The sequence below is a fragment of the Grampus griseus genome (assembly GCF_964374135.1).
Source record: "Grampus griseus genome assembly, chromosome: 4".
In the NCBI taxonomy this organism is placed as follows: domain Eukaryota; kingdom Metazoa; phylum Chordata; class Mammalia; order Artiodactyla; family Delphinidae; genus Grampus; species Grampus griseus.
The window spans coordinates 57,890,099-57,962,187 of record NC_138997.1 but is presented as its reverse complement, the minus strand read 5'-3'; the positions used below and the strand labels follow the sequence as shown (position 1 = coordinate 57,962,187).

General features: G+C 35.7%; 1 protein-coding gene across 1 annotated transcript; it reads right to left on the bottom strand.

The window, feature by feature from the left end:
• Positions 1-21,694: 21,694 nt before the first annotated feature.
• SULT1E1 (sulfotransferase family 1E member 1) lies at positions 21,695-47,024 on the bottom strand. The gene is made up of 8 exons (XM_082653947.1): positions 46,915-47,024; positions 42,885-43,046; positions 40,943-41,068; positions 39,953-40,050; positions 29,766-29,892; positions 27,535-27,629; positions 24,475-24,655; positions 21,695-22,586 (listed from the first exon to the last, which is right to left on the bottom strand). Exons 2-8 carry the CDS (start codon positions 43,033-43,035, stop codon positions 22,474-22,476), a joined length of 891 nt encoding a protein of 296 aa, XP_082510073.1. The 5' UTR covers positions 43,036-43,046; positions 46,915-47,024; the 3' UTR covers positions 21,695-22,473.
• Positions 47,025-72,089: the final 25,065 nt, after the last annotated feature.

Genomic DNA, 72,089 nt, shown 5'->3' with positions numbered 1-72,089 from the left:
TCTATACTGTTCCATTGATCTATTTTTCTGTTTTTGTGCCACTACCATACTGTCTTGATTACTGTAGCTTTGTAGTATACTCTAAAGTCAGGGAGCCTGATTCTTCCAGCTCCATTTTTCTTTCTCAAGGTTGCTTTGGCTAGTCAGTGTCTTGTGTGTTTCAAAATAAATTGTGAAATTTTTTGTTCTAGTTCTGTGAAAAATATCATGGTAGTTTGATAGGGATTGCATTGAATCTGTAGATTGCTTTGGGTAGTATAGTCATTTTCATAATGTTGATTCTTCCAATCCAAGAAATTGGTATATCTCTCCATGTGTTTATCATCTTTAATTACTTTCATCAGTGTCATACTTTTCTGCTTACAGGTCCTTTGTCTCCTTAGGTAGGTTTATTCCTAGATATTTTATTCTTTTTGATGCAATGGTAAATGGGAGTTTTTCCTTAATTTCTCTTTCAGATTTTTCATCATTAGTGTATAGGAATGCAAGAGATTTCTGTGCATTAAATTTGTACTCTGCTACTTTACCAAATTCATTGATTAGCTCTAGTAGTTTTCTGGTAGCATCTTTAGGATTCTCTATGTATAGTATCATGTCATCTGCAAACAGTGACAGTTTTACTTCTTCTTGTCCGATTTGGATTCCTTTTATTTTTTTCTTCTCTGATTGCTTTGACTAAAAGTTCCAAAACTATATTGAATAATAGTGGTGAGAGTAGGCAACATTGTCTTATTCCTGATCTTAGTAGAAATCATTTCAGTTTTCACCACTGAGAATGATGTTGGCTGTAGGTTTGTCATATATGCCCTTTATCATGTTGAGGTTAGTTCCCTCTATGCCTACTTCCTGGAGAGATTTTATCATCAATCGGTGTTGAATTTTGTTGAAAGCTTTTTCTGCATCTATTGAGATGATCATATGATTTTTCTCCTTCATTTTGTGAATATGGTGTATCACATTGATTGATTTGCATATGTTGAAGAATCCTTGCATTCCTGGGATAAACCCCACTTGATCATGGTGTATGATTTTTTCAGTGTGCTCTTGGATTCTGTTAGTTAGTATTTTGTTGAGGATTTTTGCATCTATGTTCATCAGTGATATTCGTTTGTAGTTTTATTTTCCTGTGACATCTTTATCTGGTTTGGGTATGAGGGTGATGGTGGCCTTGTAGAATGAGTTTGGGTGTGTTCTTCCCCCTGCTATATTTTGGAAGAGTTTGAGAAGGATAGGTGTTATCTCTTCTCTAAATGTTTGATAGAATTTGCCTGTGAAGCCATCTGGTCCTGGGCTTTAGTTTGTTGGAAGATTTTTACTCACAGTTTCAATTTCAATGCTTGTGATTGGTTTGTTTATATTTTCTATTTCTTCCTGGTTCAGTCTCAGAAGGTTGTGCTTTTCTAAGAATTTGTCCATTTATTCCATGTTGTCCTTTTTATTGGCATATAGTTGCCTGTAGTAATCTCTCATGATCCCTTGTATTTCTGCAGTGTCCATTGTTATTTCTCCATTTGCATTTCTAATTCTGTTGATTTGAATCATCTCCCTTTTTTTCTTGATGAGTCTGGCTAATGGTTTATCAATTTTGTTTATCTTCTCAAAGAACCAACTTTTAGTTTTATTGATCTTTGTTATTGCTTCTTTCATTTCTTTTTGATTTACTTCTGATCTGATCTTTATGATTTCTTTCCTTCTGTTAACCTTGGGTTTTTTTTGTTCTTCTTTCCCCAGTTGCTTTAGGTGTGAGGTTAGGGTGTTTATTTGAGATATTTCCTGTTTCTTGAGATAGGATTGTATTGCTATAAACTTCTCTCTTAGAACTGCTTTTGGTGCATCCCATAGGTTTTGGGCCTTTGTGTTTTCATTGTCATTTGTTTCAAGGTTTTTTTTTTTATTTCCTCTGATTGCTTCAGTGATCCCTTGGTTATTTAGTAGTGTATTATTTAGCCTCCATGTGTTTGTATTTTTTACAGTTTTTTTTTTCCTGTAATTGATATCTAGTCTCATAGAGCTGTGGTAAGAAAAGATACTTGATATGATCTCAATTATCTTAAATTTACCAGGGCTTGATTTGTGACTCATGATATGATCTATCCTGGAGAATGTTCCATGAGCACTTGAGAAGTGTATTCTGTTGTTTTTGGATGGAATGTCCTATAAATATCATTTAAGTCCATCTTGTTTAATGTATCATTTAAAGCTTGTGTTTCCTTATTTATTTTCATTTTGGATGATTTGTCCATTGGTGATAGTTGGGTGTTAAAGTCCCATACTATTATTGTGTTACTGTCGATTTTCCATTTTATGGCTGTTGGCATTTGCCTTATGTATTGAGGTGCTCCTACTTTGGGTGCATAAATATTTACAATTGTTATATCTTCTTCTTGGATTGATCCCTTGATCATTATGTAGTTTCCTTCTTTGTCTCTGGTAATAGTCTTTATTTTAAAGTCTACTTTGTCTGACATGAGAATTGCTACACCAGCTTTCTTTTGATTTCCATTCCATGGAATATCTTTTTCCATCCCTTCACTTTCAGTTAGTATGTGTCCCTAAGTCTGAAGTGGGTCTTTTGTAGACAGCATATATGTGGGTCTTCTTTTTGTATCCATTCAGCCAGACTATTTTTTTTTTGGTTGGAGCATTTAATCCATTTACATTTAACGTAGTTATCAATATGTATGTTCCTATTACCATTTTCTTAATTGTTTTGGTTTTTTATTGTAATTTTTTTCCTTCTCTTGTGTTTCCTGCCTTTAGTATTTGTTTTAAAGCTGGTTTGGTGGTGCTGAATTCTCTTAGCTTTTATTTGTCTGTAAGGGTTTTAATTCTCCATTGAATCTGCATAAACTCCTTGTTGGTTAGAGTTATCTTGGTTGTAGTTTTTTCCCTTTCAACACTTTAAATATGTCCTGCCACTCCCTTCTGGCTTGCAGAGTTTCTGCTGAAAGATCAGCTGTTAACCTTATGGGGATTCCCTTTTAAGTTATTTGTTGCTTTTCCCTTGCTTCTTTTAATATTTTTTCTTTGTATTTAATTTTTGATTGTTTGATTAATGTGTCTCTTGGCATATTTTTCCTTGGATTTATCCTGTATGGGACTCTCTGCACTTCCTGGACTTGATTGACTATTTCCTTTCCCATATTAGGGACGTTCAAATGTAATCTCTTTAAATATTTTTTCAGTCCCTTTCTTTTTCTCTTCTTTTTCTGGGATCCTTATAATTTGAATGTTGGTGTGTTTTATTGTTGTCCCAGAGTTCTCTGAGACTGTGCTCAATTCTTTTCATTCTTTTTTCTTTATTCTTCTCTGTGGTAATTACTTCCACTATTTTGTTTTCCAGGTCACTTATCCATTGTTCTGCCTCAGTTATTCTGCTATTGATTCCTTCTAGAGAATTTTTAATTTCATTTATTGTGCTGCTCATCTTTGTTTGCTGTTTATTTCTTCTAAATCTATGTTAAACGTTTCTTGTATTTTTTCCATTCTATTTCCAAGATTTTGGATCATTTTTACTATCATTACTCTGAATTCTTTTCTCTTAGACTGCCTGTTTCCTCTTCATTTTTTGGTCTGGTAGGTTTTTACCTTGCTCCTTCATCTGCTGTGTTTTTATGTGTCTTCTCATTTTGTTTAACTTACTGTGTTTGGCATCTACTTTTCACAGGCTGCAGGTTCATACTTCCCATTGTTTTTGGTGTCTGCCCCCAGTGGGTATGGTTGGTTCTGTGGGTTGTGTAGGAATCCTGGTGGAAGGGATTTGTGCCTGTGTTCTGCAGGATGAGGCTGGATCTTGTCTTTCTGGTGGGCAGGACCACGTCCAGTGGTGTGTTGTGGGGTGTCTGTGAACTTATTACCATTTTAGGTAGCCTCTCTGCTAATGGGTGGTGTTGTGTTCCTGTCTTGCTAGATTTTTGGCATGGCATGTCCAGCACTGGAGCTTGCTGGTTGTTGAGTGGAGCTTGGTCTTGGTGCTGAGACGATCTCTGGGAGAGCTTTCACCAATTTATATTACCTGGGGCTGGGAGGTATCTGGTGGACCAATGTCCTGAACTCAGAGCCCCCACCTCAGAGGCTTAGTCCTGACACCTGGCCCAAGCACCAAGACCCTGTCAGCCACATGGCTCAGAAGAGAGTGGAGAAAGTAAAAGAAAGAAAGAAAAAATAATAAATAAAATAAAATAATTAAATTAAAAATTATTAAAATTAAAAATAGTAATAAAAAAAGAGTAGAGAGCAACCAAACCAATAAACAAATCCACCAATGATAACAAGTGCTAAACACTAAACTAAGATAAACATATAAATCAGAAACTAGTCAGTCACATACAGCAAAACCCAAGTCTACCGTTGCTCCCAAAGTCCACTTCCTCAATTTTGGGGTGATTCGTTGTCTATTCAGTATTCCACAGGTGCAGGGTACATCAAGTTGATCGTGGAGATTTAATCCGTTGCTCCTAATGCTGCATGGAAAAGTTTTCCTTTCTCTTCTTTTTTCGCACAGCTCCTGGTGTTCAGCTTTGGATTTGGCCCTGCCTGTGAATGTAGGTTCCTCTCTGGCATCTGTTCTTCCCCCAGACAGGAGGGAGCTAACAGAGTGCCTGATTAGGGGGCTCTCACTCACTCAGGCTCTGGGGAGGGAGGGGTACCGAATGTGGGGTGAGTCTGTGGTGGCATAGTTCAGCATGATGTTGCAACAGCCTGAGGCGTGCCGTGTGTCCTCCCGTGGAAGTTGTCCCTGGCTCATGGGACCCTGGCAGTGGCATGCTGTACAGGCTCCCAGGAGGGAGGCCTTGATAGTGACTTGTGCTTGTACACAGGATTCTTGGTGGCTGCAGCAACAGCGTTAGCATTTCATGCCGGTCTCTGGGGTCCGCACTGATAGCTGCGGCTAGCTCCCGTCTCTGAAGCTCGTTTAGGCGGTGTTCTACCTTCTGTGGGCAGACAGGGAAGGAATCTCCTCTCCTCACGCACCCCAAAGCAGTGGTCTCTTGCCTCTTAGGCAGTTCCAGACTTTCTCCTGGACTCCCCCCCAGCTAGCTATGGCACACTAGCCCCCTTCAGGCTGTGTTCACACAGCCAACCCCTGTTCTCTCCCTGGGACCTGACCTCCGAAGCCCGAGGCTGGTGAGTGCTGGTTGGCACCGATCCTCTGTGTGGGAATCTCTCCACTTTGCTCTCTGCACCCCTGTTACTGCGTTCTCCTCCGTGGTTCTGAAGTTTCCTCCCCCACACCTGCTCACCCCCTTTCTCCACCAGTGAAGGGGCTTCCTAGTGTGTGGAAACCTTTCCCCCTTCACAGCTCCCTTCCAGACGCGCAGGTCCCATCCCTCTTCTTTTGTCTCTGTTTTTCCTTTTGCCGTACCCAGGTACGTGGGGAGTTTCTTGCCTTTTAGGAAGTCTGAGGTCTTCTGCCAGCATTCAGTAGGTGTTCCGTAGGAGTTGTTCCACATGTAGATATATTTCTGATGTATTTGTGGGGAGGAAGGGGATCTCCACATCTTATTCCTCTACCACCTTGATGGTCCTGTCTAAATTCTCCTTTCTGAAATTGTATACTGAAATCAGAAGTTGTTTAAATTTACTGCAAAATATTTCTAAACATATTCATAAAATATGTTTGAAATAATAAAATATTTTACAAAATATGTTTAAAATATTAAAATAAGCAAAATATTTAAACATTAAAACATACAGAATGTTTGGCACTTCCCTGGTCGTCCAGTGCTTAAGACCCTGCACTTCCTCTGCAGGGGGAGCGGGTTCGATCCCTGGTTGATGAACTAAGATCCCACATGCAAGATCCTGCATGCCACATGTGGCCAAAAAAAAAAAAAAGTATAGAAAGTTTATATGTGTATATATACTCTAATGTAAATCCTTTATATAGGCAGTTTAAAATTTTTTATTTGACTTTAAAAAGAAAAGACAATTGCATTAATTTTCCCTCAGATATAGCCTCCATCTGATTGCAGACTTTTCAAAATAAGAAGTGAGTTTTTGTGATTTAAGATAAAAAAGTCCCACAACTGCTACATGTGTTCACTTATCAAGTGATCTGCATGTCAGTGGGCTTACGTATATGGATCAGTAACTAATCAGCTAGTACAAACAAGTGAAAACATCTTACAAGTTTGGGATAGGTGGAGATCAGAAGTTCATCTGGTCAGCTTTCAAATGACTCCACCTGGGACCACTTCTCAACAGTGCTGCAAAAGAGGGGGACACCCTGAACGTCCACTAAATCTGACCTGAAGATACCCATCCAGCTTGCTGTCCATTTTTGAAACACTAGATTTTTTCTTTTTTGCTTTCAATTTTATATTTTTAACATCTTTTTCAGAGTATAATTGCTTTACAATGGTGTGTTAGTTTCTGCTGTATAACAAAGTGAATCAGCTATATGTATACATATATCCCCATATTCCCTCCCTCTTGTGTCTCTCTCCCACCCTCCCTATCCCACACCTCTAGGTGGTCCCAAAACACTGAGCTGATCTCCCTGTGCAATGCGGCTGCTTCCCACTAGCTATCTATTTTACATTTCGTAGTGTATATATGTCCATACCACTCTCTCACTTCGTCCCAGCTTACCCTTCATCCTCCCCGTGTCCTCAAGTTCATTCTCTACATCTGCATTTTTATTCCTGTCCTGCCCCTAGGTTTTTCAGAACCATTTTTTTTTTTTAGATTCCATATATATGTGTTAGCATACAGTATTTGTTTTTCTCTTTCTGACTTACTTCAGTCTGTATGACAGACTCTAAGTCCATCCACCTTACTACAAATAACTCAATTTTGTTTCTTTTTATAGCTAATATTCCATTGTATATGTGTGCCACATCTTCTTTATCCATTCATCTGTCAGTGGACACGTAGGTTGCTTCCACGTCCTGGCTATTGTAAATAGTGCTGCAATGAATATTGTGGTACATGACAATTTTTGAATTATGGTTTTCTCAGGGTATATGCCCAGTAGTGGGATTGCTGGGTCATATGGTAGTTCTATTTTTAGTTTTTTAAGGAACCTCCATACTTTTCTCCATAGAAAATATCTGCAAATGAAGCAACTGACAAAAGATTAATCTCCAAAATATACAAGCAGCTCATGCAGCTCAATATCAAAAAAACAAACAACCCAGTCCAAAAATGGGCAAAAGACCTAAACAGGCATTTCTCCAAAGACGATATACAGATTGCCAACAAACAAATGAAAGGATGCTCAATATCACTAATCATTAGAGAAATGCAAATCAAAACTACAGTGAGGTATCACCTCACACCAGTCAGAGTGGCCATCATGAAAAAGTCTACAAACAATAAATGTTGGAAAGGGTGTGGAGAAAAGGGAACCCTCTTGCACTGTTGGTGGGAGAGACTAGATTTTAAACAAAGGGGAGCAGGTTAAATGGTCTTTATTTTAATAGTATCAATCAAATTAAAAATCAATTTATATTGTATCAAATAAAGTAACACTTCATTACTCTAGATCTAGCAGCCTAGATCACAGTACTGTGCATTATGAATCAGTGGAAAAAGAAGGTATTATAAAAACTAAAGAGGTATTGCACAATTCATTTCATTTATGTGCTATGTTAAATAATAGTTACTGAACTTTGGAGTAAGGAGAAATTGTCTTTACAACAGTGCTCCAGTGCATCACAATGGACATTTGAACAAGCCCCTTAACTGCACTGGACCTTTTTAACTGTAAAATCAGGAGTGACCTAAGTTAGTACTTCCATCCCCTTAGATTACAGAGTGGATTGGTAAATTATTCTATCTAAGCTCATACATACTGATATAAAGAACACTGTCATGAAAGCAAAATAAATTAATTAAAAATTTATTGAATATTACTATTAGCATTGAATATTATTATTTAATATCTGGCAGTCACTGTGCACTGGAGAATCTAATGATGAGGGGGAAAAATGTGGCTGTCTTCATGGTGCTTAGAAAAGTGGGTGGGAAAGATAAATACTTATCAAACAATCATGCCAATAAATTGAAATTTTCATCAGTGGTAACTGCTATGAGGCAGAGGTGTATCCACAAATTGAGGGAAATTGACAGAGTCAAGCTGCTTAGAAATGTTTCCCCTGAGTAATGAGCAAGAGTTAATTTGGAAAAGAGAACTTTCCAGCCAGGAAATAGCATGTGCAAAGACCCTGTGAGGGGAAAGAGAGTAGTAAGGTCTGTGTGCCTGGAGTATACAAAGTGAGGAGTAGTGTGTGAATACTTTGCCAAATTATGTAGTAAGAAACTAGAAATTTCAGGGTGATTAAGAGTGTCTGGGATATACTAAGTTTCTGGTTAGAATCTGCCAGAATAGGGATGTCCACTAACCTGCCATTATGCATAGTTTCAACAGCAGTTTTGTCCTCGTGTAAGAGCCTGGTGATATGCAACTGATTCTGGGATGTTTCTGAACATCACTGGGAGAGGAATATATAATTAGGTATTAGTGATATAAGTTGGTTTTTTTTAACCAAAATGTTTGGGGATTTATAAAAACCATATAGTTTCAATACCAGTAGATAATGAAAAGTTACTTTTTGTGTTTGTTATACCTTGAAAGTAAATTTATGACAACATTGGGGTATGGTTTAATCATACTGGTACTGTAATATTTCTTGTCGATTTTGGCTAAGTTTCATGAATTCCTAACTGTGAAAAGAAAGCATAAGAAATGTAAAGTTTAAAAAGTGCACAGTTAGAAGTTGTTTCTTTCCCGTCCTGTCAAAATAACACATTTTGATATATTTATTTAATAGTATTTGCTGGAAACTACTGGATACCAAATACTATTTCCAGGCACTGGTGATAGAACAGGGGCTGGGGCAGGAAAAGTGCTTTGCATTCGCAGCACTTTTATCTCTTTCTGAGCATAAAGACTATGTTTCAGTCTCCCTCGCAGTTAGATTGGGAGGATGTGACTGAGTTCTAGCTGATGGGCTGTGGATGATGTAAAACCATTCCTCCACCCTGCGGTCCTCTCTTTCACTGCCATGGAGCCCTTGGAGTGTGTGTGTTCGAATGCTTAGGTACAAGATTGAGATGATCTTCCTCATACTGTGGCAGTGAAAAATAATTATTTAATATGTTAAACCATTGATATTTTGCTGTTTGTTTGTTTGTTTTGCAGTAGTATAGCCAAACATATTGTGGATAATATAGGACCACTGTCACATTGATCTCCCATCTCTTTGTTTATTCTCAATTTCCAAAAAAATATTTCTACCTATTTAGGTCAGAAGTATTGTTTTTCCTTTGAGTCCCATGGTTGACTTCCTTATTTTACACTCTTTTCCATGGTTTGAACAACCACCTGTAAGCTGATGCCTCCAGAAGATAATCTTTTTTTTAAATTTTCTGATCTGAGCTCCAGACCTATATATCCAACTGCTACTGCTACTGCCTGTCTTTCCCCAGAGTTCCTCAGCCAAGTCTAATTCAGTAATTACAAATTTAACTCATTAGCCTTGCTCTCCAGTGAACAAGTTCTTGTCCTAGATTCCCTACATACCTCATATTTTGGTGATACCACATTCACTCCACCACTTAAGTCAGAAAGCTGGAAGTCATCTTAGATTCTGCCTTCTCCTTGACCCTTTCAAATCCAATTGGCTCATAAATCTGATTGTTTTTATCTTTCAAGTATCCCTGGGAAAAGCAGCTTCTCTTCATGAGCTTAGTGGTTAAGACTAGGATCTCTAGATTCAGAATTCTATGCCAAATCTGTCATTTACTATCAGTGGGACTCTGGACAAATCATAAACTTAAGCTCAACTTCCCAATCTTAAAACAGAGGTAATGACTTATTTACTTTATAGAGCTATTGTGATGGAGAAATCAGAAGATGGATGTAACATGAATGTTCATAAAACATGGTGGGTGTATTTGGTAAATGGTAGCCATTATTAATATTATCATTATTATTATCCCCCACAATCTGCCTTAATTTATGTCCTTATCATCATTCACCCTGTACTCAGGCAATAGTCTTAAAATTAGTCTCCTTATCTCTAAGCTCACTTCCTCCCTTTCACCTGCTAACTATCATGATCTCTGTAACACCTGATCACAACCCCACGTTGAAAGGATAAAGTTTAAAGAGCTTTGCCATGGTTTTTCCAATTAAACTTCTCTGACCCTCTCTAGTTTTTAAAAATGATAGACCCACCCCCTTACATCTAGGTGTTGCATGTGCATGTTTCTGTCTTTGAGCTGATACTCTTATTTCTCTTGTCTATCCAGGTAACTCATTCTTTTCTCAAACTCTTGTACAAGTTTCACATCCTCTGAAAAGCTCTCCTGGTGACCTAAAGAAAAATTAATTACTCTTTCTTCTCCATTTCCATATACTAAATATACTGATATTATTTTATATATTTTAGTATGTTGTTATTATCTGTTTACAACGTGTTTCCCTGATTAGAATTTAGGTTCCTTGTCCGTAGATTGAAATATATATTTGACTTTGTAATTCCAAGGCCTTTACTGTAATGAGGTTAATAAATGTATATTGAAATGAAATGAAGTTTCTCTAATATTCTAGGTGGAATAATCAGGGTTTTAATTCTTTTATCTTCCCATTATAATTTTGATTATCAAGTTAGCACTTTGGGATATACTGGGAAGTATCAGTAGGTCATAGACCCAATCAACAAGGAGTTTACATTCTAATTCGTTATTCAAAATACATACACATTCACACACACATTTATATACACACACAACCCTGCTTTCAGTGCATGTATTATGTTATTCAATCATTGAAAAAATCTTCTAATTTAAGTTCTATTATCCCTATTTTACCAAGAGGAAAATCAGTATAGAGAAAGCTTAAGTAATTTGCCCAGGTCTCATTATCAGTTAGTGGCAGGACTGGGTTTGAACCCACATAGTCTGACTACAGGGCCAGCAATCTTAATCACTATTCTACACTACCTTCTAAATATAAACATTGAAATTTTAATACAACATGATATAGGAGAAGTGCCAAGTTATGGTAAGGTGGTTGGTTGGTAGATCTCTAGAACAAGCTGTGATTTGATTTTGACCGCAACGTTTGGCTAATTAGAGATTCAAAAAATATTCAAGGTAGAAAAAATAAAGAAACAGTATTCTTTTTTGCTCAATATCACACACACTAAAGTGCTTCATATATATGGAAAAGACTACTAAAGTGCATAGGAAATTACTTTTAGAAAAACTGGATCACACTAACGATTTCTTTTAATAATATTTGTTTTCCTTTAATACTCATATATTTTTACCTGATTATATATAATTTCATTCAGAATCATTTCTAAATGGAGATATTATGCATTTTAACCTTGTTTCATGTATGAAAACTGTACAATGAAATGTTTTAATTTAATTTATACACAGGTTTTTGTAACTTTTGGAATATTTGTGTTTTTTCCAATATCTGGTTATTATGGATCATACATTGAAGGTGAACTAATCACATCAGTGTATTTTAATAATTCCTGAACTGGATTCAAATTTTGCATGAGTTTAATATTCTAAAGCAACATTATGACTCTTAAAAAACTGAAAAGTATTATTAGAATAAGTACAGTCAAATTTAACTTACCTTTAAACTCCTGAGAGCTCTTTTTTTTCTTTGCCGTACGCGGGCCTCCCAGGGAAGCCCCTCCTGGGAGCTTTAAATGAATATCCTCAAGTTAAGAATCAGGGTCAGGGCTTCCCTCGTGGCGCAGTGGTTGAGAGTCTGCCTGCCGATGTAGGGAACACGGGTTCGTGCCCCGCTCCGGGAAGATTCCACAGGCCGCGGAGGGGCTGGTCTCGTGAGCCATGGCCGCTGAGCCTGAGCGTCTGGAGCCTGTGCTTCGCAATGGGAGAGGCCACAACAGTGAGAGGCCCGCGTACCGCAAAAAAATAAACAAACAAAAAAACCTGAAGGTCCAGATTTTGTTTCTACTGCAATTGGTTAATGGAAGCTTTCACTCTATATGTTGTTTCAGTCAACTGAGATAATCCATCCTATGCATTAGGAAGGCAAAAAAAGGAAGTCTATAGAACTGTATGAAGTTGATGACTAAACTGTAAAAACGTCTGTTGTTATTTTAAGCATTAAAAGCTTACCAGGCTTTTTTGTTGTCTCTTGTGGTGGTAAATAAAATGAAACAAAGAGCCCATGGAAATCTACTAAGTTTAGCAACTGTAATTAACTGCTCTCAGATGATTATGTGCAGTAAGTGAAGGCCCTTTACTTTTGCTTTGACTTTTGCTTCTGATTTCAACAATAAAGACCAAGTAAAATACAGATGCTCTTTCATGGCTTCAGGGCTTCTATTAAAAACCCTCACTTAGGGCTGCCCTGGTGGCGCAGTGGTTGAGAGTCCGCCTGCCGATGCAGGGGACACGAGTTCGTGCCCTGGCCCGCGAAGATCCCACGTGCTGCGGAGCGGCTGGGCCCGTGGGCCATGGCCGCTGGGCCTGCGCGTCCGGAGCCTGTGCTCTGCAACGGGAGAGGCTGCAGCGGTGAGAGGCCCGCGTACCGCAAAAAAAAAAAAAAAACAAAAACACGAAAACCCAAAACCCTCACTTAAACGTGATTTATCCTTACCTCTAGAAGTGCCAGCATAAATTCAACAAGCAAGAGCATGCTCCCTGTGTAGGATCAAAGGGAAAAGGAAATGCAGCCAAGAAAATGTGGAGCATAGTGTGCATATTAGATAAGGCCTGTACCATCTAGAGGCAGGTCTCTATATCACCTTTCTTAGCCACCTAGTAATAGTGGTGACTGTGGTAAAAACACCTGATTCAAAATAGAAAAAAAAACTTGTTTGAAACTCTTGTCATTTTCCATATGACCAAAATATTTTCTATTACTTGGTTCCTTTTTGTCTCTAGATACTGAAATCATGATACTGACAAAGGACAAAGTTTTTAAAATCTTTGAGTTTTTAGATCTGTACAATAATGGAATTTGAAGTTGAAACCTCTCATTCAACAAAATATGAAGATGTAAATATTTTTTATTGTCATCTTCTGTGAACATCCTATACAAATATTTTATTTGAATCCCTTGGAGAAAATCTAGATTAAGATATTTTCTGTCCTGTGATTCAGGGAAGAAAACAAGAAACAACTTGAATGTCAAGCTGCTACAGAGTTACAGAAAGGCAGAACAACTAGAGGCAATTAGATGCTTTTACAGTTTAGTCTGAAAAGCAAGGGAAAAGCATTCCTAGTTTGCCTGTCTACATGCCTTGTAACCAGAAAATGATCCTCAGGTTCTCAGCATGCCCCATGTCTGCCCCATTTCTCTCATTGCAGGAGACTGGGGATTTATAGTCTAGAAAAATGGCAGTGTAGGGATTCAGGCATTAGGATCACTAGATATAGCCAAGGAAAAATGTGTCATAATGAAAACAAGGGAATTGTGGTAATATTACTGAACATGAGGGAAAACTAATATTTAATTTTTCCCTTATTTTCTTTCGCATTTAGAAACAACCAGCTCTAGGACAAAATTACTCTCTTTTTCTCTTAACAAAAATATTTCCACTTTTTAGATTGTATTTTTGCAGACAACATATATCTTACCTTTTTCATATATTGAAATACTATTATTTTTAGCAGCTTTCCTAATTATATATGTATTACAATTTTTAACCTTTAAAAACTTTAATCTCTAATGCAAACAAAGAACTGTTTGTTATATTAGCATTTTTTGATTGGCAAACTTATGAACAGATCTTAAAACCTCTAAAAATATGTATAGTTTCACAGCATAATTTCTCTCTTTAATGTGATACAAGATGTCCGTTTAACAAATCCAAATATCTTTTTTTTTAATTGAAGTATATAGTTGATTTACAATATTGTGTTTGTTTCAGGTGTACAGCGAAGTGATTCAGTTTTATATACATATGTATTTTTTCAGATTATTTTCCATTGTAGGTTATTATAAGATATTGAATATAGTTCCCTGTGCTATACAGTAAATCCTTGTTGTTTATCTATTTTATGTATAGTAGTTTGTATCTGTTAATCTCATACTGAAACCGCACTCCTTCTCTGGTGGGACTCGAAACCAACCAAAACTCAGATTGGGACTTGAACCCATGATCACTGAATTAGGAGAGGACTCAAACTCATTGTTTTTTTTAATTGAAACTGCTCATCTGGTGTCAGGACTTGTGGAAGCTCAGGTTCTTTTGTCTCAGCACAGAAAGATTCTAGCGAGAGGCAAAGTGGCAGGCAAAGATAGAGTTTATTAGCATTCAGGACGCATGTGAGAAATACTAGCCTGCAGGCGAGAAGGCTCTGCCCTTAGGTCTGAGAGGACTTTATTTTTATAAACAAAAGAAAAATGGGGAGGGGGAGAAGACCACCTCCTTCCTTATTCTTTGGCAGACATCAAGGCTTACATCATTAGCTCCTCCTTTGACCTTATAAGGTTTAACCAAGACTGTCATGGTGCTATTTAAGTCATATGCATATTTAGCTGAAGGGTGGTAACCTATACTGATATATAGTAATTCATCTCAGGTTTCAGTACAATGTCCCCTTTCACCTAGTTTTTTTTTTTTTCCCCCTTTCACCTATATTCCTGTCTTGGCTATATACAGAAATGCTACTCTTCAAGGACTATTAACTCCCTGACTTACCATGTAAGAAGATTCAGACCCCTTACCTATTGTTTATCAGGATTTGTGGTTTGAGTGTGTCTGGTGATTGGTTGCACCTGGTGTTCCTGCAAGGTAATGTAAATTGTTTCTAGGTTACTGGATTCTTTTCTTGAGTGGTCATTAAATTACAAGTCTCCCAAACCCCCTTAAAATTCCCTTTCTTTAATATGTTAGTGTGATTTCTAAACTATTTAATTATCCTACTCTATTCTTATAAATATCTTAATTCATCCCTCTTCCCCCTCCCTGTCCCCTTTGGTAACCATAAATTTGTTTTCTATGTCTGTGAGTCTATTTCTGTTTTGTATATAGATTCATTTGTACTATCTTTTAGGTTCCACATATAAGTGATGTCATATAATATTTGTCTTCTCTATCTAAGTTACTTCACTAAGTATAATATTCTCTGGGTCCATCCATGTTGCTGCAAATGGCAATATTTCATTCTTCTTTATGGCTGAGAAATATTCCATTGTATACATACCAAATCTTCTTAAGCCAATCATCTGTTGATGGGCACTTGGATTGTTTCCATTTCTTGGTTATTGAAAATAGTGCTGCTATGAACATTGGGATTGCATGTATCTTTTTGAAGTAGAGTTTTTGTATTTTCTGTATACATACCCAGGAATTGGATTGCTGGATCATATGGTAGCTCTATTTTTAGTATTTTTAAAGAACTTCCATACCATTTTCCACAGTGTCTGCACCAATTTACATTCCCACCAACAGTGTTGGAGTGAACTCATCTGAACATACTAATTACTAGTAGTGAAGTTGAATTTGTAATAAAAAAATTATAAATATATACACACAAGACAACAAAGTCCCCAAAATATATGAAGCAAACCCCTGCAGGGTCCTTCTCCATTTTAGTAAGACTTTTCCAGTTAATTTGATTGAAGTATGCAGCTCAATTAATTTGACTTCATGGGAAAGAGTCAGAAATTAATCAACTTGACTTCACCATCTTTATTCCCTCAGATCTCCGGGCAAATAGAAACCAGAGGGCCCAGAATCCTGTTGATGTAATCCATATGCATCAGCCTCCAGTGCACAGAACAGGATGAAAAAAAAGCAGGGAATGAATCTGGAGGGGTGAACTAAAGATATACAGCATGGCAAACTTGTCCCATTTTTCAGAGGGAAAACCCTAACAAAACTATAATTATTATTTTCCTAAAAAGCATTGTCAATTTGATTGGTGAAAAAATGTGTTAAATATTTTTCTGTATGGATACATTTTGTAACTAAATATTCTCTCTAGGAATAAATCTTATAAGTTTGCGTCTCCCTAGGAACATATATATGTGTATAACAGATTCACTTTGTTATAAAGCAGAAACTAACACACCATTGTAAAGCAGTTATACTCCAATAGAGATGTTAAAAAAAAACAAAATAACTAACTAAATAAATCTTATAAGTTTGCAGATCATATGTGTGTGTGTATAGAAATCAAGATTGAAATAAATGAAAATACATACTTAAAGATGAATTATTCATAGCATAAGACTGTGAGTTTTTGAGAGAGAGTATCATATCAGTGGATTTTATCAACACTATCCTAGATTTGATAAGGCTGAACCTAAGGGTAAGATTATCTCAAAGCATAGATCTCTAGCTTCTCATCACTAGATTTTATTTCAAATCACTAGATTTGTCATTATGTACTATGGATGATTTTTTTTTTTTTTACACTGGATAGATTGCCACAGAGATGATCATCTCATGGCAAGTTGACTAACGTGACCTTAGCCCAGCTAATACCTCCCTTGTTTAATTTGCTTTCTCTTTTTTTAAAAATTGAAGTATAGTTGACTTACAATATTATATTAGTTTTAGTTGTACAACATAGTGATTCAATATTTTTATAGATTATACTCCATTGAAAGTTATTACAAAACAATGGCTATATTTCCCAGTACTGTGCAATGTGATATAGAGAACAAACTAGTGGTTACCAGTGGGGATAAGGAAGAAGATAGAGGTATGGTTTTAAGAGTTACAAATTAGTATGTATAAAATAGATAAGCAACAAGGATGATCTTTAAGGTGTGGATCAATTTGATGTTTTCACTGTGGCCCAAGAGTCACAAATGGTTCTTACACTTTGGGCCAAATATTGGGAGACTCAGAGGCCTTAATGTGAGTACTGTGTGATAAATTCAGCATTTTCTTAACAGGAAAATAAATAACTGAATTTTAGGGATGGCAGGGGGTTAAGAATGAAACTACAAAGTGCTTGAACTCTTGATAATGCAATTCTTCCTGTAGAATATCAGATAGATAGCAACAGTTCTGATTATGAAGGCTATAAAAAGGTAAAAGAAGATTGTGGAAGTTGATGTTAACCTTGGCAAATATTCACTGTCCTCCACTTTGCTGGGAAAGGAGTATATACTTTCCTGCCCAATAACTTTGGACTTGGCCATGATATCTTTGCCCAATTAATTGTGAGCAGAAGTGAGAACACGCCAATGATGCTTTAAGAGGCATTGCATTTTACAACGGATCTCTTGTTCTTTACTGTGTCTAACTTGAGAATGAACATGTACCCCAAGGGGGCTGCTTCTTCAGCTTGGGTCCCAGAATGAAAAACATGTATCAGAGTCTCAGCCTGTCTAAATCCTGGAAATGCATGGCAGTATAAAGGTAATATGAACTAGGACTAGCCCTCTGTTATTGTAGGTAATGAGAGATTTCAGATTGTTTTGTTTTTTTAGTAAAGCTGGCTAACATAATTGCTTCTCACAGACCTTCCCTAAAATAGTTGCTAAGTTGGAGACTGGTTTAACATTTTTCCTATAAGTAGTTGTTCTAAAATATGTACAATTAATCTTTCCCTTTATAGACAACTTTGGTCTTAATATTTAGAGATTTGAACAAAAGTACTATATAATTCAGTTAAAATTAATGTTCGATGGTTTCAAGAGTTGATATAAATGAGAAAAATGACATTTTCACTGGTATAAGTAAGGAATTTATTTTTTAAACTCTTTTTAATAACAGAGATGTACATATGTACCTGGGTAGACATTCATTCATTCATTCATCTAATATTCATGAATATATACTGTACACAAGTCACCATACACAAGGCTTTGTATTGATCAGTGAATAAAACATAGTCCCTGCCTTCGTGGAGTTTAACTGTATTTAGATTGGAGAGAGACAAAATAAATGTTATCTTTGATTATTGATCAAGTTGGAGTCTGATAGGTTATGTGCATCTTAATGTCACCTTTCTCTCTTTGTAATTGATTAGCATTGTCTGGAGAGGTACACTTAGTATCTGCGATATCCAGTTCTACATTGGATTCGTTATATACTATAGTGTAACAAATTACATACACTAAAATCTAGTAGCATAAAGCAACAAACATTTATTATCTTACGCAGTTTCTAAGGGTTTGGAATATGGGAATGACTTAGCAAGATAGTTCTGGCTCTGGGTCTCTCACAAGGTTATAGTCAAATTGTTGGTTGGGGTTCCAGTCATCCAATGGCTTGACTAAGATTGGAGAATTCAGTTTTAAGTTCTTTGACTTGCATGGCTGTTGACAGGAAGGCTTAGTTCCATTCCAGTTATTGACAAATGACCTAATTTCTTTGTCATGAAGGAATGTCCACAAGGTTGCTGAGTATACTCATGACATGGTAGCTCTCTTTCTTCCTTTGCAATCTGTGTGCTATTTATTTATTTATTTATTTATTTATTTATTTTTGCCTTATTACAGTGGCCAGAGCTTCTACTACCAGGTTTAACAAGAATGATGAGAACAGGTATTCTTGCCTTGTTCCTGATTTTAAGATGAAAGGATTCAGTCTTTTCACAATTGAGTGTGATATTAGCTGTAGGCCTTTTACAGATAGTCTGTATCAAGTTGATATAGTTTTCCTCTATTCTCAAATTGCTGAGAGTTTTTTTCAATGAATTCTATAAAATGATTTTCCTACATCAATTCATATGGTCATATGATAACTCTTCTTTAGCTTATTAATATGGTGATCTATATAGATTGATTTTCAAATGTTGAAAACTCCTTACATATCTAATATGAATTTCAATTGGTCATATTGTGTGTTTTGTTAATATATATATTGCTAGATTCAGTTCACTAGTACTTTTGTTGAGGATTTTTGTGTTTAAGTTCATTATGGATATTGACCTATGGTTTTCTTTTTTGTACTATGTTTGTCTGGTTTTAGTATCAGGATAATATTGGTTTTATGAGTTGGAAAGCATTCTTTTCTTTTTTGTATCCTAGAAGAGATTGTGTAAAATTGGTCTTAACTCTTCTTTAAATGTTTGGTAAAATTCTGCACTGAAGTGACGTAGGAATGGCTATTTCTTTTTCAAGAGTATTTTAATTAAAATTCAATTTTTAATAGTTACAGGACTATTCAGGTTATATATTTCATCTGGTCTGAGTTTTGATAGCTTGTAGTTTTTAAGTAATTGGTTCATCTTTTTCTAAGTTGTCAAATTTATGTGCATAAAATTGTTTATAGTATTTTCTTATTATCTTTTTATTGGCTATGTAATCTATGGTCACATCTCTTCTTTCCATTCCTGATATTGATGATTTACATCTTGTATCCTTTAATCTTTCCCACTCTTGCTAGAGGATTGTCAATTTTATTGACTTTTTTTTAAGAACTAGTTTTTAGTTTATTAATTTTCTCTATTTTTTTTTCTGTATTCAATTTCACTTATTTATGATTTAAATTTTTATCATTTCTTTCCTTCTGCTTCTTTGGGGCTTATTTTACTTTGGTGAAATAATGAAAATACTGTTCCATAAATCCAGAAGAAACAGAAATCTAGAGAATCGAACCCTGCTAATCCCATAAAGACTTCTGATTTCCTGAAAGGTGGCTGAGAAGCTGAGCATAGCTTTTGACAGCCCTATCGGTTTAGGAAGATAAAAGTTGGATTCTAGGCCCCAGAAAAAGATAGGGGAGAGGTCTTGTATAACCACTGTGTTTTCAATTGAATCCTGAAGACCACATAAGTTCAAATTCATATTTCTTTTCTTCATATTTCTTTTCCTTGAAAGTGGTAACATTACTAAGGGCTAAAGAGTTACTGGGGTCTAGCGGGCAACAGCATGCCTGGGTGAGGAAAAAGTGGCAGTGAATCTAGGGGTCAAGTAGGTGGCAGGCAAGAGCAGATAGTAGCATTAGCATGAGGTTGGTTACTATGGGGAAAGAGGGGTGTGATTAAGCAAAAAATAAGTACATTAAAGATAATGGGAAATAATTTAGAAATTTGGAAAATGAAAAGATTGTATAGTATTATTGAAGTTATAGGTGTAGATGTAAACTTGTATTTTTCATAGTATATATACTTTGATTCAAATTACATATATATATATAGATTTATCTATTCATTTACCCCTATGTATCTATATGTCTCTCTATCTATAGAGAAAGATATTGAGAAATGAAGAGTGACATAGCTGTGCACTGTGACTCAGAAGCAATGACAGTCTAGAAACAATGAGCACACAAAATACTCAAATCTTGATTTCTAAATGGTATCTTCCACTAAATTAACTCAAATTCCTTGGAAAAAATAGCTTGTTCCAAGGCCGATGCAAGGAAAATACATAAGTCAGATAATAAGTTCTCAAAAGATGAAAAGGGAATGTCAAGAAGGCACAGAGCCAGTTTGAAGGGACTCCCACTGGCCAGAACTGAGATAATTTGAGTATCAAATAAATTTTGATATGACATATAATAACTTTTGAATTAAATGGGAAGTCATGAGTTCATATTGATATGAATAAATAAATGAGGGGAAAGAAAAATTCCTTTCTTATAATATAATGCCATGCAATAAATTAAGAATGATAGAAATAGAAACTATTGACAGAATTTGCAATCATTTTAGTGGTGAAAGATTTAGGCTAAATAATCAATGGATGCCAAATGCAAGGGAGTGAATTATAGCCTTAGATTATCTCCCCACAAAATACTAATCAATCACAAAGATAGAAAAGCTGACATTATGTTAGAGAAAAAGGGCAGACACCAATTTAACCAAATGATCAAGTTTGACAACACCAGTGTGCAACAGGCTGGTATTGCATGCCCTCTGATGTGATGTGCTGAGAGAGCCACAATTTTTCTGTATGTCCTGAGAGTTGAGATGGGCAAGATTGGAAGATATTGTGCAAAATTAAAAGTCTATATTCTAAAACTGCAAAGGTCATGAAACACAGAAAATACTGAGCAGCTGTTGAGACTGAAGGAAATCTGAATTATGATAATAAAATGCAACATGTTATCTCAAATTGGATCCGGGACCAGAAGGAAAAAACAAAAAGCCTTTGATGAAGCAGTTGGGATGGATGTGATTGCAATATATGGATTGGACGGTAGTACTGTGTCAATATTGATTTCCTGATTTGGATAGTTGTGATTATACAGGAAAGTGCTTTATTTGGGGGAAATAGACACTGGCATATTTAAGGGTGATTATGTCTTTATCTCAGATGGTTCAGAGAAAGAATAATGATAATGAATGAGTCTGAATATGTGTATAGGTATATTCATGTGTGTATGTATGTAACAGTTGTTCCCTCCAGAGACTGAGATTCTAATTACCACCTCAACCCAAACAAAATCTTAAAAGTTTTCAAGACTCTTCAATTTTTGTATAATGCATAGAAATATTACACTAAAAAATAGCTTTTATTCTGAAAATCATAATTATTAAATAGGGGGCTGAGAAGTTCCTAGCCTTTCCCCCAAAGAATAAGAAAACATATATCACTTTCTCCCTAGATTTGATCTTTGAGTTTAGGAAGTAATGACATTCTATTCTACTAAAGACCCATAGTGAATTTTTTAAGATCTTGTGTGTCTTCTGATTTAGAGAAAGGAAGCACTGACTGTTAAAAGAAACATGCTATAGAAAAAAATGATCAAGAGAATAGAGAAAAATAGGAGACATAAGCCAAAACAACATTGTTTAAATAAAAAATAATAATTCTTCTTTTACTTTTGTTTGTATTTTATTTTACTGGCATATATCACGTTCTTTAAAACTTTACAGAGCTTAATTTTATTATCTTGTGTATATGACAGAAATAATACTAAAGCATAACTATATCAAATTAGCTAAAGACATTCAAGCATAAATAACACTCGTTGGGATTATTTATAAAGGTCTGGAAATCAGTTCTGTTATGCCCCAAATTTACATTAAACTAAGGTAAATTCCAAATTAAGCCATTTTGCAGAAAGTGAAAGAAAATATCAGGAAGGAAATAACAGATCTATTTATACCCTCATATTTATTTATTCTTTAGTTCTTTCTGTCAAGGTTTTCAAATTCCATGTAAATATATATATTTATGCATATATGTATATAAATGTATATATATATATATATATATATATATATACTAAATGTACTAACGAATGGAAAAAAGTAACAACAAAGTTAAAGAATTTGGAATGTTTGGTTATTTTTGATGAGGCTTTAACAACTTCAAAAATTTGTGTGTTCCTACATCATTCTCATAGGTTATAGATTTGTGTAATAATTTGTAATAAAGAAAGAAAAGGAAAAACATTTTAAAGATAACAGCAGGGAAAAAAATCTTTCTTATTTTAAAGATAACAGCAGGGAAAAACATCTTTCTTGCTTTTTTATATGAAGATCTCAATAATCATGTGAACCTGATCATGATCTTTCACATGACTCGCTCTCTACCAGTCTAAAATAAAAGAGGTAAGGAATGATGAGAAGAACACTTTAATCTCAGATGTGTCAAGAAAACCCTTCCTAGATCTCGGTTCGTAACTTCAGTGTAGACCCCTTCATTTGCTGCTCATAGTGCATGTCAAATTTCTCATTTAGGGCTACTGTAAAGTAATTCTTCCAGTCTCCTGCAATCCCTGTAACAAAAGAGAAAAAAAACAGTAAATATTATGTCTTCCAGCCAGAATAATGAAATTTTCTAATATTCATCACTTTCATTAACACTAATCAAATTTTATTCTTGTAATCCTTAATTATAGAAATAAAATATATACCATAAATACTATATATTTGAGAGTACAAGCAAGGATTTGTCCTGATTGTTAAAACAAAACAAAACAAACAGCAAATTTATTTCTCTGACCTTCCCCGTTATGCTATCAATACTTCACTTAATTTTTCTTCTCCAATTTCCTCTGAAATGCTGGGGCTCCTGAGATCCATGTTTTACCTACTCCCAAGATATTAAATATCATCTTCATGCTGATAATATTAAAATGCAGACTTACGTCTTCATATCCAAGTGCCTACCTGATATGACCACTTTCATTCCATACGAGCATCTCAAATTCACCCAGTTTAAAAATAAATTCATTTCCTTCCCTACAAAATTGTATTTTATTGGTGACCTTTTCCATAACCTGGTTAATGGCAACAGCAGGTATCCACTGCATAAACTTAACAGTTATCCTTCAACCACAATATCTATTTCTTTATTTATATTCAGACTTTCTTCATAGCCATTGCCTTCTCTCCATTTCTGCTGCCAGCTACAGAGAAGCTCCTCAGCGTTTCCCACCTGTGTGTTACAATAGCCTAGCAGGCTCTTCTTTTTGCTTTTCATCACATCCAACCCTCCCCTGACAGTAGGAAGTCACCTTGTATTTTAAATTAATCAATTGTTCAATTGCCCCGTTAGCTCAAGGAGATCTAAACTTTCCCAATGACAAGACCCAAAAAGCAGAAGATAGAAAATGTGTCTTGAGAATCATGTGGGGTCTGAAGGTATAACAGTACAAAGCCCTTTACAAACATGGCCATTATTTTAAGTTTGTTGTTTTATCTTAAAAATATATGAGGACATTATGGGAAAAGAAACTGAGATAATCTGAGGATTCAATAATTTAAATATACTCTGCATGTTAACTCTCTTTCATGTGTGCCCTATTTTCACCCAGTGGCAGGTTTGTTATTCCAATTGTTTAAAAAATCCCTGACCCTCTCAATGACAATTTGGTTCCAAGAGCAAGATTTTCTCTGTTCTGTTTCTGCTTCACATATCAGTAAGACTGGATGTCCCAATACTCTGCATATCCTACATGCCTTTGGATTTATAAACTGACTATATCTCATCAAGACCACCATGCCTCCTCCCAATAGATGTCACTTCATTGTATTTTGATATTTTTGCTAAGCCAAGCTGTATTTACCACTAAGTGTTTTGAAACTTAGTCTTTTTTAAAACAACTTTATTGAGGTATAATTTATATACAGAGAACTGTACATATTTAAAGTATACAATTTGATAAGTTTGGAAGTTTGCCATTTAGTCTTGAAAAATGCCTTCCACTTGGTTAAGGAAAAGCTGACTAATTGTTCTAAGCTTGTTTCTTCATCTCAAAATTAGATTATAATAGAATTTTCTCTTAACTCTTGCATTAGAATTTAAAAAAAATTAGAATTTACAATTTATATGATGTATGTGATGCAGCACCAAGGCACAAAGACTTAATAAGTAATAGCTAGTAGAGTGTGGTATTAGTGCTAGTACTGAGGCTGGGTGGCTGCTGGTCATTCTTAATATAATTTGCTGCATATACAAAGTAATCAACAAGTAATAGTAATTTATTAATAGTAGTACTAATATTTTATGCTTCTGCAGAACTGGTCACTCAAATGTGAAACATCTCTGAAGAAAACAAGCAGGGTCCACAGGCATGAATAGACCTTAATAGATGTTTGCCTATAACTATTTCAACTTATGATTTCCTACAGCAATGGAGGCAAATAACATGACTATCTCACCCTTTCTCATGAAGGGAGATACTTTTTGGTTCATGACTTCATCCGGTAGCATTGTGTAATTGGTAGATGGATTGTTCTTCATCTCCTGGAATGAAGTGTGTTTTATAATCTTGTCCACAAGCTCGTCTGATGCCTTCCTTCCCAGAAATTCTATCAATTTCATCACCTCTTTTCTGATATTCTAAGAAGAAAAAAATATTTTGAAGACTCAGTTACTAAAATTGAATACATTACTTTGTGGATAAAAAAGGACACAGAAAGAAAACTTTTCTTCCCTCCTCTTCCCCCCACTGATATTGGAATTAGGATTCTAGTGAGCAAAAACATTTCTTGGGGAAGTGGTATTTTTTAACTTCTCTAAGCATAATTTTCCTCATTCATAAAATGAACATAAAAGAAACTTCAAAGATTTTTAGAACACTAAATGAGATGCTGTTTATAAAATATTTATTTTAGTCATTTATGCATAATACATGCTCAATAAATACTATCTATGAATATAATATACACTCTTAAAGACTACAGTCCCCTTTGACAGATCAAGTTTGAGGTTGAAAATATGCAGACAGCTTTCAATTTTCTTTTAATTTATTGATGTAACTAGTGAGAAGCAAAGGAACCAGAAAGATTAAGAAAGGGTGTAAAAAGTCAAATACTCAACATGGAACAATATCAGATTTTCATGAACCATAGCTACAAACATCCCCATCTCTAGTCACTTCTATAGCATACCCTATTATTCGGCTTAATCATTCAATGCAACGATTCTCAAAACCAACTATAATGCTTATTCTGGTGTATATTTCCCTTTACACAGAATGCTGTTCTCTAATTCTCTGTTCTACAAATTACAGCTTGCCTGTCAAACTTCAGCTTAAGTATCACCTTCTTTGGGATAATTTCCTCGACTATTCCAATTTGAGTTAGATAACTCTATTTTTGCTCCCATAAATCCCTATATAAATCCATTGTACCATATACGTATTCTCACGTTTTTTATTTACTTGTTTTCCACAAAAAAAGGTAGTATCTCTACATAACAATGTTACTGTCTTTTTCTCTTTCTACTTGATATGTTGTAGAAACAAGAGAAAACATTTATTCTTCTGTTCCTCATTCACTCAAATAGAGAAGAAACATAAACACGGCCATTTTTGACCAAAATAGGGAGTAAATGGACATGAACAATTTGGAAGGGTGAAATGGTTGGATTAACTAATACATTTTTTTCGTGTGCCTTTTAAATTTACTGTCTTCAATATTCTCGTTACAGAACACAAATTTAAGTAATAAAATAAACTATAGATCATGGCTGCTTCTCATTCCAATTTGTTCTGTGTTAAATTCTATCAAGAAGTAATAATTCAGTTTCTAAAATAATACTTATGATTTTATTTTAAATTTGTCCTCATCAAAACAACTCTAGAATTACTGCCACATGAATCTTAATAATTGTGCAAAGATGTGGATAAGACATGGATATCAATTGCTTTCTTGGTACTAATAAAGAATAAATAAATAAATAAATAAAGAAGATATTTCTTACCCTTTAATAAAAAGACCCAGTAATTTGTCTTTCATTTTAAAATTATTTGATATGTGCACATATGTGCTTTAAAGAATAAAAATCAATATAGCACCCTTACCTACTACCGAATGTATGCAATAAGACATTCATAATTGGTTGAGTTTTTCCATTTGCAAGTTTCCAACTTCATTCTTTTCATTCTCCATTCCAATTTCCACAAACAACAACAAACTTGCTATCCTGAAATTGACCTAATCAATCCTGTGCTTTACTCTGTAGATTTGAGGCTCATGTATGTAACCCTAGACAACATATGGTTTGGTTTTACCCAATTGATGTGCACATTTGAAATGTATTCCTTTTCATTGCAATATAATATTTAATTGTAGAATAATAGTATATATCGTGTATTGATTCCTGAATATATGTATATTTGGGTTGTTTCCAATTTTTATGGTCATGGGGAATGCTGCTATGAAGGTTGCTGTATATATAAACTACTACACACAAGTCAGTGTTTCTCAAGAGCATATATCTACTAGTGGAATTCCTGAGTCTTAAATTATGTGCATGTTTGCCCTCCCTAGGTAACACGTTGTTTCCATAGTGTTTGTATATTTTTATACTCTTAACAGAAATGTGTTACTTCTCACTAACATACATCCTGACTGGTATTTATTATTGTCAGACTTTTTAATTGCTGTCAATCTGGTGGATGTGAAAAGGCATCCTAGTAATTTTTATTTTGAATTACCCTGATTATTAAAAAAACAGATTATGAAGAAATTGTGATGTCCTCACTCTTTTTTCATATTGTTGTTCCAGCATTCTCTTTACTCTCTTCTTCTGGAAGTTTGAGTTGATATATGTGAGACCTTGTTAATCTATCTTATATATTCATTACCTCTTCTGAAGTATTCTGTTTATCTCACTGTGGTACATCCTGTGGACTTTCCTCAGCATCATCTTCTACATTAATAATTCACTATTTAGCCATGTCTTATCTGTTATTTAAACTATGTTTTAATTTTCTAATTTTAGTTTTTAAAATTTATTTTAGAAATTCTATTTTGCTGGGGGGTTTTCAAAATCTGCTTTATCAATTTTAGTAATCTCTTGTTTCTTTGTAAAATTTTTAATTTCTTCTTTTGTTTCTTTAAATATGTTCAGCATAGTTATTTTATGGTCCTTGTCTGATAATTCCTACCTCTATGGATTTGGAGACCAGTTAACTCTTCTTGCCCATTGTGATTCCTTGTGTGCATATGTGTGTGCATGTTGTTGTTGTTTTGTTTTATGAACTCAAATTCCTTCTTTTATCTTTGGTAAATTTTTGAGACTTGGGTTTATATGTATTCACTTACAGAAGGTTTTTATTTACTAGCTTCAAATCTGTGCTAAAGTATCTGGATTATTTTAACTTTTGGAGTTGGCTGCATCATTTGTTTAAAGGCAGAATTTTGTATTTACCATGGTGTCAAATTCTAACATTTTGAGAATTACTAAGTTGCCATATGTTTTGAGTTTCTCACCTCCTTCATGTCTTCATAGAAAAGAAATAGCACTTGTGGATTCTCTCTCTTTTCCCACCAAGATTTTGTGTGTTCATACCAGGAACCATAAGGAACTAAAATTAGAGAGAAAAATAATGTGAGGACATAGCATCATCTTTATATAGCTTGAAAATGAGTCTTCAGACAAAGAAATATAAATAAATGATCATGGAATGAAAACTAGAGATCAGCTGCACATCTGAAGCAAATTTCTCTGCAGCAAAAGCAGCACAGTATGTTGAATAAACTATATACAGAAACATATTCCCAACTTTCATTATTATGACATGGTTTATGACTCAGAGGAAAAGTGAAGGAAGACTCCATCCATTTGATTCAGAGCTTATGAAAGCATTTTTGAAAATGGGGTGTGTGTGTGTGTGTGTGTGTGTGTGTGTGTGTGTGTGAAATCAGGTTGTTAGTGAAATGAGTTGAGTAGTGGAATTATCAACATTATTATGATCAGAATTCAGTCCAGGTCTCATATGTACCATTTAAAAACTAGCTTTGGGGCTTCCCTGGTGGCGCAATGGTTGCGAGTCCGCCTGCCGATGCAGGGGACACGAGTTCGTGTCCCGATCCGGGAAGATCCCACATGCCGCGGAGCGGCTGGGCCCGTGAGCCATGGCTGCTGAGCCTGCGCGTCCGGAGCCTGTGCTCCGCAACGGGAGAGGCCACAACAGTGAGAGGCCTGCGTACTGCAAAAACAAACAAACAAACAAAAAACTAGCTTTGGTAACTGAAGCTAGCAGCTATATAATTTTTGTTACACCACTCACAGTTTAAATGGTAAGAGGTGCCCTCTTAGGGACGCTTAGTATCATTCTCACTCTAAAAAATTAGAAGATTTTGGAGATGATGTGGTATGACCATATACGGTTTCTTCCTTTCTCTTCCCTCATCTTTTCTCACATATATCCAAGTATTTTACCCAGTAAAAAGCTGACATGATAATATAATGATGTGTGAGTCAAAGTACTCTGCTTTGCATTAAATCGTTACATACCTCTTCTGTTCTTTGACTCTACCGACAATTTATTTATTTATTTATTTATTTATTTAGTATAGTTGGCTTACAATATTATAGTGGTTGTACAACATAGTGATTCAATATTTTAATAGATTATACACCGTAAAGTTATAATAAAATATTGACTATATTCCCTATGTTGCCCATTACTTCCCTGTGACTTATTTATTTTATAACTAGCAGCTTGTACCTCATAATCCCCTTCATCTATTTTGCCCCTCCCTATCCCCCTCCCCTGTGGTAAACACTAGTTTGTTTTCTGTATATGTGGGTAGGTCTGTTTCTGTTTTGTTACATTTATTTCTTTACAGAAAAAGTCATATAATGATTTTTATAGTGATCTTATTCGTTCATTTTGCAGAGGTACATTATCTTTCTCTGCCTTATAACACCTGTTTGATAATCTTGAGGCATGTATTTTATTCATGATGCTTTAGCATAAAATTTTCCAAATGTAGAGATAAGCGTAATGCACATATACCACATTTTCATTGAGTCAATATTAAATTTTGTGGATATAAAAATGGTGTTATTATCTTTTTTCCTTACAATTATTACTACAGGATTAGAATGGTCTTCTTTAGTTAATACTAGATTCTCCTGAACGCTTTATTTCTCAAATTTGAATACTCAAGTTGCTTTAGTTGGGAGTTAAATAAAAAGACAAAATTTCCCAGAATTTCTGCTCAGGTAACTCTTACACTGTTCTGAGAAATCTAGTTGAATTATTCAGACTGCACAGTAGTTAGAATGAGTAAGAACTTTGTAGATATTCAGACTTCTTTGTGAATTCTGGCCCCATGTAGTATCTGAAATTTTTCTTAGAAACAAATGAACATTTTCTCTCCTCTGTCTTTTTCCCCTCTTGTTCAATGAAGTTGAAATAACACACTGTGAAGTGCTTCTGTAATAAAAAGAGATGAGAGAGAATTGGACACACATACATCTGTATACTTATTTGTAGGCACCAAACTAGAGTATCCAGGTTCTGCAATTTTCCATCCGCATCTGGAAACTCTATGCTTGTTCTAAAGTTCAAGGCCTTCTAGAATTTCTGTGTTTTAATTAAGGACTAGGAAGGATAACAGACCAGAACGGACAACAAAAATTTTTGCCCAGAGATGCCATTTGTCTTGTATCATTTACCTTGAAAGAATTCAGAAAAAGAAACTGTTCATACCTTCTCCATCCATGAATTTTTCCACAAAATCTTGAAAAGAACCAGGATCTGGATTAGCAGTCACCATTAAAAAGAAATAGTAATAAGAAACAACCACATCCTTGGCATTCCGGCAAACATAGATGATCTAAGAAGATGAAATTAGATATTAAATCAGCTAATATTTTTCAAATATAGTCTCACCAAGATTTAAAAAGGAAATGTTTATGTTTTCAACTATAAACATAACACATATTTATTGTAGAAATATATAAAATATATAAAATTATAAAGAAGAAAACTCCTTAAATAATCTAAAGTGACAGCATCTTTTGCATTGTTGTTCAATGTTAGCTCTCACTTTTCATTTTTGTGCCATATTCATTTTTATTTCACATATTTCATTTGAGTGTCTCAAATTCCATTGATATAAAATGGATGAGGCAGATTATTATCCCCAATTTATAAGTACAGAAACTAAACTGAAGCTTAGTCGGAATACATGGTTGAGAATAAATGTACCCAATGAGAGTAAAAAGTCTTCTGGCCTTTATGCTACACCACTATTCCTTATAGCAATAAAAAAAAAAAAAGTCCTGTTATTTTCTTGCTTGCAATCTTGAAGAAAAAATCATGTTTATGAGGTTCTTTTTAAGTGCATGTTGCTGTCAGTGAAAAAATATAATCTTCACTCACACCTTGTTTAGTTTCCATTTTATATAGCAAGGAAACATCAATAAATGAACAGACAGGAAGCCTTGGTTTTAGACGCTGGTTTTGGCACTAATTTCTACCATCTTGTGCAAAGCACCAATCATTTTGGACCTACATTTTCTATCTACTAAACAAATGAGTTACATCAGATCGTTACAGTCTTTTCTAGGTCAGACACTCAGTGCTGCCAGAAAAGAGCTGCAAAAGTAAACTTCATCTCTCTGGTCTTCCACTTCCTCCTTCAGGCACCTGAGAAATGTCATTGGGAATGGCTGCTCTTGACTCTCCACTCTTTCCTGGATATGATTAGGCTCATAACCTGTCTTACTAAAGTTAATACATTTTCAAACAATTTTAAAGAAATCTTTTTGTTTACTCTAAGAAGTATGGTTTTCATTTTTAAGGTCCCACTATAAAACGCTCCAAATGCTACAGTAAATAAAGCGAACTTTCTTTTCTCATCAAAGCTATCATTAGCCATATTGAACTTTTCCAACCTTACTTAAAACTCTCCCTAGTCCTTTTTGCCTATTAGCTGAATGGAACTCTTTGCCACTATTTCCAACACTTTACTTCATAATTTTCATCCCTTTTTTTATTCATGCTTTTCCCTCTGTCTTGAATATTCTCTGCATCTCAAAATACTATCCATGGATTGGTTTAAGATGGAGGAATACAAAGATGTGTTCTTACTCTCTCTTCCAAGAGCACCAGAATCACAACTAACTGCTGCACAATCATTGACAGGAAGACAGAAAGACAAAGAAAGATACCCCACCTCAAAAGACAAAGAAGCTGAAATGTGATGGTTGGAGGGGAGCAATCATAATAAGATCAAATCACATAAATGGGGGGTGGGTGACTCACAAACTGGAGAAAAATTATACCATAGAAGTCCACCCACTGGAGTGAAGGTCCTGAGCCCCACGTCAGGCTTCCCAACCTGGGGGTCTGGCAAAAGGAGGAGGAATTCCCAGAGAATCAGACTTTGAAGGCTAGTGGGATTTGATTGCAAGACTTAAACAGAACTGGGGGAAACAAAGACTCCACTCTTGAAGGGCACACACAAAATAGTGTGCACATCAAGACTCAGGGGGAAGGAGCACTGACCCCACAGGAGACTGAACCAGACCTACCTGCTAGTGTTGGAGGGTCTCCTGCAGAGGTGGGGGGCATCTGTGGCTCACTGTAGGTACAAGGACACTGGCAACAGAAGTACTCCTTGGCATGAGCCTTCCTGAAGTACACCATTAGCCCCACCAAAGGACCTGTAGGCTTCAGTCCTGGGTCACCTCAGGCCTCACAACCAACAGGGAGGCAACCCAGCCCCACCGATCAGCAGACAAATGGATTAAAGTTTTACTGAGCTCTGCCCACCAGAGCAACACCCGGCTCTACCTACCACCAGTCCCTCCCATCAGGAAGCTTGCACAACCCTCTTAGATAGCCTCATCTACCAGAGGGCAGACAGCAAAAGCAAGAAAAACAGCAATCCTGAGCCTGTGGAAAGAAAACTACATTCACAGAAACACAGACAAAATGAAAAGGCAGAGGACTATGTACCAGATTAAAGAACAAGATAAAACCCCAGATAAACAACTAAATGAAGTGGAAATAGGCAACTTTCCAGAAAAAGAATTCAGAATAATGATAGTGAAGATGAGCCAGGACCATGGAAAAAGAATGGAGGCAAATATTGAGAATATACAAGAAATGTTTAACCAAGACCTAGAAGAATTAAAGAACAAACACCTAGAAGAATTAAAGAACAAACAAACAGACAAGAACAATACAATAACTGAAATGAAAAATACACTAGAAGGAATCAATAACAAAATAACTGAGGCAGAAGAACGGATAAGTGACCTGGAAGACAGAATGGTGGAATTCACTGCTGCGGAACAGAATAAAGAAAAAAGAATGAAAATAAATGAAGACAGCCTAAGAGACCTCTGGGACAACATTAAATGCACCAACATTCGAATTATAGGGGTCTCAGAAGGAGAAGAGTGAGAGAAACGATCCAAGAAAATTCTTGAAGAGGTTATAGTCGAAAACTTCCCTAACATGGGAAAAGAAATAGCCACCCAAGTCCAGTAAGTGCAGAGAGTCCCAGGCAAGATAAACCCATGGAGAAACATGCAGAGACACATAGTAATCAAATCAACAAAAATTAAAGACAAAGAAAAATTATAAAAACATTAGGGGAAAAATGACAAATAACATACAAGGGAACTACAATAAGGTTAACAGCTGATTTCTTATCAGAAACGCTACAAATCAGAAGGGAGTGACATGATATACTTAAAGTGATGAAACAGAAGAACCTACAACCAAGATTACTCTACCTGGCAAGCATCTCATTAAAATTTGATGGAGAAATCAAAAGCTTTACAGACAAGCAAAAACTAAGAGAATTAAGCACCACCAAAACAACTCTACAACAAATGCTAAAGGAACTTCTCTAAGTGGAAAACACAAGAGAATAAAAGGACCTACAAAACAAACCCAAAACAATTAAGAAAATGGTAATAGGAACATACATATTGATAATTACCGTAAATATGAATGGATTAAGTGCTCCAACCAAAAGACACAGGCTCACTAAATGGATGCAAAAACAAGACCCATCTATATGCTTTCTACAAGAGACCCAATTCATATCTAGGGACACATACAGACTGAAAGTGAGGGAATGGAAAAAGATATTCCATGCAAATGGAAATCAAAAGAGAGCTGGAGTAGCAATACTCATATCAGATAAAATGGACTCTAAAATAAAGAATGTTACAAGAGACAAGAAAGGACACTACATAATGATCAAGTTGTCGATCCAAGAAGAAGATATAACAATTGAAAATATTTATGCACCCAAACAAAGGAGCACCTCAATACAAAAGGCAAATGCTAACAGCTATAAAAGAGGAAATTGACAGTAACACAACAATAGTGGGGGACTTTAACGCCTCACTTTCACCCATGGACAGATCATCCAGACAGAAAATTAATAAGGAAACACAAGCTTTAAATGACACAATAGACCAGATAGATTAAATTGATATTTATAGGACATTCCATTCAAAAACAGCTGATTACACTTTCTTCTCAAGTGCACATGGAACATTCTCCAGGATAGATAACATCTTGGGTCACAAATCAAGCCTTGATAAATTTAAGAAAATTGAAATCACATCAAGCATCTTTTCCAACCACAGTGCAATGAGATTAGGAATCAATTACATGGAAAAAAACATAAAAAACACAAACACGTGGAAGCTAAGCAATACGTTACTAAATAACCAAGAGATCACTGAAGTAATCAAAGAAGAAATCAAAAAATACCTAGAGACAAATGACAATGGAAACACGACAATCCAAAATGTATGGGATGCAGCAAAAGCAGTTCTAAGAAGGAAGTTTATAGCAATACATTCCTACATCAAGAAACAAGAAAAATCTCAAAACACAATGTAACCTTACACCTAAAGTAACTAGAGAAAGAAAACAAACAAAACCCAAAGTTAGTAGAAGGAAAGAAATCATAAAAATCAAAGCAAAAATAAATGAAATAGAAACAAAGAAAACAATAGCAAAAATCAATAAAACTAAAACGTGGTTCTTTGAGAACATAAACAAGATTGATAAAACTTTAGCCAGACTCATCAAAGAAAAGAGGGAGAGGACTCAAATCAATAAAATTAGAAATGAAAAAGGAGAAGTTACAATGGACACCACAGAAATACAAAGCATCATGAGACTACTGCAAGGAACTCTATGCCAATAAAATGGACAACCTGGAAGAAATGGACAAATTCTTAGAAAACTATAGCCTTCCAAGACTGAACCAGGAAGAAATAGAAAATATGAACAGAACAGGCACAAGTAATGAAATTGAAAATGTGATTTTAAATCTTCCAACAAACAAAAGTCCAGGACCAGATGGCTTCATGGGTGAATTCTATCAAAGATTTAGAGAACAGCTAATACCCATCCTTCTCAAAGTCTTCCAACAAATTTCAGAGGAAGGGACATTCCCAAGCTCATTCTATGAGGCCACCATCACGCTGATACCAAAACCAGACAAAGATATTACAAAAAAAAGAAAATTACAGACCAATAACACTGATGAATATAGAGGCAAAAATCCTCAACAATATACTAGCAAACAGAATCCAACAATACATTAAAAGGATCATATACCACGATCAAGTGGGATTTATCCCAGGGAGGCAAGGATACTTCAATATACACAAATCAATCAATGTGATACATCATATTAACAAGCTGGAGAATAAAAACCATATGATCATATCAATAGATGCAGACAAAGCTTTTGAAAAAATTCAACACCAATTTATGATAAAAAAAAAAACTCTCCAGAAAATGGGCATAGAGGGAACCTACCTCAACAAAACAAAGGCCATATATGGCAAACACATAGCAAACATCATACACAATGGTGAAAAACTGAAAGCATTTCCTCTAAGATCAGGAACAAGACAAGGATATCCACTCTTGCCACCATTATTCAACATAGTTTTGGAAGTCCTAGCCATGGCAATCAGAGAAGGAAAAGAAATAAAAGGAATACAAATTGGAATAGAAGAAGTAAAATTGTCACTGTTTGCAGATGACATGATATTATACATTTAGAATCCTAAAGATGCCACCAGAAAACTACTAGAGCTAATCAATTAATTTGGTAAAGTAGCAGGATACAAAATTAATGCACAGGGCTTCACTGGTGGTGCAGTGGTTGAGAGTCCGCCTGCCGATGCAGGGGACACAGGTTCATGCTCCGGTCCGGGAAGACCCCACATGCCATGGAGCGGTAAGGCCCATGAGCCATGGAAGCTGAGCCTGCGCCTCTGGAGCCTGTGCTCTGCAACGGGAGAGGCCACAGCAGTGAGAGGCCCGCATACCAAAAAAAAAAAAAAAAAAAAAATTAATGCACAGAAATCTCTTGCATTCCTACACACTAACAATGAAAGATCAGAAAGAGAAATCAAGAAAATAATATCATTCACCATTGCAACAAAAAGAATAAAATACCTAGGAATACACCTACTTAAGGAGGCAAAAGATCTGTGCTCAGAAAACTATAAGAAACTGATGAAAGAAATCAAAGATGACACAAACAGATGGAGAGATATAGTATGTTCTTGGATTGGAAGAATCAATATTGTGAAAATAGCTATACTACCCAAAGCAATCTACAGATTCAATGCAATTCCTATCAAATTACCAATGGCATTTTTTACAGAACTAGAACAAAAAATCTTAAAATTTGTATGGAGACACAAAGGACCCCATATAGCAAAAGTAGTCTTGAGGGAAAAAAAACAGAGCCGGAGGAAGCAGATCCCTGAGTTCAGACTATACTACAAAGCTACACTAATCAAGACAATATGGTACTGGCACAAAAACAGAAATATAGATCAGTGGAACAGGATAGAAAGCACAGAGATAAACCCATGCACCTATGGTCAACTAATCTATGACAAAAGAAGCAAGGATATACAATGGAGAAAAGACAGTCTCTTCAATAAGTGGTGCTGGGAAAACTGGACAGCTACATGTAAAAGAATGAAATTAGAGCACTCCCTAACACCATACACAAATAAACTAAATAAATAAAACAAAATGGATTAAAGACCTAAATGTAAGCCTGGACACTATAAAACTCTTAGAGGAAAACATAGGAAGAACACTCTTTGACATAAATCACAGCAAGATCTTTTTTGACCCATCTCCTAGAGTAATGGAAATAAAAACAAAAATAAACAAATGGGACCTAATGAAACTTAAAAGCTTTTGTGCAGCAAAGGAAACTATAAACAAGACAAAAAGACAATCCTCTGAATGGAAGAAAGTATTTGCAAATGAATCAATGGACAAAGGATTAATCTCCAATATATATAAACAGCTCATTCAGCTCAATATTAAAAAAAACAAAAACCCAATCAAAAAATGGGCAGAAGGCCTAAATAGACATTTCTCCAAAGAAGACATACAGATGGCCAAAAGGCACATGAAAAGCTGCTCAACATCACTAATTATTAGATAAATGTAAATCAAAACTACAGTGAGGTATTACCTCACACTGGTTAGAATGGCATCATCAGAAAATCTACAAGCAATAATTGCTGGAGAGGGTGTGGAGAAAAGGGAACCCTCTTGCACCGTTGGTGGGAATATAAATTGATGCAGCCACTATGGAGAGCAGCATGGACGTTCCTTAAAATACTAAAAGTAGAATTACCATATGACCCAGCAATCCCACTACTGGGCGTATACCCAGAGAAAACCATAATTCAAAGAGACACATGCACCCCAATGTTCATTGCAGCACTATTTGCATTAGACAGGTCATGGAAACAACCTAAATGCCCATCAACAGATGAATGGAAAAAGATGTGGTACAATGGAATATTACTCAGCCATAAAAAGGAACGAAATTGGGTCATTTGTAGAGACATGGATGGACCTATAGACTGTCATACAGAGTGAAGTATGTCAGAAAGAGAGAAACAAATATCCTATATTAACGCATATATGTGGAATCTTGAAAAATGGTACAGATGAACCGGTTTGCAAGGCAGAAATAGAGACACAGATGTAGAGAATAAACATATAGACACCAAGAGGGATAAGCAGGGTGCGGGTGGTGGTGGGATGAATTGGGAGATTGGGATTGACTTATATATACTAATATGTATAAAATAGACAACTAATAAGAACCTGCTGTATAAATAAATTAATTAAATTAAATTAAAAAATACTATCCATATTTAAACCTTTGCTCCAAGTCCTCCATAAAAGTTTTTATTCTCCAGGATGTGGGGCGGGGGAAGGTGGGAAGTTAAAGCAATTCCTCTTTCCTTAAACTTCCATCAGTTTGTCTTATCTCTTTTTTGGAAGATCCTATTCTCTTCCCTAACTTTTCACTGCACATGCTCTTCCTGCCTTCGAGGTAAATCTAGGTCTTTCCACTCACTTCTCTCAAGTCAAAGTTTCTAGTTTGCCCAAAATTCACTTGGGATCATAATCTATCTTAAAATTCCTACACTTGAAAACCCCCTGATCCTATAATAATTCATACTTCAACCAGCTGTGACATTTTTAAGCTTGTGGTCATTCCCTTGTTTTAACTGAAGATTTGAACACCTGCCTTATAGTGTTACTCTCCATACCAAAACTTTTCACCACACTGTATAATTTTAGTGTCTGTATGCATGAACCATCTGATTCTCTAGGTTCATGTGGTCATTGATCATTACCTCTATTTTACTTCAACTAACAATATTTTTAGCCAAATCTTGAAACTTGTCAGTACCCTAAAGTTTCTGAAGGCTTGTCCTTGAGCACCATGTTTTCTTCCAAGACAGTCCTGTTTCTTTATTCTTTCTTTCTTATCAGGAATATACCTCTTCTGCAACAACTCCAAGTTCTCAAGTTTATTGGCCTCAATTGTTTCTTTTATCTATTAGCCTGTTCCCTTTTTTTTTTTTTACTTTCTTCTTTTTTATCACTTAAAGTTTCTAGTCCAACACTCCAAACACACTTTTACTAAGAGTCTCAATCCACTTCTCTTCTTGTCTACCAGTGAATCACCCTGGAAGTACTCAGGATGTGAATCCATCCAGTTGTCTCCTAGTCTTTGATGATCTCTGAGATGATCAGCAGTTTTGTGAAGACTGAGGCTATTATAAAGGTACAGTATGTATTTTCATTTAAAAGTAAAGGGGGGGAATTCCCTGGTGGCACGGTGGTTAAGAATCCACCTGCCAATGCAGGGGACATGGGCTGAAGCCCTCGTCTGGGAAGATCCCGCATGCCATGGAACAACTAAGCCCATGTGCCATAGCTACTGAGCCTACATGCCACAACTACTGAAGCCTGCGAGCCTAGAGCCCATGCTCTGCAACAAGAGAATCCACTGCAATGAGAAGCCTGTGCACTGCAATGAAAAGTAGTCCCCGCTCGCTGCAACTAGAGAAAGCCTGCGCACAGAAATGAAGACCCAACACAGCCAAAGATAAATAAATTTATAAAAAATATACTTTTTTAATTTTTAAAAATAAATAAATAAAGGGGTAACATCAAGGCTTCATCCCATTCTCAAAAGAAAAAAAGTAACTTGGCCAAATCTCTTGAAAAAATAGTAATCACATGTTTCCCAAAAGATACATGAATAATGTTTATTAAAGAGAGAGCTCTTGTGTATGGAATGATTTCAGCAGCATGTATGTGATCTTTCTAAGATTGCCTATGATAAAAACAAACAAACAAAAACCATTGGAATCTTCAAAATTTTGCACCATGGATCTCCAGAAAATGTCATATATGCCCTGTTACGTCAGTGTACAAAATGGAAATGTTTCATGACTCAGATAGATCCCCTTTTTGTCAATAATGACTACACATAGTACTTTAATATCTTATATGTTTAGTATGGGTCATAGTGTGTCCTAATAAAGCTAGTAAGGTCTTGAGAAATGGCTTCAGTGTTTTAAGACAATGTTTTGCCTGTACTTTAGGATTCCATGTATTATTCTTTCTAAAAAGCAAAATTGATCATATAAATCAGCAGCTTAATATGGCTGTAACTCCTCATTATCATCAAAGTGGAACCCAAACTTTCTAAATTGGCTTCCATATCTGTTATAAACAAACCCAGCTTATCTCCCTTCACTCATCCAGCCAGTATGGACACTCAGCTTTCCAGCTAAATTGAACTGGTTTCACATCCCACCTTGGGTTGCCTCTGGGATTATATAGACTAATTCCTATACATCCTTCATATATCAACTGAGATGTTACTTGCTCCTGGATAACTTCTCTGCCCTCAATGTCTGGGCTAGAATTCTTCTCTTACTTGACTTATAGTACCTTATGTATTGTTTCTTTATTTGTCACTTTCCCCCTGTGGACCATGTGCCCATGAAGACAAGGATTGCATGCATCTTATTAATTGTCATATTGCAGGCTCAGGATAGGCACTCAGTAAATAATTATTATGTTATTTTTGTCTGGTTTGTCCTCGTCTAGTTCATTTGCCTGCCTCACAATGCCAAGCACAATAGTTTTCAAAAAGAGTATATTGAATGCAATTACTAATAACAGCAAATACAAAAGTAGCTACCATATATTATTTATAACATGCTAGGTACTATGTTAAGCACTTTACAAGAATTATTTTAGTTAATCCTTATAACAACTCTATGCGGAATGCAATTATTATCTCTCTTTTATAGATGAGGAAACTGAAGCTTAGATAATTTACTTGTTTTTCTCAGAATTACCTCTGGAGTTAGAACTGAAATCTAAACTCTTTGACTATACTGACTATGATCCACATTTTAAAAATGTCTATAGATTCAATGAAGGAATAAGTAAACAAGTGTGTATAAGACACAGTTAGGATGTTACATAGCTTTATCATTGTAAAATTCTTTGAGTTCGGTGTTCTAAGAACACTTTACTCTGGTTACCTTACAGTTCTTTTCCCAAAATGAGGCTGGAAGAAGCTCAGGTGGCAGATGAGACTTCACTATTCTAGGAGATGCCATCTGTTTTAATTGTTTTACTCCTAATTTTTTAAAAAAACAAAAGTTAGAAAAGTTTAGGTAGAGAAAATTATAGAGAAAAAATAGATCAAATAAAATTTCACCTTTGAAAAAAATCATTATTAACGTTTTGGTAAGCATCCTTCCATACAAAGATGTCTATACGCCCAGACTCACAGCCATACAAATACCACACACACAGATGAAATATTTAATATCTTCTGATCGCATTTTTCTTTTCTTTTAAGATTTTTTTCATGTGGACCATTTTTGTAAGTCTTTATTTAATTTGTTATAATATTGCTTCTGTTTTATGTTTTGGTTTTTTTGGCCGTGAAGCATGTAGGATCTTAGCTCCCTGACCAGGGATCAAACCCGCACCCTCTGCATTGGAAGGTGAAGTCTTAACCACTGGACAGACAAGGAAGTCCCCTAATTGCATTTTTGTCGATATATTATAGTAACACTTCAATGTCAAGAAATATATGTCATTGTAACATGTTTAATGATTTCATATCACTTTTAACTCTTCTTTTGTTGATTAACATATATATTGTTTCTAATTTTTCATAATATTAAAAGAATCTGTGATAAAAATATTTTTGCATATATCCTTGAAAATTTTATGGATATCTTCCTGTCATTTAAAGTACTGTTGCATACATCCCATAAAGAGATAAATGCTCACATATTACTAGGCTCTGCTGAAAGCATGTCAGAGCTATCCTATTCTCTCTATTCCAGGCATATGCTATACCATAAACTCTGTCAAGATTTAAAATTAAATTTACATTCTTTCTTATGTAGAAGACATAATACTAATTGCCACTTTTGCTTATAGTCTCTTTCCTTGCACCATTTACATCCACACTTAAAATATGTGTATATAGCTTTTAAAATTAACTTAAGCATTACCATTCATCACCTTTTCGGTTCTGCATTCCAGGTAAGGAATTCGATTAAAAATGGCATCTTCTTTGCACTTTTCCACATCACCCTCTGTATAAATCATGTATACAATTTCACTAACCCATGTTGTGCCTGAAAAAATTAAACAAATCTGAGTCTCCCACTGATGATGCATAGCTGATGATGCAGGGAGTGATAGATTTATAGTTGGATAAAGTAGGAAGTTACCAATGCAATAGTATTTGAAAGATGCCAGAATAACCACAGGACTCAAGAAATATGTCCTCTAAAATTTAATCTTATAGGATCTTAACATAGCATCAATAAATAAAGAACATTGTAATAAGATACACCTGTGGTAGAAATCTGAATGTGTCGATGATGAATTGTGACATTGTACAATCTGATAACAGTCTTGGAACTAAATTTTTACATCTAAAAAGTAACCATGCTTTCATCCACAAATTTTCTAGATAGCTTCTATGCCTCAGGTTGAGTCCTACTACAGAGTATATAGAAAAGAATAAATCTGGTCCTTGTCCTGTGATGTTCAAAGGCCCTCTGAAAAGTCAGAAAGAATGTTCAAAAATTACAACACTTCTTTTTCCTTAAGATGTTGTAATACAGATGGTCACAGGGATTCAAAGGACTTTAAAGGAGGAACTTTGTGTGCTTCTGCTGCTGCCGTGATGTTTCCACAAGAAATGCCTTCAAGATACCATGATAATTGAGCTTAGCTTTAACAAACAATTGGCATAAATTCACAAGTTTTGTAAGGTAGGAAAGTGGTCTACCAGACAGAAAATCTGTTTGTTTGTTTTTCTTAATCAAAGGCCAGATACTTACAAATAGTAAAGAGGCAAGGAAACAAATTGGATGTAGATTATAAAGACTAAATCAGAGGCTACCTGAAGGGATGTGTGGAGATGAGCTTACAGCAGCAACCAGACACTGAGCCTAAAAAGCCTTGTAGTTCATACTAGAGTTCAAGTTGTTTTCTAAAAGTTTTTCAAAGGCATTAGCATACATTAAGCAAGAAAGCAAGATTATCATGGTTATATTTTGGAAGAATTCCTCTGGAGCCAAAGTAAATAAAACAATGGAGTGAGGGGTCAATAAGAAAGGTGACAAGAGACCTGTAAGAGACTGACTGTGAGGCATATCTAAGAGACTAAAAGGGCAAAACACATTGATTGACTGAATATGGGAGATGCAGAAGTAAGAGAAATTGACTCTGGAGTAGCTCTCAGGTGTCCTCTTCATGTGACTGGTTTTGTGCTGACATAGATCTAGACAAGAAAGAGAAATGCAGGAGCTCTTTACAGTCAGAGTAGTCAAAGACATATTTACTGTTTGACATACTTGTGTTAATTGGAACAGTTAGAGAAGATAGAGATAGAGAAGATAAAGAAGAAGTCTGTACTGGACCTTTCTAATTTCTAAAGATCTAGGATTGTAAGACTCCAGAGTTATGACTAACAAGCTAATTTCAGGAAAAAAGACGTTGCTTGCAAATAGAGTTTCAGAGATGGACTTTATAAAGAGGAGCTTGTTAGCTGAAAAAGTGTTAAGTTTTAAAAAATCTGTGAAAATTGCTTATACTTTGTCTATACAACAATGACAATAATGAAATAAGGTAAACACAGTGGGTAGTTTTAAATTTTAGTTATGGTTCCATATTCATCCATCTATATTATGTGATTTTCTAAAGTGGCCAACAATACCCATTTGTCAATGTGCTGCTCAAATTATAGGTACAGATTGTGGTCTTAGAATAGAGCTATCGTATGCCACTTTTTGTATGTCTATACCAAAACTGCTATATCTGTCCTTATTTAATATAGAGAATGAGTGTGGGAGGGGTGAATGGCTCAATATTTACCAGTCAAGGTGGGTTTGTCATTTCTAGGTGAAAAGGGAAAAACTTTGACCTAACAAAGAGACTTACCAGATTTGGGATAGGTGACAATGACAAGGTCATCTGGCCTTGCCTCAAATGCCTCCACATCATGCCAATATTGGATAAATTCTTTATACAGTAGAATTCCATGGATTCTGCCAAAGTAATCTAAATAGGCAGGTTTGGAATAATTCATCATAGAGTGGTACACTGAAAGAAAAAAAGGTATGCTTTCCACTTTGTATGTACTTTAAAATGTTTTAACATTAATAATAGCCCTGTACATTGAGTTTCTCTTGGGTGTCTAGCATTTCTTAGCTGTTGAGCATATGGGGTAAATGCATATTAAAGAAGGATATAACATAGCCTTGGTGTTTTAAGAGTTTCTAATCCTATTAATAAGTCTAACATATGAAAGAATAAGTACAAAGCACAATAAAGTAAGATGTTTCAAAACTATGTACAAAATGGGTGATACATTCAACAGAGCCTTCGATTTCTCTGTCAAAATTGATGGGGCATATAAAAAAGCTAAGAGATTGAGAAAATACAACAATACTTTGGCAAATAATCACTTTGATTAATTCTGTATACATTAAGTAACAATAAAGATTGATGGTCACATTTGATAGCTATTGCCAAATATCAAAGTCAGAGCTTCCTTAGTTCCTGAATATGTTTCATTTAATGAAAAAAAAATCAAATGCTTGTTGAGTGTATTAAAAAGAAGATGAAATTAATGACACTGTAATGGATACGTCTAAGACGGATTCTTGAGGGTAGAGAAGATTCCTGTGTGACCCCTAGCATTACTTATACTTTTCTCTCTCACTTGATCAGTAAAGAAGTCGACACTCCCATTGAGTGACTTGTGTGACAATTATAAGGTTAAACAACATGGTTATCATTGACAGTTCCTCTCCTGATCCCATGTTAAATCATTTCATGTTCAGAGTTAGCCTTAAAATTTTTAATTAAGCACACTTTCCTTTATTGGCTTTCAACTTCTTTCACTACATGTTTACTCCCCAAACTTACCCCGTTCTGAGTTTGTGATATAGTATCTCAACGAATGTTGTCCTTCTTTGATATTAGCATTACAGCTAATATCCACCCTTGCCCAAAAAACTGCCAGATAAGTTGTTATACCCCTATACATTTGTGACTGCTGTGGCTTTTAGTGCCTTTTTCAGAAAGTTCATACCATAACAGGAGCCTCTTGGAGGCAGTAGTTCTTTTAGTCACCTAATGTGTTTCCTTTAATACAGAGCATCCCAAACTATGAGAAGTACACTCTAAAGAGGAAGTGAAATTAGCAGATATTGTAACAAATGCATTAACCCAAAGGAAGAAATAACTGATGGTAAAATTTTAGAAAGATGTGACCTACAAATCAAACCAAGTATTTAGACCACTGACTTACACTGAAAGCTCCTTCTGGTAGTGTTTCCCCTACTACATTTCAGGCTAAACAGTGGAGATGAAAACTTTCAGATGTTACCTCTCATCTCTCTCCCACTAGCACCAGGCACTCAAACCCATTGATTCCATCTCCATTATTTTCTTCTTTTTTCTATCTTCATGGTCACTGCCCTAGTTAGGAAGCTCAACAACTACTGACTGAATATGAAAATAGCCTTCCAGTTGGCCTCACTGTAAGAAGTGCCTATTTTTTTTCTACAACCACCCTAGGAAAGAAAATGGATGTTATTTATTAGACACTTTTTGCCAGACATGAAAAGTTTTATTTTAAAACGTTATGCATATGTCATAAGGTTCTATGAAAAAGCAGACATCATTATAGATTAGGTTAAGTTTGTCCTGCAGGAGACTCTTTGAGGATTGAACCATATCCATTTTACACAAAGAAGGATAAATTCGCACACATTCATGCATCCATGTAAACATGCACATATAAATATCCTTATTTTTGACACGTTGAAAACATTAAGTGATATAGAGAAAATGAAAGTGCTCTCTTTATTCTACACATAAGACATGATCATTCCTAATAATGCTGTTTTTATGTTTCTAAATATTTAAGTATATATAAAATCTATACACTTATGAATGTAGTTTAATTTGTATTCTATTTTACATTCATTTGTAATCTATTTTTATACTGAACTGTATGATGTGAACATATTTTGCTGCTGGTACATAAATTCTGTTTTTATTCTTATAAATAACACATAGCAATCCATAGTATGGATGTAACATAGATGATACAACTCTTTATTATTGGGAATCCCTGTTGTTCCTTTTTTCCAATATAAATGGTACTGCAACAAATTTCTTCGAGCATATGTCTTTTCACACTTATCTTTGCAGTGATGATGGAATTGCCAAAGTAAAAGGTATACACACTTAAGAAATTGGCAATTGTCTTTAACAAATCACTAAAGGAGTGTGCACATTTGCGCGGTATATGAAATTGCCTATTTTCTCACTGCATCATCAGTATTGGAAATTTAATTGTTGCAATCTTTCATAATTGAATATATATTATTTAAAATCTGTATTTCATAGATATTTTATAATTTTTCATATTTCTTAAGTTTATTGGTTCTTTTAATCATTTTGATCAATTTTGCCCATCAGGAGTGTTGTTTTGTCCTAACTGATGTATAGCTAGTAATTTATTATTTATTTATAAATTGAAGATATCTGCAGTTTTCCCATCATGTATTTCCAGTTGTCTTTAACTTTCTTACTGGTTTGCATAGAAGTCTATTTTTCATATAATCACTAGAAAAAACTGTGTGAGGAAGGCATCCCTTGCCCTGTCTGTTGATTTGTTTATTCATGTGAACAACTTTCTTGATGTTCTGCCAAGTTTGTAAGAATTGGCTTATAGTCAATCGGGAGTAGCTGATTTATTATCAAACAGTTGACTGACTTCTGGCTGACCCTTCATGGTCAATTTGAATCTGAGTTAAACTAGGTGGCATATAATAAAATCTCTTTCTTTGTTTACCTAACTTCTTTTAGTAAATTATCTCACATCACAATGTATAGATTCACCTCTAGCTGCTTTTTTCTTTCTCAAAAGACCTATTTCAGTTAGAAACTGTCAATTTCATTTCCTAACTGAGTATGTAGGTTACTGGTGTCTAGAAACACCAACAAAAATTATTAAAACTGTGATTCATAAATTCAGTTGAAGGAAGAAATATTTCTTCTTTCTCTTTTATTTCTTCTTTCCTTCCTCTTTTTCTTTCTGTGTTTCTCCATCCTCCCCTCCTCCACTCTCAATCTGCCTTTAATTCAACAAGTACTCTCTGTCTGAGTTCCTCTGTTGTTACCAAACCCAGTGATAAGTGCTGAATACCAGGGTGAGTGTAGATGCAAAGAGCTCACTTCAGCCTCACCTTCTTCGACTTACTTGGATTTGAGCAAAGTGGCTGAAAGTAGAGAATATCCTCTTGTACATCATTCTATCCAGAACCTCAGCACTGTGTCACAAAATAGATGCTAAAAAATCCTCATTAAATTCAATTATTTAATTGTTAGATCAAATCTCTTCGGGCTCTCTAGGTTCCACTAAAGTCTCCTAGATAAGATAAGTACTATCCTGACAATGGTCTACCTGTCAACAACTTACCAAGGACTTGGATTTCTGCTCTTGTGTATCTGATATCTCTCACTTAAAAGTGATAGTAATATTTTCAAGGCCTCTAGTGGTAATAGACTTCTGATATATTTCACAGAAGTAAACACCTGACTAGAATTCAGTCTCCCTTCTAACTTTTCTACTCTGTTGTTTCGTTTTCTTATCAGTAAAATAGAGAACATGTCCAACATGCAGGACTTACAAGGCAATTAGGATACTGTAGTTTTATGTTAAAACTCTTTAAACAGCAAAGCATTATATAAATACAAGATATTATTTTTAATGATAAATAAGTGATTTAATAAAGCTTTACATGTTGTACATTATTAAGTGACTAAAGTATTGATTAAAAACTTCATTATCTCTATATTTCCTTTTTAAAACAGTTTTGTAATAAATAATTTGCATTCTGTATTTGCTATATCTAAAATCTAAATATTAATGTCAGCAATAATGAGATAAAACCTGTCCAGACGGTCCTGTGAAAGAAACTTGGTGATCCAATCCAGTTTTCTTCAAATCTCCACTCAGGTTTCAAGCTGCAAAAAAAGATGAGAACTACTGTGCATTTGGAATGTTTCTGGTGAGCTTTTATTCTGAATGCCAGAGAAGGAGGCGGAGATTAATCTGCAGGGCTAGGCTTTCTGGAGTTTGTGTTGCAACGGAGTAATACAAATATGGAAACATACCTGCAGATGCAGTGAGCCACACAGAGTCATGTTTATTCATACAGAGATGTAGAAATTCTTCTGTTATTTTTCATTCTTGGTTCATTATCAAATTTCTATCTGCCAATAGCCATCTGTGGGTTGAGGAGAAGGAGGGAGAGGAAGTGAAGGCAAAGAAGAGGGAGAAAAATGTAAACATGATGCAACAGAGTATAAGAGAGCTTGGAAGACAGCATCCCTTACTCATTCACTGATGAATAATCAAATAGGCGGGCTTGATCTTTGAGAGAATAAACTTACTAGGGGAGTAAGAAACAGAGAAGAAACAGGAGGGCATCGAGGACCCTGGATCAGGAGACCTAGATTAGTTTAGGGAGACCTGTCAAAGAAGGCATTGTAGTACTTGCTTGTGTCCTAAGTCACTTGGAAAACACCTTCTATTTAAATATCTTTGCCTTTAACTCTTAAGCATCCCTGAAAATCAAAAACAGGTGACAGCTAAGGAAAGAATGTAAACGGCACTCACCTTTGGATTATTATTATTTTATTTTTATTTATTTATTATTATTATTTTTTTTTTGCGGTACGCCGGCCTCTCACTGTTGTGACCTCTCCCGTTGCAGAGCACAAGCTCCGGACGCGCAGGCTCAGTGGCCATGGCTCACGGGCCCAGCCGCTCCGCGGCATGTGGGATCTTCCCGCACCGGGGCACGAACCCGTGTCTCCTGCATCGGCAGGCGGACTCTCAACCACTGCGCCACCAGGGAAGCCCCTGGATTATTATTTTTAAAATCTCACTTCTCTCTGCTCCCAGTCACATGTTCAATGATGTAGTGTGAAATTTCCAGGTAAAGTTAGCCATTGGCACCATTGGCACCATCGGAATTTAGATAAGAGAATGAGAAAAATGGACTTGGAGTGCATTATGCTAAGTAAAGTAAGTCAGACAGAAAGACAAATCCTGTATGACATCACTTATATGTGGAATCTAAAGAAATACAACAAACTAGTGAATATAACAAAAAAAAAGCAGACTCACAGATATAGAGAACAAACTAGCTGTTACCAGTGGGGAGAGGGAAGGAGGGAGGGGAAAGATAGGCATAGAAGCTTAAGAGTTACAAATTGTTAAGTATAAAATAAGCTACAAGGATATATTGTACAACACCAGGAATATTGCCAATATTTCATGATAACTATAAATGGAGTATAACCCTTAAAATTGTGACTCACTATATTGTACACCTGTACTTATATAATATTTACCTCAACTACACTTCAATTCAAAAAAAGTCCAAGGGTTTTGGAACGCATGAATCCTTCACATTTTTTCCTTTTCATGTCTCTGCACCTACTCTGTCTTCCGCTGAGGATATTCTCCTTTGCTCCCACCTTATACCCCCATCAATACCTCCAACCCAGTTAGTTCAAAGCCTGATTAGTTCTCCTTTGTCTCTTGACTCTAATTTGATTGCACTTTCTTTGAGAGGCTTTTCCTGACTCTTGCAAGACTGAATATCCCTCCAAGTGACCTTTGAAACCTTGCACCACATCCTATTTAGCATTTACCTCATTGTGCCATAATTAAAATTTACTTGTCCAACTCCCTTATTAGTCTGTGTATACATTTAAAACAGAGTGCTATTCTGTAATTAGCTCACTGCATGGCATTTAGCAGGCTGGGCATTGAATGCATATTAACTGAATGAAAGTGGCTCATGTGTTCAAGAAAAAAAAAGAGTTAAGAGAACTGTGGTTGTTAATTGTAAAAGGCATTAATATCCAGCCCTACGACATAAATACACTACCATGTGTAAAATAGATAGCTAGTGGGAACCTGCTGTATAGCACAGGTAGCTCAGCTCGGTGCTCTGTGACCACCTAGATGGGTGGGATGGGGGAGTGGAGGTGGGAGGGAGGTCCAAGAGGGAGGGGATATAGGTATACATATAGCTGATTCACTTCATTGTACAGCAGAAAGTAACACAACATTGTAAAGCAATTTTACTCCAATAAAAAAAGGCAAAAAAACAAACAAAAAATAAAACAAAAAAAACCCAAACAAAAAAATAAAATAAAATGAACAGTTAGGTGGTTTTTGAAAAATGATAATTTTTCATGATAGAAAATCAAAGTAGAGCAGGCTTAACCAGGGGCTTATTTTTAGATTGTATATTATTTGGTCTTATGTAGTTGGTCATTTTATTTTTTATATTTATTTGAGTTGAATAAAATGTGTTAAAACATTTAATTGTTAAAAATACAAATTTCATTTGGCCTGTATTATTTAACACTATTGTGTAGCTTAACTTAATTTTTAAATTATCATTATTTAATGATAAGGATCTGTGATGTTTCCTTCATTGTTTACCAAGATATTCTTTGATCTAAAAAGTCAGGGTATGAGCAAAGGCTAATATGAACAAATTTAACCTTCTCTCTTGTCTTTCAAGCCATCTCTCTTGTCTTTCACTCTCTTGTCTTTTCTTTCTGTATGACACACTTACTTCTTTTAGATCTAATTTGAGGGGGTCCTAACATTTGTTTTATAAATGACAAGATTTCGATATTTATAGTGAAAAACTGTGGCAGTGTGACGGAGTGGTTTTTATTGTTATTATTAGTAGTAGACTTTATTTTTCAGAACAGTTTTAGGTTTACAAAAATGAGCAGGTAGGGGCTTCCCTGGTGACGCAGTGGTTGAGAGTCCTCCTGCCGATGCAAGAGACACGGGTTCTTGCCCTGGTCCGCGAAGATCCCACATGCCGCTCCGCGGCTGGGCCCGTGAGCCATGGCCACTGAGCCTGCGCGTCCGGAGCCTGTGCTCCACAACGGGAGAGGTCACAACAGTGAGAAGCCCGCGTACCGGAAAAAAAAAAAAAGAGCAGATAGTATAGAGAGGTCTGATATATCTCTTATCCCCTGTTTGCTTGCTCCTATTTATTAACATCTTACATCAATGTGGTATATCCGTTATAATTGAAGAACCGTTGTTGAAACATTAGTATTAAATGAAGTCCATAGTTTACATTAGGTTTCAATTTTTTGAATTGTACATTTCTGTGGGTGTTGACAAATGCTTAATGTCAAGCATCCACCATTATGGTGTCATACAGAATAGTTTCAACGCCACCCCCCACCCCCGACACAAAAGAATATCTATTCATCCTGATTCCCCTCCTGTGAACTGAAAATCAGTGATTCTTTTACTGTATCTGTAGTTTTGTCTTTTCCAGAATGCCATATAGTTGAAGTCAAACAGCATGTGTAGCCTTTTTAGATCAGCTTCTTTGACTTAACAATGTACATTCAAAGTTCCTCCACGTCTTTTGGTGCCTTGATAGCTGATTTATTTTAATTGCTGAATGATATTCTATTGTCTGAAGGTACCAAAATTTGTTTAACCATTCACCTCTCGAGGGACTTCTTGGCTGCTTCCAATTTTCACGAGTATCTATAAAGCTGCTATTAAGATTCATGTGCAGGTTTTTGTGTGGAAATAAGTTTGCTCCTCATGTGAGTAAATATGTAGAAGTATTATTGTGAGATTGAATGATTAAGACTATGTTTAACTTTGTAAGAAACTGTCACTGTTGCTGTACCATTTTGCACTCCCACCAGTGGTGAATCAGAGTTCCTACTGCTCTAAAGCCTCACCAGCATTTGGTATCGTAGGAATTTTGGATATTATCTGACTAAGAGTTAGGCTGTATTTAATGTTTGCTATAGTGTCACATACTTGAATTTCCTCTAGTGTCCTTGCTTTGGTCTCCTCTGTTATATTTTCCCTCCCCTTTATGAGACAGGAAGCCCAGAGGGGGCTGTAATTGAGTATTTCCCTTCTGCCGCGTGAGATAAGATTATGGTAAGATCTTTTTCTTTAACGAGTAGGCCCTTATTGTGGAGGACACTCTAGGTTTTTTTTTTTATTTTTATGTTTTCCTTCGGCAAAACATGTTGGTTATAAAGTTTATTAGAAAGACACAGAGCAAAAATATCCATTAAAATTCTGAAAAGAAGAACTCTAGGAAACACTTCCTTAAATATTTAAATTTTTCAATGAATTTTGAAGGGTGAAGAAAATGAGACAATTACCTTTCAACAGAACAAATACTAGACAGAATATTTAGCTACATTTTTCTTTTTGTTTATCTCCAATTCTTTCTCATAGATGGAACTTTTATTTATAAGCAGATTTAGGTTTCAAAATATCCTCTAACATTCAGGAAGACTTTATTAAGTAGATAAATCTATGTTTTTTTTTTTCCGTGACCCTCAAGTTTGAAGAGATTTCTCATATTTGAACTAGGCCTAAATGTATTTCAAAAATAAACACAGACTCAAATCAAATACATTGACATTGTCTCTGTACATATTAATCATGAAGACATTATGAGCTTTGCGTAGAAAGTAAGCCTAATATTGATGAAATAATGTTCCTCTTGGAAAATCTGTGTAACTGTAATTAAGAAGGCAGGACGAAGGATAAGAGCTCCTTTAATATGTGGCTGGATATACCCAATATCAAACATCTAAATAAATGATCCAAAGTTCAACTTATCATCTGTATCTCTATGACTATAATTTTTACTTTCATCTGTTTATATTAAGATACTAATGACTATAGACACTTTTCAAAACCTTTTAATTTCAGGTACTTTTGAAATTTGCATTCTGATTTTTTCCCTTTAGTTTTTTTTTTTTTAGATTGTTATTCTTCCCCTCTCACTGTCTGAACTCAGGGAATTTTTCTCCATTTGTTCTTCAACATGATAACCTGGTGAGACTCTTGGAAATAAAACTCACAAAAGCCTGGGGTTTTTCTCTGACTGGGCCCTCAGGAGTTTTTAACTCTTAAACTAAGCCACACTGAGCCTCCAGCATTTCGTCAGTTCCTACCAGTTACTGGCTCCACTGGCTTTCACTCTCATTGGCTCTCATTCTATGTATTCTCCTGTTTCTCCCGTTTTGGGGACTGCAGTTTGCCCTGTGACCTCATTTCTCTGATGGATCTAAGACACATTGTTGATTTCCCATTTTTTTGGTTTTTTTTCTTGTTGTGAGGATGTGATTGACTATTTACATGCTCTTTATATGTCAGAGCAAATCCAGTAGTCTGACAGCACTTTAATGCATCTATGTGGCTTCACTTTTTGATAGTCTGTGAGCCTAAAAATGTAAAGTGACTACAGTCTTCTCCCACTTGTGAAAAGTCCCCTGAGAGTCTTATCAGGAAAGAAAGACATAACCACTAACTTTTCAGTAGTGTTCATTAGAGCAGATAGCTTCTTTGAAATGCCTGATACTTGGAACGCCAGAAATTTTTAAATGATTTACAAAACTCGACATCTTTGTTTATCTTAGTAAAAGAAGCACAAACCCGTGTCCCCTGCATCGGCAGGTGGACTCTCAACCACTGCGCCACCAGGGAAGCCCAAGAAAATCTTTTTGAACTCAGATTTTTTCAACATCAAATTTCGTACTTTATTTTTCAGTCCTATCAGATATATACCTGCTATCCACTTGATAGTTACCTTTAAAGCTCAAACAGTAGTTGTTGGCCTCTAAATTGTACTGTGAATTCCAAATTAGCCTTATCCAATTATTTTAACGATGTTGTACATTTGAAAGTAATAAACTACATATAAAATAGACTATAATTCATAGTATTTTGCTACATGTGTCATGACATTATTAGTGTAATATTGCTGTACTTTAAATACAGCACTGGTAATTTTGTAAATACTTTAAAAATCCTTACATTATAGTCCTATTTTTCATGGATTTCTTTATTTTGTAAGGATTTTTTACCTTAAGTTCAAGCAAGTATCAGCTTCCAGGAAGATTATGAAATCATATGTTCCTCTTACTGTTTTGATTCCATTCCCCTTGATGGCTCTAATTCTCAAACATGATATCAATATGCAGGTTCAAGTTTCCTCATTTTACCATTCCTGAACATTCTACTCCCAATTCTTGGAAAATTAAAAATTATTTTGAAAAAATATTAATACTATACTTCTTTTATGGTAAGTCAGCCCTGTTACTGGTCTAATGTTAGCCTGTATCTAGTAATTGGGCTCTTTCTATACTCATGTGTCTGCAGCAGCAACAATGACAAGAAGAAGAGGACATAGTAAAATTTATAGAATTTATATACCATTCAGTTTGTGTACAGTTATCTGTTATCTTCATATTTATCCAGTGGAAGTATGTCCTACAACTATGTCCTGAGATATGCAGGTGGGAGGACACACCTGTGATATTGGAAACGAACTACACAAAGACGCATCATGGTGAAGAGAGAGTGAGAGAAACCTGGGCTAATCTTAAACCCTTTCCAGAAGTCATGGTCTTCATCTTTAAAATGATTCAGATTTGAGTTAGATTTCTTGATCAAAAAAAAAAACACGTTATCACAGAACAGATAGGCAGAAAGTGCTAGGACAATGGAATTCAGAGAACATGTGGTAGTAGGTAATAGAAAGGTGGGTATTAAGAGTCAGGAATTGGAGAACAGGGTCAGAAAGAGCTGAGCAGATGAAAGAAGTCTTGCTATAAACCTGGAGCTCAGGAGCAGGACTAATTCCCAGAGAGAAAGAAAAAAACAAGTCTGAATCCTATATAAGAGGAGCTTAAAGTACCGAGATAAAGATTCAGATGTGGAAGAAAAGTGAGAAACCTGGGATATAATGGAATATAATGCAGGTTTTATCATAAGACAGAATTCCTCACCTGATTTGTAAAACTGCTAAAATTATCTCAAGTTTCATGAGGGCTTATTTCATCCCAGGAACTATGCTGAGTACTTTTCATAGATTATCTCTTTTTTTCCTCACATCAATTAGTGCTTTTATTCTCATTTTAAGACAAAAGAAAAGAAGTTCAGTTAGGTTAGGTAAGTAGCAAAAATTTACAGCCACTAAGTGGCTGACTTGGGATTTGAACCTAAGCCAACTGATTCAAAAGCTCATTCAAAGAACCCTGTGGCAAAGGACTGTAGCAGTTAAGTACACCTCACTTCCCTGCACCACCTCTATCTTCATCTTCTCATTGCATCCTCATTCTTAGCAGGATTGGCTTCAGGGCATGAGGAGATGCCACAGCTGTGGAAACCAGAAAGATTTTGGGGGAGTGAGAAGAGATGGATTTTTAGATATCCCCCAATTGCTTAGTCAAGTCCAGTAATTCTCTAATCTTTAATCAGCATATTGAATTCCTACTTTATTTTCATCTTTTTTTTCACTAGCTCCCAATAGTTCTGTCTCTGATGAGATTGCCTAGCTAGAGTTGAGCCAATTCTGAAAGGGATAATCATTCTAACCTACCTAAGGGCTTCTGCCTCTGTGCATAGAGAATCAGGTGTAATTTCCATATTCCTTTTGCTCACAGGAATCTCATAGTCAACTACACCAGGGAACTGGTGAACTGGGGCAATTCCTGAAGATCTGAAGCCACAGAAATAGCTTGCACCTATGCTGGTCCACTGCAACTGTAGGTTTCTGCTCTGATCTCCACTCTGTAGTCAGTCTACTTTCTACTATTTTGGCCATCTTCTAAGAAAGAATTCCATCTTGATCCATTCCTCTATTTCCTCAATTTCGGATGTAACTGAGGTAACTGTTATAGTGTATACTCTTGAAATGTTACGAACAGGGAGAAAAGAAGAAAAATGGTGGCAGATTTATAATTTGTAAGAATGAGTTCCCTCTTTACTTGTTATGGGTTGAATTATGTCCCCTCAAAATATATGTTAAAATCTTAACCCCTGGTACCTCAGAATATTAGTTAAGAGGAGCCTTAATCCAATATAATGATATCCTTATAGTTGACAGTGTAAAGATATAAGGGAAAAACTCCATGTGAAGATGGAGGTAGAGATTGGAGTTATGCATCTACAATCCAAGGAACACCAAGGACTGACAGATACCATCAAACCCAGGAAGAAGCAAGGAAGGATTCTACCTACAGTCTCAAAGGAAATATGGCTCTGCTGACATCCTGATTTTGGACTTCTAACCTCCACAACTATGAGAAATTAAATTTCTGTTGTTTTAAGCCTCCTAATTTGTGGTACTGTGGCAGCCTTAGGAAACAAATGCACAGCCACTGTTACCTGAAGGTGAAGTATAGTTCTCTACTACAATAATCTTACAATTGACGATGTAACTTGCTTTGTCCAATAGAATATGAAAGGACATGACATAGGCTATGTCTGAGCAAAATCTTGGAATGTCTTTGTGTGTTTTGGCTGTCATTCTTGTTGTTATCCTCCACCAAGAGAACATAATGTACCAGATAATACCTCCTCCTTCATCTTCAGTCTTTGAACGAGAAGACAAATGAAGCTCAGCAGAGCCCAACTACACCATAACTGAGTTGTAGCCTTTAAGTGGCATGAGCAAGAAATTAATTTTTCTCATTATAAGTCACTGATATTTTGCAGTTGTCTGTTCTTTCAATAAATGCCAAATGAGCAAATCCTAGAAAATAAAGCTGTATCTTTCTAAATGAACCAATCTGATTAAACAAATAATGGTCAAATTAATTCATGCCATGATATATATGATACTATATATGATACTGATTAATATAAGGGAGGTACACTGCATTTTAGAAAAATATTACAGAGCACAGTAAAGTAATCTAGTATTATGGGCCTTTGCACAGATTTAAGGAAAAAATATGATTTTATAATACAATAAAGATATCTTGTTTTATCTAGGACATAAGGCATATGTAATTAGAAGTGAAGAGCTATAAAAGGCTTTAAAAATTAGGATTGGTATTATGAAGAGAATTGGACAATACCTAGAGCTAAGAACATGGGAATATCTGACCTTGGATAAGGATAAGGTCAGATTACTGTTTCAAAAGAACATTTACTCTGACTGTGAAATGGAGAATGTCCCTTATAGATTGTAATATTGTAGTTTTAAAAAAACAAACAAATCTGGACTTAATAGAAAGAAACTTTATTTAAAAGAATTAAACTATTTCAAGATGACAGGGGATTGGGGGTGTGTGGAGGAAGAACCACTGCAATAGGGAGAACATTCTGACTGATAGATCAGCAAGCATCTTAAGAGTCAGGCAAGGTATATATTATGTGATCTCACTTATGTGTGGAATCTAAGAAGTCAAACTTGTAGAAGCAGAGAGTAGAAAGGTGGTTACCAGGGAGCTGGTGGGTGGGAGAATGGGGAGATATTGGTTAAAGCGTACAAACTTCCAGCCATAAGATGAATAAGTTCTGGGGATCTAATGTAAAGCATGGTGACTATAGTTAATAATACTCAAAAAAAAAATACTCTATTGTATACTTGAAATTTGCTGAGAGTACATCTTCAGTGTTCTCACCACACAGACAAAGTTAGCCGTACGAGATGATAGACATGTTATTTAACTTGATCATGGTAATCATTTCACAAAGCCTGCTTATATCAAATCATCACATTACACAACTTAAATGTACACAGTTTTTATTTGTCGGTTATACCTTAGGAAAGCTGGGGGTGGGAGAGCTAGGCAAAAGGTTTTTTCTTTCATACGGAGAAGTCAACAAGGTTAGAAAGAACCATGAATGGAGAAGTGGGATGAAGGGTGATGTGATGGAATAGACAATCAGAGAATGTCTCACCCTGAGGCCAGCCTATTCTCAGATGGGCTGTTTAAAAGGGGTTGTTACTACTCAGTCATGTAAAAAGATGAAATATTGTCATTTTTAACAACATAGATAGATCTTAAGGATATTATGATAAGTGGAATAAGTCAGACAGAGAAAGACAAATACTGTATGATTTAATTCATTATGTGGAATCTAAAAAACAAACTAACAAAAACACAAAATAAATGAACAAACCAAACCAAACGAAAATGAACACAGATACAGAGGACAGAGTAATGGTTACCAAAGGGGAATGGGTGGGGGAAGAGGGGAAAATGGATAAAGAGGCTAACTGTATGGTAATAGATGGAAACTAAATTTTTGGTGGTGAGCACGGTGTAGTCTATACAGAAGTAGAAATATAATGTTGTACACATGAAACATATAATGTTCTAAACCAATGTTACCTCAATAAAAAAAATAAATTTTATAAAATGGGGTTGTTTATTGATTCAGGCAGATGGTAGGACAAAGTTCAGGCTTCTGGGGGAAGGAAAGAATCATAACCAAAGTTTAGTCAACAAACATTTTGTTCAGTTAATCATTTACAAGGCAAGAATGGAAATGTGGAGGGTAACTGTGTCTGTGTTACCGGTAAACAAGGGGGCATCTGTGACTCTTACCAAAGTCATATAGGAAAGGGTGTTTCTTTGCAATAATCCCTCTTCCAGAGGACAACAGGTAAAGTTCAATGTTGTCAGCATAATTGTAAATTCACTGAGATGAGAAATCAAATGTAATTTTTTCCCTTGAAGTTCATGGTGCCCTCCATAGAATACCAAACAAGATAGTGAATGAAAATAGACCTGATAGTGAGGCTACCTGGTCTCCTTGTGATGAACTGAGCAACACAAGGGAATTATTTTAACTACTATTTCTTAATATAAAAGAGAATAACACATCTTCTCTTACTATAAGGAATGGGGCAAATATGAAAATCTTTGGAAACGCTTTGTAAATTGCAAAACATCAGACATGAGTTTAATATGTGTAAAATGAATATTGGCTGAACAAATGAGTGTGTGCAGAGGTGCAAGGGGACAGAAGGAGCCCAGTGTTCTCTCTGCTAGTTTGTTAGAACATACTGCTTCCTCGGCCCTAGCTTGCCTCCACATCTTTCTTAAGTAGGAAAGAGTAAATTAGGTTTAGCTTGCCAGAGATAGCAACTTTGAATTCTATGCTGTCCAGCACATATCAAAAGCCAGGTTATGAAAAACAATATTTATAGAGAGCTGTTTGAAGGAGTGAATTCTATCTGTTTCTCTGGATATTTTAAAATTCTACTTTTGGATTAAGGCAGGCCGTCAAAGAGCTATGTACTTTACGCTCACTTATTTTGTTTCCTCATAGAATAATTTCATTGAGCCAAGACTTGATACAGGAGTTTGATGGAGTGGCTTAGAGCTCCGACTCTAGACTTGGTGCAGACCTGAATTTAAATACCAGTTCTGTCACTTAATTGTTGTGACCTTGAACAATTGATTGACGCTTCTTGAGGTTTATCTATAAATTATGTTCATATAGTAACTTCCTTATAGGGTTTCTGGAAGATTATATGAAATTATATATTCAAAAAGATGATCACCTTTTCTGGAAATAATAAACATTTTTGGATATGTTTCCAGCAAAAAATGATGTTCTGAACTCTACAGCTTTAGAACCCCAAAAGTCAATTTTGTAAAAGTGACCCTTTTGGTCACAGACGATCAAGAAGGAATTAGATATTCCCCCAGGTAGGGCTAATCAGATTATGACCGGGAATCTAAAACCTAGAGGTTCTATAGGATTTGGGGTTGGGCTCTTAAACAATTCAGTTATGGCACCAGAGTAGCAAAGTTCTGTTTGCATTGCAAATTGAAGAGTAGATAGAGCCATACAGGGAGAGAAGAAAAGAGAAGATGTGAGAAAAAGATAAAACCTTGGGAGCTTTTCTCTTTGGTCTCAAGTATCTTTCTGAATGCTGCACCCCTGGCCTTAGGATCCAAGATTACCCTCATGGGAAAACTGTGTGTCTAGTTTCAGAAGCTGTATATTTCTATCACAAACTTCTTCAATTATTTATTCTATTTTTATTTTTTAAAGATTTATTATTTACTTATTTTATTTATTTTTGGCTGCATTGGGTCTTGGTTGTGGCACATGGGCTCTTCCTTGCAGAGTTTGGGCTTCTCTCTAGTTGTGGTGTGCAGGCTCCAGGGTGCGTGGGCTCTGTAGTTGTGGCACGTGGGTTCCAGAGAGCATGGGCTCTGTAGTTTGCAGCACTCAGGCTCTCTAGTTGAGGCACATGAGCTCAGTAGTTGTGGCGCGTGGGCTTAGCTGCCCCACGGCATGTGGGATTTCAGTTCCCTGACCAGGGATCAGACCCACATCCCCTGCATTGTAAGGCAGATTCTCTACCATTGGACCACCAGGGAAGTCCCCTTTTTTATTTTTAGAAAGGAAAATTGAAAATTGGATCAGAATAAGATTAAATGAAAAGGAGAGATTTTATATATGATCTGTGCATGCATGTAAGGAGTGTACTTTATTGATGAAACCAGCATCCTATACTGCTTTAGTATTTAATTAATTTAAATGGAAATCAAGACATACTCAATTATTACTAAATTTAAATATTCTCTCAATAGTTTTTTCTCATCCAGCATAAACTCATCAACACAAGTTGAACCCTCATTTGAAAAAATCTCTAATTGCAAAAGTCAATTTATAATTGTTGGGGAAGGAAAAAACTTTATTCTTCTAGGTTCTTCTGACTGAACTAACACTTAAATTGACATGAAGCATTAACAGAAGAAAAATCAAATTTAACTGCATATGCATAGAGCTTCCATAAGACTATGAGGCCCAAGGACAAGTTAGGCAATCGAGGCTTATATGCCATCTGAGAGAAGAAGGGGGTAAGGGTTTGAGGCTTCAGAGAGGAGGAAGTCAATTCACATGGAGATGGAAAAACAAATTTTTGGTAAACAAATGTTTGCTACGCCATAGAGACAGTGGGACACAGAGTGGACTTTGGTCTCCAGGCCCTGCTGAGTTTCCCTACCACAGTAGCCCATGTTCTCTGCAGATATCTCTGGTGAGAGGGCTCTTCCTGGACAGGGTCCCTTATCTAAATTCTTTTAGGCAGTTAAGGGGGAGGAAAAAAGAAAGACTTCCTGAGCCTTTTGATTCTTCAAAACTATCAGCTCAAACTAACTGTCAAGCCAAGGTGACACATTTTGGGGTGGCAAGTTTTGTTTTACCACCTAATCACTCAAAAAACTGGATTGTAGCTAAGCAAGAATAATTCCACTCAAGAGGATTTGACTAAAATGAGTTTCATGAGGTTATTTCCAAAGATGCAGGCAAGATTAAGAGACCTGAACTAATAAGGAATAATGAGGCACCCAGAGACTGGCTTCAGTAGAAAGCGATCACCACTTTGGCCTGAAGGGGCTAGGGAAAAGGAGATTACGAGAACCCAGTGAGAGCTGGAGAAGAGGCCACCTCACAGGAGTTGACTTTTCTATATGACTTTCCTTAGAATCAGCATATCTAATTAAACTGTAAAACAAACCCTGTATTTTTATCACTTTTGTTTTATTAACTAACTTAGGAAGAATTCTTAACTGTATGAATTTTTGTCTATGTAAAATCACAGAATCTTTCAATTACTCAAGTCTTAGTTTGTATCCCTCTGTAGGTTTCATGATTTTTTTCATTTAAGTCTTATGTGAATCCAGCTTTATGGGGAAGGGTGTTTCATCTTTGTTCCTGTTATTGCTGTTCTTGTTATTACTGCTGCTTTTGTAAATCGTTTTCTTCATTATCTCTTCTATCAAGTGATTCCCTTATTAATTGCAAGCTCTTGGAGTTGCATTTCAGAGTGAGCTTTTCACCACTTTGATGGTGGTTACTAAGTGGTCACTAGTTAGTACTCTTCCTGCTCTTCTTCTTTTCACTTCTTCACTATCAGATTTGGCCAATCTCAACTCAAGGGAACAAGTTGGCACCAAATGCCTTAAGTGTTTTCCCCACATTTACATTTTAATTTAAAAAGACATATATAGGGGCTTACCTGGTGGCGCAGTGGTTGAGAGTCCTCCTGCCGATACAGGGGACATGGGTTCGTGCCCCGGTCCGGGAAGATCCCACGTGCCGTGGAGCGGCTAGGCCCGTGAGCCATGGCCGCTGAGCCTGCACGTCCGGAGACTGTGCTCCACAACGGGAGAGGCCACAACAGTGAGAGGCCCACGTATACAGCCATTGTACCAAGAAAAAAACAAACTATAAAACCAAAAATATTGTAATAGATGAAATGAATATTAAGTATCAATTACACTTCCTAGAAATAATCACATTAATTTTCCTTTTTTTGTCGTATATGTATATATTTGTTTATTTTAGAATAGCCTCAAATATATTGTAGAAAAAGAAGGCATATGAATAAATAAATATAAGTCCTTTCAAACTTTAGATATTCAGGGTTCTTGTTTAAATCTCACTATCTGGGAAATGTTTGAGCAAAATTGATGCAATGTCAATGCAAAAAGAAAATTTCACTTATTAATTGTAGAAATATCAGCTCTTTGAGGGCAAAAACTGTGTCTTTTCATTATTTGAATTTTTTTTTATAAAGTGCATTTCTATATAAAGAAGTAGAGTAACTTACTGTAGAAGACTTTATACCAGCTGATCAACCTCAGAATTTTCTGAGGTTTTAGACTATGCTTGTGTTAAAGAAAACATTATTCATGACACTTCTTAGAGATTGAAGGTAGACTTTATTCAGGACTGCTGCAATTTGTATAGGGATTATTGCAATGGAATTGTGCAGTAGGGGAGAGCTATTTGGCTGAGCTTTGAATACAGCAAGGAAATGTGGAAATTTATAGTCAAGGAGCAAATAAGAGGGGGCATGGTGGAAATAAATGGAAAATTAGTAAGAGGGAAAGGTGTTATTCTTGCTAAACTGACCTAACAAGATTCTTGCTGAAGGTAGGCCAGGATGATCAGATATTACCTGGGGGATAGTAGAGGATAAAGGAATTTGGGCAGATATTGAGGGTGATCAGACATTAATCATGGGGGATTCTGGCTAAATGGACTTAGCAAGATTCTGCCAAAACTAGACTCTCCAAGTATTAAGATAATCCCAAGATCAGGCCTAGTTGAGCAGAGGGCTCAGAGAAGCCCGACTAAAGTTTTGTCCTGGAAAGAATTCTTGTGCTACTAGCAGTAAAGGGTCATGCTGCTCTCTACTGGCACATATCAATATCTGCTGCTAGACTGACTGCAGCATTAGTTCATTTTTAGATTTCTGGCCTGGAGCACGGTGAATATCAAAGATAATCCGAAAGTTTAAAGATAATCAATTCTACTAATTTTCTGCTGTTTTATTAAGTTCTGTAAGAGTAAATAAATTTTTGTTTCATTTTTTGAAGCAATTCAAATAGTGATTTAAAAATTAATTCGAGAAGCAATGTCTTAGCATCAACTAAGTGCCAGGTATTATGTTAGCCACTGAACACACATAGTTCAACCATAAGTAAATCTTACCTTCAAGGAACTCACACTATTTTAACTATCAGAAAGTGTCATTAAAGATAACAGTAACATACAAAGGAAGTACATAGAGAAAGAGTATGTGCCTTCACTCTCCCATCCATAATCAATTTCAGAAAAAAACATTTTTTTCTAGCGTCATTCCCTCAAGTTCTTAAACCAAACCTGATAGAGCCTGGTAGGAAAGAAGGATTTAAAATTATTTTTCTTATTTTAAGATCATTCCTCAGAAAAGTTCTTTATTCATGTTGTTACTACAACCTTTTCCATTAATTTCAAAAGTGTGCTAATCCACATGAAACCATTTCTTCCATAGTCCCTTAGTGGGACTGGAATTCTATGCTGAACTTCAGGCAAACTGGAAGAGATCCAGACACAGACCCCAATTCTATCTCCTTGAGGATCAGATGCTTTCCTTGGTCACTCTAATCAGTAGAAAAAAATTCTATGTCAAAAAAGGAAAATATCTAGAACCCCAGTACAAATCTTCCTCCTCTTGCCCACTGATTTGTAAATATTACCCTTTTCGCCCATAGATATGAATACTGCCCACAATTACACTCCAGCTCATCCCGCTCCACTGGACCTTGTGCTTTAATTTATGATACCCCTCCAAGGGGATGAACCCTACACATGGGTCAGGTCCTTTAATTCAGGGGTTATTCCTCTTCTCCTCCCAGCCTTTCGGGCCATCAGAACAGAAGTTAACGTACCCTGAATGGTAAGGAAATGTTTCATACAAGAGGTAATATTTGAGCTAAGTTTTAAAGGATGAGTCAAATTTCTCTTAAGAACAAAATGGAAGAGAAGAAATAACATTCTAATTAGAGAGAAGAGCAGGTGTAAGACATCTAATCACTTAGTACTTAAAAATAATGATGTGTATATATTGATATGAAATTATCTCTAAGACATTCTTGAGTGACAAAAACTGGAAGAAAAACAATTCATAAAGTGTCATCTCTTTAAAGTAAAATGAACAATTATATATTTCTTAATATATGTATACATATCTGATTGTATGTATATATATATATATATATATATATATATATATATATATATATACAGGCAAAATGCTTGCAAACTGATTTGGAAGAATCTCTGAAAAAGAATATGAAATTGGGTGGTACAAAAGAGAGACTTTGCTTTCTCTAATCATTTGAATTTATAAAATGTGATGGTGTAGGATTGTGTGTATTAGTGTATTACTTGGGAAATTAAAAACTTGTTGAGAAGAAAGAATAAGAATGCTCAATAGAAGAAAAAGAGCATAGATAAAAAGGTGACTGGATGGCAGGACTGCAGAGAAAATATTTTTTAATTTTTGTATAGTTAAGTCTTTCTGAACAAAGAAATCTGGGACCTAGGTTAAGAAACAAGCCTTGGCAGTTAAAAGATGACTGAGATTTACTCTCTGGGAGGTATGTGTTTACATTTGGAATCCAGGAAACTTTCCTGGGCTTGCAAAACTGGAGGTATTTGACACATTCTAACTCTTCTGTAGACATTCATTTACATTCCAAAGGATAGGAACCTTGAAACCCTCTCCTTCATTTCCCAATGATAATTTGTTTAAATTAGGGAAATTTAGCTTTCCTTCCTCTCTCTGGACCAGAGGAAGGCAACATGTATATAAACTCATATTTATATTTTTCAGGTTCCACTCCTGTAATGCAAAAACAATGTTCGTACTTGCAGGCGTGTCCATCTGGCTATCACATTACTTCAGAGAAAGAATTAGGGTAAAAAGGAATTAGTAAAGTTATGACAGTGAGTAATAATACCTCTGATCTCTGCTCCAGAAATTTTATGTTTACTTTCAGATAATATGAACAAATATAGGTATTAAAAACTTAACACAGCACTGATATTCAATTTCATTGAGCGTCATACTTTTGTGTCAGCGTTGAAGGTGGCTGTCTCCCTGGTGTTTTCTTTTTAAATCCCACCATTTTCAGAACAGAGATTGAAAGACATTATTTTTCCTTTTTTCGTTTCACACATATCTATTGAGGGCCTAGTAGGCACCAAAGTACAACAGTGGATAAGAGCAGATATAATTCCCCACAATCTGTTAAGATGAAGCAGGCAATAGACAAAATAAATGAGACTTATAGAATTCCAAATAATGATTAGCATTAATTTCTAATAAGTAAAGCAAGATGATAGGATAAGGAGTAGTTTATTTTAAATATGGTGATCAAGAAATTCATTTTTGAGTAGGTAGCATTTGAACAGAGATCTGAATAAGGAAAGTGAGTGAGCCATAAAGATATTTTAGGGAAGAGCATTCCAGAAAAGAGGGCACAGCAGGTGCAAATGTGCCAAGTATGTTTGGGGAATAATAAGGCTGTTAGTATGGAAGGAGGAGAAAAATGGATAAGTAGGAGAATAAGAGGTTAACAGCAGTGGAGAGCCAGATTACAGAGGGGTTTGCAGTCTACTGTAACATCTCTGGTTGTTCTGGGAGAACTCATCACAGAGATCTGGGCAGAGGACTGAGAGATCTAATTTCTATTTTAAAAGATTTACCCTGGTGACTGCACTGAAAATAAATGTGAGGTTGGAGGTCAGGCAAGAGTAGAGCAGAAAGAATTGTTGGGGTTTCAACTAAAAAACATACACACACAACAGTGTGAGAGCTGTGAGTTCAGTTTTATTTGGGGCTTACTGAGGACTATAGCCTGGGAGACAGCCTCTCAGATAGCTGTGAGGAACTTCTCTGAAGAGGTAGTGGGGAGGTCAGTATATATACATGATTTTCATGAAGAGGGTATGTGAAACCAAGTCCACATCTCTGTAGAAGGCTGCTGCTAGTCACAGGGAGCAGAAGTCTCCGTTAATGATTTTAGTACCTCTCTAGGTATGAGAAGATGCAAGATTTTGGGCTCAAGAATTTCTCCTGAAGATACCTAACTATCTGAAGTTTTGTTCTGCCAGTTTTCCCAGAGCACAGAGTGTCTCATTCCTAATCTCCACCCTGAACTCCTTTCAGGGTGTGTTAAAGGTCAGCAATCGCAGTGGCTAATGACCTAATCCTTGTAGAGCCAGATGGCAAGCAACATTCTTTAGTTGGCAGGAGCTTTTGCAGCTATCCAGGCAATGGCCCATGCTGACTTGGATGAAAATGAAAGTGATGGATTTGGTAAGAAGTAGCCATAGACTCTACAGGATTTGGGAATGGTAAGTGAGAGAGTAAAGTAAAGGATGATTCCAAGGTTTGGGGGCTGAGCAAGTCAAAGAATGTTTTATTTGGAATTCACTCCCTTGGATACAAGCTACAGGAAAGGGAGGATAAGAGTTCAGTTTTGGACTCATTAATTTTGAGAGGTCAAATAGATATTTACATGGAGATGGGTAGTAAATGTTGATTTTTAGGGGAGAATTCCAGCATAGAGATAACACTCTATATCCTATAAATTGTTTATTCTGTTCTCCACGAAGTATAATTTTCACTCAGTTTTTTGCTCAAGTGTCACTTTCATAGCCATTTCTAGATCAGTTTATATCAAATAGCAACCTTCCCCCAAACTCTAGTCCTTTACTCTTCATTATGATAATTCATAGGATTTATCTCTACATGGCATATTACACATTTGTAAGAATATGTTTGTTTGCTTGTTTGCCTGTTTTCTCTCTCCCTCCATCAGAATAAAATATAGGCTTCATGAAAGTAGAAGATATATTAGTCATAGCAGTTTCTCTGGTAATTACCTAGCACATAATAGTTGATCAATAAATACTTTTGAATCAAAGCATAAATAATGTTCATTTTGATACTTATATGTTTCACATGTTAATATTTTTTGAGTAAAATAATTGTGATTATTCATATATTTTTTCCCAAAACACCTACCCAGGCGTCTATCATTATTAGGTATTAACCTATTTATTTAATTAGTAAATAAAGAACTGAATGATTCATCATTGACTTTTATTGAATACAATTTTATTTTAACAACTTATTTTGCATATTTGTAGATAAGGATGCTAAAAGCCTAGGGGGGCTGTCAAACAGAGAGCTTTCTGAGTATTCTGAGTGAGAGATTATGTAGGCTATACAGATACTTCCTTATACCTGGTGTTCCTCTCCTTCCTGGACATTTAGAAAACCGCATTTCTTAGCCACTTTGTCTTTGTCCTTGTCACTGTTGCTCAGAGGGCAGTCCTATTGATGATTGCTCATTCAGACAAAACATGTGTCCCTGGAAAGGGAGCCCAGAACATGGTCTCTGACCCAACACTACAACTTAACCTATTCACTGAAAATTGGAAGAGCCAGAACAATGGAAAGTTTGAGTGTAGTTAAATATCTGTGGTGGTAGAAGGCTCTTGTGGCCTCCTATCAAAAAAGGAACATTCTTTCAGTATTAGCTAGATGCCCCATATTGATTTTGTGCAATAAAACATTGCTGTTGCAAGGGGTTAGAGATTAGGTAGAGGGAAAATGCACTTGAATTCATCAGTTGAGATAGTAGACTATACATCTTTAACTTATTTAGGTAAATCTCTAGGAGCGTGACTGCTGGGTCATATAGTAAGGCAATGTTTAGTTTTGTAAGAAATTGCAGGCTGTTTTCCAAAATGTCCATATTATTTTGCATTCTCACTAGCAATGAATGAAAGTTCCTGTTGCTTTGGACCTTACTGAAAAAGAGATAAAAGCTTGATTTTTCAGGGAGTCAATAAACTAAAAACTACACTGTGCCTTTTAGTAAATCACTTTTACAAGAATAATTACTGAATTACTCAGGAGGTAGAACAGTGGATCAGTAGCTGTTTTTAACACTTACTGCCTCACTCCTTATCATCTACCAAAGAAACTTTTCCAGTATAAATTCGGTCTGTACCAGAATCCATCTGGCCACAAAAATTATGGAAAGCTTTGTTCTACCTGAGGACTAAAAAGAAGACAGCTTCGACCTTGGATTCAATGCGTTGGGAAGTGACCTATTGGTTACAGAATGTTTTGAATACATGATGAAGAAGCAAAATGCAGCTGGTTTCAATGTCCATTGGAGGACTTGGTCTGTTGGCCCGTGTCTGTAGAATTCTGAATCCCTTAAGCATCTGATTATACTTTGTAATGTATAAGGCGTAATGTATGTTTAATTCCTAAAATATTTTTTCTTCTTGCCGTGTGTTTAATTATCTTCAAACTATTGACTCTATAAGTTGAAGAGCTACCACTTGCTTGATAATTTCCTATCAACTCCAGCTTCAGATCCCACTGCCACAAAGTAGTATAAACTGAATTCATTTCCTATCATTACTTTTGGAAAATACTCCTCCCAGTTTCCGGTCTTTTTTCTCTCATTTTAAGGATTATCATCATCTCTTGGATATCCTCATAGAGCAGAAAAAAGATACCATGATCATCCTCCCTGCAACCTTTTTCATGGCCATGTCAGGCACCATGATACACTAAAAGGAAAAACAAAACAACTTTGACGGTGGTTTCTAGCCTGACTGCCTTTGGTGTCTGTTTTATTTAGTTCTGAAAAGAATACTTACTATTTTATAAATAATTCCATGTTCAACAAAGAATCCATGTACATTCGACTTCACTTCCCCTAGCAGTATAATTTATTAATTTATTCCATAATTGACAAACAAATGAATGAATATATCTGTGAATTATATAAATATTTTGCTATATGAAGGAACATAAAACAAGAAGGGAAATATAAAACAGAGCTCTGAGAGTTATAGGTATAAGACATGCAAAAACTATTGTGAAAAAATAAACTTGAGATGCCCTTGATAGATGAGTAGAACTTTGGCAGGACAAGAGTGGAAAAATAATTATGGCCAAAGAAAACAGGGTGAACAAATGCAGAAATGAAAGGTTAGCAGACATTTAGCCCTATCCAAAACCATTTGGCAGGAACCAAATATGCTCATGGATGTTTTGGATAGAACCAAATATCAAGGACCTTTTGCAGTAGACCAAATGTCTTATGGACCAAATGTCTTACAGACATTTTGGGCAGGACCAAACATTCTGCAAGGAAATAAAACATCAAGGGCATTTTCCTAAAACAATAATCAGTAGAGAATCATAGAATACAAGCTGCTAAATACTAAGTAGGAGATACTTATTGTGAATGGCTTTTTAAAAATAAAGTTATTTGTTTTATTTATTTATTTTTGGCTGCGTTAGGTGTTCATTGCTACAAGTGGGCTTTCTTTAGTTGCGGTGAGTGGGGGCTACTCTTCATTGTAGTGCACGGGCTTCTCATTGTGGTGGCTTCTCTTGTTGCAGAGCATGGGCTCTAGGCATGTGGGCTTCAGTAGTTGTGGCTCAAGGGATCTAGAGCACAGGCTCAGTAGTTGTGGCACACAGGTGGATTTTTAACCACTGCACCACCAGGGAAGTCCCTGAATGGCTTTTTTTGCTTGACTCAGGAGATTTTACTTAATTTAGTAGATAGATATCTGTGAGTAATTAGTGGAGAAGATTGAGACTGAAAAAGTGGAGAAAACACACATTCTGAGCTTAGGACACTTCCAAAGAAGGAAAAGAAACATAGGAATTAAGACAATTTAGGACAGCATAAGGGCATGAAATATATGAAAATCTATATGTGGACTTGTGGAAATATGGAAAGACACTGCTCCATAAAGAAGAAAAAGGTTACCAAAAAAGGAAATGAGAAGGTTCTTTAGTTTTATCTCAAGCTAGTTCAAGAAATACCAAGATTCAAATTGCTCAAACCTATCTCAATACTTCCTATACACACTCCTCTTTCTCTCATCCAACTGGTACTCAATCCAAGATCACATTGTCTTAAAATTCATAACTTGGTCATAAACAGTGTAAGATGATAGAATTAATTTGCATTTGATTTAAAATATTAATGGCTTTTAACTGGTAGCTTAGTCAAATAATTTCCTGTGTTTTCTTCTAGGCTTTGATCTCAATTTCTACCAAATTGTTCTAAGCACTTCAGAAAGGGGAACAGCTTTGGTCGCTTGCATGTATCCTGTCTTTTCGGTGTGAACTGGATTTCAGAGTCTTTAAAGATTTAGTGCATGAGGGAAAGTTTGTCTTTACAGGAAATTTTTCATAATAAATGCAGTATGAATGGTGGAATAAGAAAAATCAATATTTCTCAAATCAGCCTAAATCAAGGCTAAGATTTTTCAGAGGAAAGCAACACCATTATGTAAACAGAATATCTGTCATCCCCTGAACCCATATCAATAGTATCACCAAATGTGAGAGAACCAGATAATATTAGTCATCTGATGTGGTACAATTTGACATACATAATTATGTATGAAGTATTATTGAAAAAAATAATAAACTTGAATTTAAACTTTAGATCTAACTTCTAGTCTACAAGATAAGTGGGAGATAAAAGAACAATTTAACATCACCAGGAAGCAACTAGAATGCAGTTTTTAGAATGCAAGATTTCAAAATTCAGAAAGACTAAGGTTTTCTTCAGCACATCAATGACATGGAAAAATTGCAGGGAGCACCAGAAGCCAGCCCTGCACTACACCCCAGGCTGTTAAGTGGTAGGCGCCCTGTAACCATGGCCTTGGCTTGTGCCTGGCTACTTCAGCTCCCCGTTGGAGGCTTCTCCTGTAATGCTACAGGCATCTACTGGCTGCATGCCTTGTTGGCATTTTATGTGCTGTGAGCTGTTCTCCAAAAGGACAGACTTAGGATTGTATAAAGAGAATGATGCAATTACAATTCAAATCTTTCCCTATGGTACAATTCAGTTTATGGAATTTGAGCATTATAAAAAGTTTAACTACCGCAAAGCTGGGGGTTTCTTGTCACGTGAACAGATTAATAACTGTCTTTTCCTTGCTGTATATTCTTGGCTCCTTTGTCAAAAATTAATTGACCATATAAGCATGGGTTTTTTTCTGGGCTCTCTATACTGTTCCACCAATCTCTCTATTTTCTTACCAGTATCATACAGTTTTGATTATTATAACTTTGTACTGTAGTCTGAAATCAGGGAGAATAATCCTTCCAGCTTCTTTCTTAAGATCACTTTGGCTATTCAAGATCTTTTGTGAGTTCAGGCAAATTTCATAATTATTTGTTTTAGTTCTGTGAAAAATGCCATTGTTATTTGATAAGGATTGCACTGAATTTGTAGGTTGCTTTGGGTAATATAGACATTTTAACATTCTTCCAATCTATGAGCATGGTATATCTTCCCATTTATTTGTGTCATCTTCAATTTCTTTCATCAATGTCTTAGAGTTTTCAAAGTATAGGTCTTTTGCTTTCTGGATTAAACCTATTCCTGGGTATTTTATTCTTTTAGATGCAATTGTAAATGGGATTTTTTTCTTAATTCCTCTTTCTAATAGTTTGTTATTAGTGTAAAGAAATGCAACAGATTTCTGTATATTGATTTTGTATGCTGCAACTTTATTGAATTCATTTATTAGCTCTAATTTATTTTTCTGGTGAACTCTTTAGTGTTTTCTATATATAGTATCATGCCATCTGCAAATAGTGACAATTCTACTTCTTTCTGTCCAATTTGGAAACGTTTTATTTCTTTCTCTTGTCTGACTGGTGTGATTAGGACTTCCTATACTATGTTGAATAAAAGCAATGAGAGTGGACATTCTTGTCTTGTTTCTGATCTTAGGAGGAAAAGCTTCCAGCTTTTCAACATTGACTATTATTAGCTGTGGGTTTATCATACATGGTCTTTATTATGTTGAGGTATGTTCTTTCTATACCAACTTTGTTGAGGGTTTTGAATTTTGTCAAAAGCTTCTTCTGCATCTAGGATCACACGATTTTTATCCTTTGTCTTATTAATGTGGTATATCATGTTGGTTGATTTGCAAATATTGAATCATATTTGCATCTCTGGGGTAAATCCCATTTAATCATGGTGTATGGCCCTTTTAATATTTGTTAAATTTTGTTTGTTAATATTTATTAAGGATTTTTGCATCTATGTTCATCAGGGTTATTGGCCTGTAATTTTCTTTTCTTTTCTTTTCTTTTTTTTTAGTTTTTTTTTCTGATTTTGGTATCAGAGTAATTGTAACTTTATAGAATGAGTTTGGAAGTGATCTTTCCTTTTCAAATTTTTGCAATAGTTTCAGAAGGATAGATATTAAGTTTTCTTTAAATGCTTTAAAGCTATTTTTTTTTTTTTTTTTTGTGGTACGCGGGCCTCTCACTGTTGTGGCCTCTCCCGTTGCGGAGCACAGGCTCTGGACACGCAGGCTCAGCGGCCATGGCTCACGGGCCCAGCCACTCCGTTGCATGTGGGATCTTCCCAGACCAGGTCACGAACCCATGTCCCCCGCATTGGCAGGCAGACTCTCAACCACTGCGCCACTAGGGAAGCCCTTTAAAGCTATTTTGTACTAAATTTTTTTTGTTGGGATTTTTGGTTTTGATTCACTTTCATTACTAGTGATTTGGAAGATTGTACATTTCTAGGAATTTATCCATTTTTTTCTAAGTTACCCAATTTGTTGGCATATAATTATTCATAATAATCTCATAATTTTTTGCATTTCTGTGGTGTTAGTTGTAACTTCTTGCCTTTCATTTCTGATTTTATTTATTTGGGCCCCTTCTCTTTATTTCTTGATGAGTCTGGCTAAATGTTTATCAATTTAGTTTATCTTTTCAAAGAACTAACTCTTAGTTTTATTGATCTTTTCTATTTATGTTATTCTCTGTTTTATTTATTTCTGTTCTGATCTTTATTTTTTTTCCTTCCTTCTACTATGTTCATTGTTTCTTCTTTTTC

What these genes read in the sequence shown, in the direction of transcription:
- SULT1E1 (XM_082653947.1), bottom strand. Translation starts at nt 43,035, where the DNA reads ATGATGAATTATTCCAAACCTGCCTATTTAGATTACTTTGGCAGAATC. An exon ending in TGTCACCTATCCCAAATCTG is followed by an intron (nt 41,069 to 42,884) that starts GTAAGTCTCTTT and finishes TAATTTTTTCAG; the next exon opens with GCACAACATGGGTTAGTGAA. An exon ending in ATCTCCCTTCATGAGAAAGG is followed by an intron (nt 22,587 to 24,474) that starts GTGAGATAGTCA and finishes CTTTTGTTACAG; the next exon opens with GGATTGCAGGAGACTGGAAG.